Source organism: Coregonus clupeaformis, unplaced genomic scaffold, assembly GCF_020615455.1.
Source record: "Coregonus clupeaformis isolate EN_2021a unplaced genomic scaffold, ASM2061545v1 scaf0144, whole genome shotgun sequence".
NCBI classification, from domain to species: Eukaryota; Metazoa; Chordata; class Actinopteri; order Salmoniformes; family Salmonidae; genus Coregonus; species Coregonus clupeaformis.
Genome location: NW_025533599.1, coordinates 329,524 through 391,681, shown reverse-complemented (window position 1 = coordinate 391,681; position 62,158 = coordinate 329,524). Strand labels below are relative to the sequence as shown.

General features: G+C 43.4%; 2 protein-coding genes across 2 annotated transcripts; one reads left to right on the top strand and one right to left on the bottom strand.

Annotated features, from left to right (window-relative positions):
• Positions 1 to 15,216: 15,216 nt before the first annotated feature.
• Positions 15,217 to 32,424, bottom strand: LOC121573773 (short transient receptor potential channel 7-like). Its single transcript, XM_041886021.2, has 12 exons — positions 32,048 to 32,424; positions 23,017 to 23,779; positions 20,507 to 20,689; positions 19,814 to 19,978; positions 19,465 to 19,681; positions 19,028 to 19,270; positions 18,582 to 18,846; positions 16,715 to 16,910; positions 16,199 to 16,420; positions 15,999 to 16,085; positions 15,809 to 15,884; positions 15,217 to 15,663 (listed from the first exon to the last, which is right to left on the bottom strand). Exons 1-12 carry the CDS (start codon positions 32,293 to 32,295, stop codon positions 15,524 to 15,526), a joined length of 2,805 nt encoding a protein of 934 aa, XP_041741955.1. The 5' UTR covers positions 32,296 to 32,424; the 3' UTR covers positions 15,217 to 15,523.
• Positions 32,425 to 40,564: 8,140 nt separating this feature from the next.
• avd (avidin) lies at positions 40,565 to 41,858 on the top strand. Its single transcript, XM_041886022.1, has 4 exons — positions 40,565 to 40,666; positions 40,855 to 41,068; positions 41,271 to 41,391; positions 41,620 to 41,858. Exons 1-4 carry the CDS (start codon positions 40,601 to 40,603, stop codon positions 41,651 to 41,653), a joined length of 435 nt encoding a protein of 144 aa, XP_041741956.1. The 5' UTR covers positions 40,565 to 40,600; the 3' UTR covers positions 41,654 to 41,858.
• Positions 41,859 to 62,158: the final 20,300 nt, after the last annotated feature.

Genomic DNA, 62,158 nt, shown 5'->3' with positions numbered 1-62,158 from the left:
CCATGAACGTGCACACTGTTACCTGCATTATTGGTACTGTAGGTACCCACTGACAAATGTTACCTTCCCAGTAGTTACCAGAAACCGCATTTTGTGTGGCTCTCTATGTACTTTGACGTTTAGCGACGTTATGGTGTGCATGCGCCCGGCCTGCCACAGGTGTCGCTACAAAATTACGTTCCAGGACTTGACCACAAAGTTATTTTAGTCCCTACATAAGTCATGATAACATTATTGTGAAACGTGCCTTCTACGTAGCTGTGGTGTCTGCTGACAAAACTTACATCCCAAGTCTTTTCAGGATGTAGAAATGTGGAGGATTTTAAACAGTTATATACAGTGGGGAGAACAAGTATTTGATACACTGCCGATTTTGCAGGTTTTCCTACTTACAAAGCATGTAGAGGTCTGTAATTTTTATCATAGGTACACTTTAACTGTGAGAGATGGAATCTAAAACAAAAATCCAGAAAATCACATTGTATGATTTTTAAGTAATTAATTTACATTTTATTGCATGACATAAGTATTTGATCACCTACCAACCAGTAAGAATTCCGGCTCTCACAGACCTGTTAGTTTTTCTTTGAGAAGCCCTCCTGTTTTCCACTCATTACCTGTATTAACTGCACCTGTTTGAACTCGTTACCTGTATAAATTACACCTGTCCACACACTCAATCAAACAGACTCCAACCTGTCCACAATTGCCAAGACCAGAGAGCTGTGTAAGGACATCAGGGATAAAATTGTAGACCTGCACAAGGCTGGGATGGGCTACAGGACAATAGGCAAGCAGCTTGGTGAGAAGGCAACAACTTTTGGCGCAATTATTAGAAAATGGAAGAAGTTCAAGATGACGGTCAATCACCCTCGGTCTGGGGCTCCATGCAAGATCTCACCTCGTGGGGCATCAATGATCATGAGGAAGGTGAGGGATCAGCCCAGAACTACACGGCAGGACCTGGTCAATGACCTGAAGAGAGCTGGAACCACAGTCTCAAAGAAAACCATTAGTAACACACTACGCCGTCATGGATTAAAATCCTGCAGCGCACGCAAGGTCCCCCTGCTCAACCCAGTGCATGTCCAGGCCCGTCTGAAGTTTGCCAATGACCATCTGGATGATCCAGAGGAGGAATGGGAGAAGGTCATGTGGTCTGATGAGACAAAAATAGAGCTTTTTGGTCTAAACTCCACTCGCCGTGTTTGGAGGAAGAAGAAGGATGAGTACAACCCCAAGAACACCATCCCAACCGTGAAGCATGGAGGTGGAAACATCATTCTTTGGGGATGCTTTTCTGCAAAGGGGACAGGATGACTGCACCGTATTGAGGGGAAGATGGATGGGGCCATGTATCGTGAGATCTTGGCCAACAACCTCCTTCCCTCAGTAAGAGCATTGAAGATGGGTTGTGGCTGGGTCTTCCAGCATGACAACGACCCGAAACACACAGCCTCTGCAACTAAGGAGTGGCTCCGTAAGAAGCATCTCAAGGTCCTGGAGTGGCCTAGCCAGTCTCCAGACCTGAACCCAATAGAAAATCTTTGGAGGGAGCTGAAGGTCTGTATTGCCCAGTGACAGCCCCGAAACCTGAAGGATCTGGAGAAGGTCTGTATGGAGGAGTGGGCCAAAATCCCTGCTGCAGTGTGTGCAAACCTGGTCAAGACCTACAGGAAACGTATGATCTCTGTAATTACAAACAAAGGTTTCTGTACCAAATATTAAGTTCTGCTTTTCTGATGTATCAAATACTTATGTCATGCAATAAAATGCAAATTAATTACTTAAAAATCATACAATGTGATTTTCTGGATTTTTGTTTTAGATTCCGTCTCTCACAGTTGAAGTGTACCTATGATAAAAATTACAGACCTCTACATGCTTTGTAAGTAGGAAAACCTGCAAAATCGGCAGTGTATCAAATACTTGTTCTCCCCACTGTATGTGTATTTTTAGGTCAACCTCATGTTGCTAAATGTCAGAAAGTACGTTGAGAGCCCCATAAAATGCAGTTTCTGGTAACCACTGGGAACGTAACATTCGTCAGTGGGTACCTACAGTACCAATAAGGCAGGTAACAGTGTGCACGTTCATGGAAGATTCAAGGACATCTCTTATAATGTTACTGAATAACGTTATTTACTGTTTAAAATCCCATACATTTCTACGTCCTGAAAATACTTGGGACAAAGGTTTTGTCAGCGGACACCACAGCTACATAGAAGGAACGTTTCACAATAACTTTATCATGACTTATGTAGGGACTAAAATACTGGAACGTAATTTAGTTAGCTGGGATGTAAAAGCGTGGTGATCTTTCTGTGTAATCATCCTATCTTGCCACACTGATTCCAGACTTGGAAAGCCAAATAAAACATGGATAAGAAAAGGCAATCGAGTTTGATGACATTTTTCAAGTTAAAAAATCCAGAGAAAGATGGTGAATCGAACCTAGAACGAGCCAGAGAACTCCGTGCCGGAGGAGAGGAGTGAGGGGCAAACTGTTCCTGATGGCGATGCCTTAGCTAGCAGCGTTGCTAATCCCGCCAGTTCAGCATCACCACCCGCACATCCACTAGCTCAGTGGTTCTCAACTGGTTTTGCCTGGGGACCCAAAATTGACAATGTCATTTGAGTCGCGACCCAATGTTATGGACTGTTGATGATTACATTTTGTAATGTTGTATTGCAGCTGCCTTCTTGGGCAGGCTTCACTAGCAAAATAGACTCTGTCACAATGGGATACTATTATGGCATTAAAAGTCATTACACAGACATATCAACTTAACAAACATTTATTATCAATTCAAGAGAATAAGCCATTTAATTAGGTGACCAGTTCAGGAGTGGGGTGTAATAAATGATCAGACTCAGAACATGACATCAAAACCAGTCCAATACTGTTAATAAACAGTAACACATACCAGTGTTCAAAATAGAAAAAACAACAATCATTAGGATTTTTTAATCACCAATTACCATGTGAATAGTTTCCCAACCTTGAAAAGTTGTTTTAAAGGTGTACGTTTTTAACCAGTTTAATAAAATGTAATATGAATGTCCGAATTAATTACCAATAATAAACATACTGAACAATAACTAATTTACCTGTTTATTTATGTAGTGTGTGTGGCCTATCAGTGGGTAAACTGGGGGTGTTTCTTCAGTTTGATAAGTTTATTGAAGTCTGGGGTGATGGATGACAGCGCAACTTGGAGGTCATGCTGGCTGTTCAGTTTCTTTCTGCTTTTAGTTTTCAGCACGGCCATAGCAGAGAAGCCACTTTCACACAGATAGGTAGTGCTGAACGGTAGTATGATTCTGATCGCATGACAGGCGAGAGGAAGATACTCTCCCAATACGCTGCACCAGAACTGTGGCAGTGTCATTTCCGGGAAGCGCATGCTCAGTCCGCGATCAAACGACAGCTCCACCAGCTGATCCTATTCGTTGCTTGGCAACATGACGCTTCCCATCTCCACTCGAAAGGGGTCCGGTATCCATCGAAGTAATCATCCCAGACGTGTCTGACATAGACCATTAGAATTGCATGGTTAGCCAGACCTGTTGATTCATCAAGCTGCAGTGCATAATATTTGCACTGATGCGCTCTGATGTCTGGCGCGTTATGCTTTCAGACATGTCCTGGATTCTCCTCCTCATGGTGTCATTGGATAGGGGTATGGTTTTAAGTTTGTTGGCGACTGACTCTCCCAAGATTTCAGTACACATAGCATTCGCAGCAGGGAGTATAAGATCCTCTGTGCTGGTGTGGGCTTTTTTGCACTTTGTAATGCGCTAGGCCACAAGGTATGATGCGCAAAGTGGTCAGATGTGGTCAGATGACGCAGATGCTAAGCTACAGGACTGTTTTGCTAGCACAGACTGGAACATGTTCCGGGATTCTTCAGATAGCATTGAGGAGTACACCACATCAGTCACTGGCTTCATCAATAAGTGCATCGATGATGTCGTCCCCACAGTGACCTTACATACATACCCCAACCAGAAGCCATGGATTACAGGAAACATCCGCACTGAGCTAAAGGGTAGAGCTGCCGCTTTCAAGGAGCGGGACTCTAACCCGGACGCTTATAAGAAATCCCGCTATGCCCTCCGACGAACCATCAAACAGGCAAAGAGTCAATAAAGGACTAAGATTGAATCGTACTACACTGGCTCTGACGCTCGTCGGATGTGGCAGGGCTTGAAAACTATTACAGACTACAAAGGGAAGCACAGCCGCGAGCTGCCCAGTGACACAAGCCTACCAGACGAGCTAAACCACTTCTATGCTCGCTTCGAGGCAAGCAACACTGAAGCATGCATGAGAGCACCAGCTGTTCCGGATGACTATGTGATCACGCTCTCCGTAGCCGATGTGAGTAAGACTTTTAAGCAGGTCAACATTCACAAGGCCGCAGGGCCAGACGGATTACCAGGACGTGTACTCCGAGCATGTGCTGACCAACTGGCAAGTGTCTTCACTGACATTTTCAACATGTCCCTGACTGAGTCTGTAATACCAACATGTTTCAAGCAGACCACCATAGTCCCCGTGCCCAAGGACTCTAAGATAACCTGCCAAATGACTACCGACCCGTAGCACTGACGTCTGTAGCCATGAAGTGCTTTGAAAGGCTGGTCATGGCTCACATCAACAGCATTATCCCAGAAACCCTAGACCCACTCCAATTTGCATACCGCCCCAACAGATCCACAGATGATGCAATCTCTATTGCACTCCACACTGCCCTTTCACACCTGGACAAGAGGAACACCTACGTGAAATGCTATTCATTGACTACAGCTCAGCATTCAACACCATAGTGCCCTCAAAGCTCATCACTAAGCTAAGGATCCTGGGACTAAACACCTCCCTCTGCAACTGGATCCTGGACTTCCTGACGGGCCGCCCCCAGGTGGTAAGGGTAGGTAACAACACATCTGCCACACTGATCCTCAACACGGGGGCCCCTCAGGGGTGCGTGCTCAGTCCCCTCCTGTACTCCCTGTTCACCCATGACTGCATGGCCAGGCACGACTCCAATACCATCATTAAGTTTGCCGACGACACAACAGTGGTAGGCCTGATCACCGACAACGATGAGACAGCCTATAGGGAGGAGGTCAGAGACCTGGCCGTGTGGTGCCAGGACAACAACCTCTCCCTCAACGTGACCAAGACAAAGGAGATGATTGTGGACTACAGGGAAAAAAAAGAGGACTGAGCACGCCCCCATTCTCATCGACAGGGCTGTAGTGGAACAGGTTGAGAGCTTCAAGTTCCTTGGTGTCCACATCACCAACGAACTATCATGGTCCAAACACACCAAGACAGTCGTGAAGAGGGCACGACAAAGCCTATTCCCCCTCAGGAGACTGAAAAGATTTGGCATGGGTCCTCAGATCCTCAAAAAATTCTACAGCTGCACCATCGAGAGCATCCTGACTGGTTGCATCACCACCTGGTATGGCAACTGCTTGGCCTCCGACCGCAAGGCACTACAGAGGGTAGTGCGTGCGGCCCAGTACATCACTGGGGCCAAGCTTCCTGCCATCCAGGACCTCTATACCAGGCGGTGTCAGAGGAAGGCCCTCAAAATTGTCAAAGACTCCAGCCACCCTAGTCATAGACTGTTCTCTCTGCTACCGCACGGCAAGCGGTACCGGAGTGCCAAGTCTAGGTCCAAAAGACTTCTCAACTTTCTCTACCCCCAAGCCATAAGACTCCTGAACAGCTAATCATGGCTACCCGGACTATTTGCACTGCCCCCCCACCCCATCCTTTTACGCTGCTGCTACTCTGTTAATTATTTATGCATAGTCACTTTAACTCTACCCACATGTACATATTACTTCAACTACCTCAACTAGCTTGGTGCCCCCCGCACATTGACTCTGCACCGGTACCCCCCTGTATATATAGCCTCCCTACTGTTATTTTATTTTACTTCTGCTCTTTTTTTTCTCAACACTTTTTTTGTTGTTGTTTTATTTTTACTTTTTTGTTAAAAATAAATGCACTGTTGGTTAAGGGCTGTAAGTAAGCATTTCACTGTAATGTCTGCACCTGTTGTATTCGGCGCATGTGGCCAATAAAATTTGATTTGATTTGAAGTGCCTTTTCTTGTACCGTGCATACGTCCTTCAATTAATCTTGTGAGGCCTCCAGATATTGACTTTTATTTTTTATTTTTTAAGTCAGCTTTCTTATCTTTGTGGCTTGGATGCTTGGTGTCCAGGTGCCTTTTCATTTTGGAGAGTTTCATGCTCTCATTAGCTAACAGCTCGTTGCATAGGACGCACAGCGGTCTACACTCACCCTGCCTGTCTTCTATGTAAAACCATATTTGAAGTCGGGGGTCGTATTTTCTCTTCTTGACAGGGACCGGGTTGTCTGCCTTGTTGACATTGGAAGCAGCAGTAGATGAAGAGGGAGCTGCACGTTTTAAAAAGGTGTCCATGATTTTACTCTGACAGCTAGCCTACATGAGTTAAATGACAGCTAACTATCCACATGTGCAATGCCTGCAGAACACATCTGCATTGTTAGCTGTCAATCAAGCCAGCTGTCAGAAGAAGATCTGTATCTGATTGGACTTGTCACATTTAAAACAAAACAATGTTGCAGAATGAAATGTGTATTGGATCAGGTTGTGTGTGTGGGGCGAGAACATTATTGTATTGGTCAGTGAGTGTGCAGCGCGAAAACCCTCTGAGTCTGAACGTAGCTAGCCATTTCATCACTGCGGACGCGCTGCACGTGTAAAGTCAGCAACAATAAGCAGCGCAGCGCAGGCACGCCTCTGTGTAGCTGTAACGTTGTGTTAAGTCAGCAGCAATAAGCGGTGCGGCGGTATTCTTTCAAAATAAAAGTTCAGGTGCGGCTGTTCCTTCAAAATAATATATAGTACCAGTCAAAATTTTGGACACACCTACTCATTCAAGGGTTTTTCTTTATTTTTACTACTTTCTACATTGTAGAATAATAGTGAAGACATCAAAACTATGAAATAACACATATGGAATCATGTAGTAACCAAAAAATTGCCTTGATGACTTGGCATTCTCTCAACCAGCTTCATGAGGTAGTCACCTAGTAGGCCTACTAGCGAGTCAGACTCAGCTGGAGAGCGAGCTGGGGGGGAGGGGGGCAGTGCATCCACCGAGGAAGTGTTCGGAGCAGGTGCAATTTGTAGTTCAAGAGCAAGCAAACATGTAACCCTGTCATGCAGAATTCAAAGTTGGGCTGTACAACATGCATAAAGGTAGGGAGCTTGGGTCTAGAAACGACTGGAGGGATTAAACTAGCAAAAGAGTGGGTGGAATGTACAGTAAATGAACATCCTATGCATCAGACGTTAAAAAACAAACAACAAAGAGCCCTCAGAAAAAGGTTTTTGAACATGCCTGAACTAAGGCACATTTGGTGGCATCAATGTAGACAAGGCTAAAGAGGCCACCCAGGTTAACACTCAAAATGAAGAAAAAAAATAGACACTACAGCCAGAGTCTTCAGAACAGCCTTAGAAGCCCGCTCATGGCTTTGAGCAAGAAATGGACTTAAATAGATTTGACATGGGGAGAGTCATTGTGGGAGGTTTTGAAAACTAAGGTAGGACATTTTTTTCCATTAGAAAATTGTTCTGTACTGTGAGGGTAATCTGAATATGTGCTTCATATTATCACATAGGCAGGAGGCCTATATATTCTCATATGTGTGTTCTGCTGTAGCCTACATTGATTTATTGTATTTGAAGTTATATTCCGATATTGTGATATTTGTTCTACAGCTACATTGATGTCTTGAAAATTATATGAAATTCAGGTCTTGTAAGACCCACAGCTGAGTATGTGTGCATATGCATATGGCGGGTGTTCTGCAGTGTCGTCTAAAAATGTTGCTGTCTATTGATGTCTACAAAATTACGCAATAAGAAATTCGGACTTGTGTAAGACCCGCAGCTATACTCAAGCATGTGGGCATACTGCAGTGACGTCTAAAATGATTTGAAATAATCAGCACCTTGGAGAGTGCTGTCCGTTTCACCACCATACATAGTATGCTACTTGGCGATTTACTTGCAGACACAAATGAGAGAACACGTCACAATTAATTTGTTTTTCAAGCTGCTGGGTTTCCCAAGTCGTTCAGCGCTTATTGCTAAAACCGGCTAGCTAGCTAGCTAAACAGACGGCTCTGCAGTGCATTAGTGGTGGGGAGTCGACTCCAAAATAATTGATTTCTCGATTTCTTGCCCGTCGTCTCACATTTCTTGGTGTCAAGCTTACTACTCGACTCCAAAGATTCAATATTTTTGCAATGGCGGAAACTAGTTGCCGTAGCCTACTTCCGAGAATAAAAACTCTCGCAACTTTTACAGCAAAGACAGAGCGAGCTAGCACGGGAGGGAGGGAGAGGCACAGCCAGGCATATAGGCCTGTCGGCCACCACCAAGGCAGACAGTCAGAACCGTGCATCGGTAATCAAAAGCTGTATAGGCTTTCGCAATGCTGTATCTCTCAATTTGTTGGCTTGCAATGTCTCGCGTAAATTCACTAAAGTAGGGGCTCTGGATAAGAGCGTCTGCTAAATGACGTTAATGTAAATGTATCAATGAGTAGGCTGAGCTATAGACCCCTTTCTGTGTTTGCGAACATTGCCGCACGAGGGCGATGCGCGCATGTTGGTGGCACCGTGGAAGAACAGGGGGGAGTTCTTTATAGAACGCTAGCAAAAAAAGCCTCTATATACATGTTGCTTATGAGTGCATTTCACACTACTTTTGGATTATAATTGGATTTTAAGGCTCGTATGAATGTCCTGCTTAATATAATGTTTGTGTTATCATCGCAAATCCACTGCATTATACTTAAAAAACACTTCCTCTCAAGGTATCCGTCAAGGCTGTGAACAGCAATATCACTGAAATATTCTAGTTCCTACACATCACCTTCTATATTCAAACAAAATAGGCATTTTATAGGCTAAGTTCATGGGGAAATGGGCATCATCATGCTCATGTCAGTCCTCTAGAACGCAAATGTAGTCTTCCTAGTAGGATTCTGCAATAATGAGGTGATGTGTACGTGTGTGCATCCGTTTCAGCGTGTTTTGGGAGTTGAGCAAGAATCGACTCCTTCGACTCCAACCACAGGATTTGGAGTTGAGCAAGAGTCGACTCCAACCAAAGGAGTCGGAGTCGACTCCAACCAAAGGAGTCGGAGTCGACTCCAAAAATCCTGGAGCAAACAGAAGACTCCTAATAGCCAATCACAACACTGGACTGGCCAATGGCAGGAATTTGTTAGTGACCAGTCTTAGGTTTCTAGACACACACACGCCTTTAAGCCCGCCCCCCCATCAGCTTGAAATCCAAACCCAAAGGTGTCAAGACTTGAGAGAGAGCAATTTGAGAAATTGAGAGCGAAAACTTGACAGTGACAAGTGGGTATTGCTGGTGGACAATTTTATGCTTACACGCTGGTGGACAATTTACATTTTGTACACATTTGAATCACGTTTGCTTACAGTGCTAGATGTACTGTTTAAGACATCTTTCTTTTTGATCTTTGACAATGATGTTCTGCTCTCTCAAAGTCACACTTGCAAGCTCTCAAGTTTTATTTGCACTCGTGACTGGCCTGTGTACTCACGTCTTCTGCTCACTCACCATTTTCTTCTCTCTCGACTCAGTGTTTTCTCACGCAATGATGTTTCGTCTTGCTCGCGCGCGCCATCTACTGCTAGTTCAACTTTTGAATCGGATTTGACACCATATTTGAGCATAATGATTGAACGGTCAATCAAGCACTACTATACTCCCGCGAGTCACACCCTCTCCAGCACTTGATCAGTAGAGCAGTAGTCTACAGAAGTATGGTGTCAAATCCGATTCAAAAGTCGAACGAGCACCCCACCTGAGTCCGAGTCCATGCCATGTCCCCCGGGTCTCAAACGGAATAGGCCCGATCCCAGTGTGTTGACTGGGTACAGTATGCCAAGAGACCCTAACCCACTTTGGTGCACTATGCCAGCTGTTGTTTGCCAAGAGTGCTAAGCTGAATCATGCAAACCCTGCTGAAAAATAGCGTTACTCCAATTTTAATAATTGTTATGGTTCTAGTGCCTTATATGCAATGGGTGCATGGCCCACAAACACTATGCACATGTTTATATAGATTGGTTTCTATTAATTGAGTAGCATTGCTCAGTAGTTCAATCAGATTTCAACCAAAAAACAGATATCAATCAAAAAGACGTCATGTAAAAGACGTCTTAATCTGGTTGTGATCTGGTAGTATGACGTCCAGATCAGATTTCAACCAGTAAAATATGTCATGTGGTATGCCCACTGTGAATCATTAGGCTGTTTGGTTGACCCACGTGAACGTGACCAAAGATGTGACTGAAACAAGAACCAACTTTGCCACGATTCATGTATACAGTGGATATGTACAAATTAATGTTATATTTGAGGCTCTCTCTCACCAATTGATAGTAGCCTATAATGTAGGCAGTTTGTGAGTGATATGTTTGTTTTTTTAGGGGATAGATCAACTATGAAATTAGCAGATATAATTGAAGTCTATCAAATAATATTACCTGCATCATTTCTAATCCCCTTAAAAATTTTAATATGTATATAAACAAAGCCAATGTTTATAAACAAAATGTTTATGCCATGTTGCATTGAGCCTTGCTGTTGGAAAACCACATCAGTGTCTGACTTTCGTCTGTCACAGATGCATCTCCCCCCACTTCATTCCTGTGGCGAGACAGCATTTGCCCCAGTACTTTTTCAGAAGTCACCATGTTCAAAGCAGCAGCACCGACCAGGCCAGCGCATTTTTGCGGTCCAGTTCAACATTTACCTGCTCTGTCGCATCTACCATTGAAAATCATTGTAGACTACACTGAGAAAAGTTGTGCTATTTGTTAATCGGCTGTCCCCATATGAGAACCCTTTGAAGAAACCTTTTTGTTTCCAGGTAGAACTACACTAAACAAAAATATAAACGCAACATGCAACAATTTCAAAGATTTTACTGAGTTACAGTTCATATAAGGAAATCAGTCAATTGAAATAAATTCATTAGGTCCTAATCGATGAATTTCATATGACTGAGAATACAGATATGCATCTGTTGGTAACAAAAGATAGGGCGTGGATCAGAAATCCAGTCAGAATCTGGTGTGACCACCATTTTCCTCATGCAGCGCGATACATCTCCTTTGCATAGAGTTGATCAGGCTGTTGATTGCGGCCTGTGGAATGTTGTCCCACTCCACTTCAATGGCTGTGCGAAGTTGCTGGATATAGCGGGAACTGGAACACGCTGTCGTACACGTCAATCCAGAGCATGCCAAACATGCTCAATAGGTGACATGTCTGGTGAGTATGCAGGCCATGGAAGAACTGGGACATTTTCAGTTTCCAGGAATTGTGTACAGATCCTTGCGACATGGGGCCGGTCATTATCATGCTGAAACATGAGGCGATGGCGGCGGATGAATGGCATGACAATGGGCCTCAGGATCTCATCACGGTATCTCTGTGCATTCAAATTGCCATCAATAAAATGCAATTGTGTTCGTTGTCTGTAGCTTATGCCTGCCCATACCATAACCCCACTGCCCCATGGGGCACTCTGTTAACAACGTTGACATCAGCAAACCGCTCGCCCACATGACACCATACATGCTGTCTGCCATCTGCCCGGTACAGTTGAAACCGGGATTCATCTGTGAAGAGCACACTTCTCCAGCATGCCAGTGGCCATCGAAGGTGAGCATTTGCCCACTGAAGCTGGTTACGACACCAAACTGCAGTCAGGTCAAAACCCTGGTGAGGACGACGAGCATGCAGATGAGCTTCCCTGAGACGGTTTCTGACAGTTTGTGCAGAAATTATTCAGTTGTGAAAAACCACAGTTTCATCAGCTGTCCGGGTGGCTCGTCTCAGACCATCCCGCAGGTGAAGAAGCCGGATGTGGAGGTCTGCGGTTGTGAGGCCGGTTGGACGTACTGCCAAATTCTCTAAAATGACATTGGAAGCAGTTTTTGGTAGAGAAATTAACATTAAATTATCTGGCAACATCTCTGGTGGACATTCCTGCAGTCAGCATGTCAGTTGCATGCTCACTCAAAACTTGAGACATATGGCATTGTGTTGTGTTGTGTGACAAAACTGCACATTTTAGAGTGGCCTTTTCCTGTCCCCAGCACAAGGTGAACCTGTGTAATGATCATACTGTTTAATCAGCTTCTTGATATACCACACCTGTCAGGTGGATGAATTATCTTGGCAAAGGAGAAATGCTCATTCACAGGGATGTAAACAAATTTGTGCACCAAATTTGAGAGAAATAATATTTTTGTGCGAATGGAATATTTCTGGGATCTTTTATTTCAGCTCATGAAACATGGGACCAACACTTTAAATGTTGCATTTGTATTTTTGTTCCGTATATTTTGGGTTCCATATAGAACCCTTTCCACAGAGGGTTCTACATGGAACCCAAAATGGTTCTCCTATGGGGACAGCTGAAGAACCCCTTTGGAACTCTTTTTTTCTAAGAGTGTAGTGTAAGTAGATCCAATAGAAATAGCACCGATTCTAATAATATACGTTTGTAAAGCAAATCATCCAATTTTAAATCGCTTTTTTTTTCAGATGCAAACCCTTGTGTCCTGATTCAACAGACACCTCCCTTGGTGCGTCATGGAAAGTTTCTCCCATTTCTCTCTTGCTCATTCTCCCTGTAGCTCACTCAAACTCACACACGTGCACATTTGCAGAGAAGAGGAAGAGATTTGTGAAATACACCCATTTCTAAAAATGTTTGTTATAGGAATGATATGACAGACACAACTTTAATATATTTTTATTGTCTCTATTGCCGCTTTGCACATACTTACATTTTTGCATTTAGCTCTCTTTTTTAAGACTGCCAAGCTGTCCTCAATTGTGGAAATCTCTGTCAGGGACAGCGTCCTCAGGATTATGGAGCGGTGTGTTTATAAAAAGTTGTTTGAATATTACAACATGTATTAGGATTAAGCATAAGGTTACTATTTAGAGATTAGTTCAAATGTGTAATTATCCAATTACTGTCAAATTTTTATATCCTCTTTCTTAAAACGTTTCACATTGAGGACCAATGAATTAATGTCCCACTTCAATATGAAGGGACAGAAGAGCAAACATGCCTTTACTACCACTTTTAGTAGATTCTGACTGTTCTGACTTTTAGTAGATTCTGACTGTTCTGACTTTTAGTAGATTCTACTGTGTGTTACTGTTCTGTCGTGTCCTGCTTGCCCACATTCTGCCAATCCTTATTTATTTATTTATTCTTACAGTAAGTATCATAAGAAGCCAGAAAACTCAGGAGGTTGATGTGTTGCGGGCCCTCTGGAAAGTCCTAAAATATACCCCTGACCGCCGTGGTGGAGAAGAATGCAAAGTATCTATATGAGCAAGTTTCCCTTTTTTAAAGACATCTCTAAGCTATAACTGCCACAAAATTCGTCAACTTGTACCATGGAAATACTTTTAGCCAGCAGAGTCTACAAAGTTTCTTCAATAATGTCCTTTTCTAGTTTGCTTTTAAAATTGATAAAGTTGTAATGCGCTGATTCTCTTCACTGCAGATCTGACCCATCACACGACTCTTCAAGAGGGCCACTACGCTCCAGATCACCTTCTGTGTTCCCATAGGAGAACACTTTGAAAAGCCCTTTTTGGTTCCAGGTAGAATCATTTTGGTTTCAGGTAGAACCCTTTTGGGTTCTATGTAGGCCCCTTTCCACAGAGGGTTCTACATGGAAACCAAAAGGGTTCTATTTGGAACCAAAATGGCTTCTCCCTGGAACCAAAATGGTTCTCCTATGGGGACAGCCGATGAACCCTTCTGGAACCCTTTTTTCTAAGAGTGTAGGTAATAAGCTGTAGTCAGGTGGTCATTACCAGGTTATGATGAGGTCTTAACTATGACCAGAAGGCTACATAATATAGCACATAATATAGTAGTCAGAATTATGACAAGCTGGTCAAATTGAGGTCACAGTTATGGCCAACTGGTTGTATGGTGGTCAGAAAAATCAGTTTGAAAAAACAGTTTGCGACCAGAATTAGACATCATAAAAAGACGTCAACCAGGTTTTGCCGACTGGGATTGGTTGACAAATTGTGCCTCCCACTAGCCAGGCGACGGCTGCATAGTGCAGTTGGTGAGAAGCAACTGCAGCGACTTGAAGGCGACTTAATAAAAAACGGCATGACCTTTGATCACGTAAAAAAAAAAAAGTTAATGCAGTCAACATGTAGGCACAAGTCGGACAATTTTTCTCCCCATAATGCAAAACACACTTTGAAAGGCGGGGACCAACGATGGTCACCAACTGGACAAAATGTATCCACTCGAACGCGCCCAATGCCTGGATATATGATATCTATGACATACTCATGCTAACCATACCTGAAATGTACCTGTAATCAGAGAGTAAGCTGTTCAGTCATATTTTCCAAAATCTTTGCTGTAATCTACACTTCGATCCTCACAGATCTTGTGTTTTGTCTTAGAACAATGTATTGTTGAAAAACAAAATGTACTAGATCTGGAGTAAGGCAAGTTGAAAGTAGTATTGTTTCTCTAATAAAGTTATGTTCCGGATGAAATGTCTCTTGGGAGAATGTAGATAGATAAATGTGTATATTGTTTGCAACGGTCAGTTTGGGCTGCCGGAAAATATATTATTCATTTAACATTAGATACGCTATATATACAAAAGTATGTGGACACGCCTTCAAATTTGTGGATTCGGCTATTTCAGCCACACCCATTGTTGACAGGTGTATAAAATCGAGCACACAGCCATGCAATCTCCATAGACAGGCATTGGCAGTAGTATGGCCCGTACTGAAGAACTCAATGACTTTCAATGTGGCACCATCATAGGATGTTCATCGGGAGCTTCATGAAATGGGTTTCCATGGCCGAGCAGCCGCACACAAGCCTTGCGCAATACCAAGTGTCGGCTGGAGTGGTGTAAACTCCATATTAATGCCCATGATTTTCGAATGAGATGTTTGACAAGCAGGTGTCCACATACTTTTGGTCATGTAGTGTAGCTTGCCTACTAGTTCATTACGATTTCCTCATATTCATGTTTATTGATAGCGTCAATAATACAGGTAGGCCTACTCAATAATAATGATTTTATTACTAAAATTCTAAATATTCCAATACAAACATTTTTATATATATATAGAAAAAAAAGTTAAATATTATTGTCTACACACATCCCATCAAAATAACGCCTAGGTTATCCTACTATTTTTCAGTCAGAATGATTAATGTGAATATATAAAATCTATGGAGGAACACAACTACAGGTAGCCTACCCTACCTCAATGTGGAGTGCAATCCCAGAATCTAACAACACACTATGAATCTAAGTTTGAAGGTTTTATACAAAGCTCTTATACAGAGGACACCCACTCAATTCCCATCAGGGTTTCATGGCGTTCTTGCTAAGCTTGTCACCAAGCTGTTGGATCAAGTCAGCTAGTTCCTCTGTGGCCTGAGACTTCTCCTCCAGAAGCTCATATCGCAGGCTGGAGATGTCCTGCTTTATCTCCTTCAGCTCCCCTGCAAGGGATGCACCACAGGTTATTAATCACTCAATCCACTACAGATCCATGTCACAGCCTTGCAGTTGTAAGAATGATCAGTCTTCCGTTAAGCGGGCACAACAGCTTTCTGATCTTACATATGGATATGAATCATAAATCACCTTCGTTGATTTCGTCATTTTCACTGTCAACCTGAGCCTTTAGCACATATCGCTTAATAAGCCTCTTCATAAGTTTCTGTCAAGAAAAGAGAGAGAATCTTAACTTTAGAGACATCAGTTCAAAATGTAGCACTTCTGAGTATCGTCTGATCTTGCTAATTAATCAAATTGACTGGTATTGAGGAAGTACCTGGTATCGAGTAGGATGTTTGATGGTTTTCCTAATAGTGAAGTCATCCTGCCCTGGTGTCCTGGTTTGAGGTCTGTACTGATTGAGCTGAAACAGAACAGAAACCACACACCCATTAAAAAATCCATTAAAGACTGACAACATCTAACGAGGCAGATATACATCTGGCTACAGCCACTCCCTCAAAGCAGACTTCTGACCTTAAATCGCAAATTGATCATGGCCGTATCCTGCTGGTTGTCTTGGAGACAGGCTTTGGCCTTGCACAGCCTCACCAGACAAGCCCTTGTGCGCAGGGCTAGGTAGTAGAAGGACTTGGGGCTGGGAACCAGGTTAAATGGTGGGGGAAGAGTATGTCCCTCGTTAAAGTAGGACAGCCAGAGTTTGGCACGGGCAAACTTCCACTCCACATCAGCATCCTCCTGTTGAGATTGAGACAGACCACCAGTGTGAGCATAACTGGAGAGTGATATGAGAGAGGCAATGACTCATTTATTTTCATTTGAATTCATCTAGTATGGTCTGATCATTTTACCAGAACTGCTCGCAACAGTACACTCATAAAATGGTACATGAATACAACATAAACATAACAGTATAATACTCACACATACTCACACACATTATTTCCCTTTGACCTCAAAACAGTGATTATTGACTTTTGATTTCCTGTGAATTCCCTAGTGGTATTTAGGCCTATTGGTTCCTAGTCTCACCTCAATCTCCTGATAGGAGTGATTGATCATTGCAATCAGCATGTTGAGCAGTACGATTACCATGGTTACATTGTAGACGCCAAAGAGAACATAACCAATGTTCTCTATGAACTTATGGTCATACTTCAAGACCACAGAGATAACCTCAGACAAGCCGAAGATGGACCAAAATAGAGTCTTAAAGCTCTCCTCCACTCTGTGAACACATGTAAACATAAATAATCAAACACAACACACACAGACTAACACACAAACACACACGAGCGGTATACGCGTGGACCCTGACATTTAGAAATAACACACAAATGAATAAATACACCTACAGTTGCTTGCAAAAGTATTCACCCCCCTTGGCATTTTTCCTATTTTGTTGCCTTACAACCTGGAATAAAATTGATTTTTTGGGGGGGTTGTATCATTTGATTTACACAACATGCCTACCACTTTGAAGATGCAAAATATTTTTTTTTGTGAAACAAACAGGAAATAAGACAAGAAAAACAGAAAACTTGAGCGTGCATAACTATTCACTCCCCCAAAGTCAATACTTTGTAGAGCCACCTTTTGCAGCAATTACAGCTGCAAGTCTCTTGGGGTATGTCTCTATAAGTTTGGCACATCTAGCCACTGGGATTTCTGCCCATTCTTCAAGGCAAAACTGCTCTAGCTCCTTCAAGTTGGATGGGTTCCACTGGTGTACAGCAATCTTTAAGTCATACCACAGATTCTCAATTGGATTGAGGTCTGGGCTTTGACTAGGCCATTCCAAGACATTTAAATGTTTCCCCTTAAACCACTCAAGTGTTGCTTTAGAAGTATGCTTAGGATCATTGTCTGCTGGAAGGTGAACCTCCATCCCAGTCTCAAATCTCTGGAAGACTGAAACGGGTTTCCCTCAAGAATTTCCCTGTATTTAGCACCATCCATCATTCATTCAATTCTGACCAGTTTCCCAGTCTCTGCCGATGAAAAACATCCCCACAGCATGATGCTGCCACCACCATGCTTCACTGTGGGGATGGTGTTCTCGGGGTGATGAGAGGTGTTGGGTTTGCGCCAGACATTATGTTTTACTTGATGGCCAAAAAGCTCAATTTTAGTCTCATCTGACCAGAGTACCTTCTTCCATATGTTTGGGGAGTCTCCCACATGCCTTTTGGCGAACACCAAACGCGTTTGCTTATTTTTTACCTTAAGCAATGTTTTTTTCTGGCCACTCTACCGTAAAGCCTAGCTCTGTGGAGTGTACGGCTTAAAGTGGTCCTATGGACAGATACTCCAATCTCCGCTGTGGAGCTTTGCAGCTCCTTCAGGGTTATCTTTGGTCTCTTTGTTGCCTCTCTGATTAATGCCCTCCTTACCTGGTCCGTGAGTTTTGGTGGGCGGCCCTCTCTTTGCAGGTTTATTGTGGTGCCATATTCTTTCCATTTTTAATAATGGATTAAATGGTGCTCCGTGGGATGTTCAAAGTTTCTGATATTTTTTTATAACCCAACCCTGATCTGTACTTCTCCAAACCTTTGTCCCTGACCTGTTTGGAGAGCTCCTTGGTCTTCATGGTGCCGCTTGCTTGGTGGTGCCCCTTGCTTAGTGGTGTTGCAGATTCTGGGGCCTTTCAGAACAGGTATATACTGTATATACTGAGATCATGTGACACTTAGATTGCACATAAATTGACACTTAAATTGACCAATTTGGACTATTTTGTGTATGTCCATTACATGAACTCCAAATAAAATCAATTTAAATTACAGGTTGTAATGCAACAAAATAGGAAAAACGCCAAGGGGGATGAATACTTTTGCAAGGCACTGTCCATCTCTACTTAAAGCATTTAATTTACAGGAAGAGGCAGGAGGGTACTTACGTGGTGAAGGCAGGGTTGTACTTGGCACCAAGGTAATAGGAATATAGATTGAACATGCCAATCATGAAAGCCAGGAAGACCATTATGAAGATGACCATGAACTTGAAGATGTCCTTGACCGTCCGGCCTAGGGAGATTTGAAGTGGGCCAAAGCTCTCATTGGCAGGCAAGATGTAGGCAATGCGGGAGAAACTGAGCACCACTGCAATGGAGTACAAACCCTCGGAGATGAGCTGAGGGTCGGAGGGTAACCACCTGTTCCTGGCTGAGAGAGAGAAACGGTGGTTACTATTAAATGTCCTTACCAAGGGGTGGCAGCACTTGTTCGTTTTATGACACTAAGGTTACTGTAATGCTACATACACACCCTGTTTGTCTGTAGACAGAGTTGAACCAATGCTATTATTATAATCATTTTTTAATCATAACGTATCACTGGCACTGACCATGGGTGTAGTATGCTACATTTGGAGGCAGTGAGGCGTTACTCAGGTCTATGTTGGGCATGTTGGGCACATACATATCCACATACAACTGGGCCTCAGAGGCCCTCAGGAAGGCCATGAGCCGAGCCGTGAAGGATGCCACGAAGATGGACAGCATGCCAAAGTCTAGCACGTTCCACAGGTGCATGATGTACTCCCTTGGCCCATCAGCCCAGATCTCCTTACACTCCGACCAGATCATCCCTAACAAAGAGAAGAGGGCTTTTCAGTTGGTGCAAAAGCCCTCTGTTTGGAGCATACGAGTGAAATTATTTCAGTACATTCAGATTTCATTCAGATTATACCGTGGTAAAGAGATATGACCAAGGAGATATGAATAGACTGGATAATAATGTCTCTCCCACAAAAGCAGCTGTTTGTAAATCAGAGTAATTTACCAATCACCCAATTCATGATGAGCATCTCAGTCCAGGAGAATTGACTGGTTTTGACCCTGAACACCTGAAGAGGGTGGTCTGTTATAGTCTCGTTGGGAAGGTTCTTGACCCCCTCGAAGCGGTCCGAGGCATTGATTACCAGCAGCCCAAGAAAGATGGTGAATGAAACAGCATGGGCCACAAACTTCATGAAGGGGCTACGGAGAATCTGACCGAACTGATACAGAGGAAATCAACCACATAAACGGCAACCATCAACCTCATGATATAAACATATCATATTTTTGTAATATAAAACGTGTTAATGAGTGATTCTGAGAAAACGATAGAAAGGGGATTGTGAATGTACCTTACTGCAGGGCACTATCCAGTATGCCATTGAGATGAAAGGAAGGCCGATTGCCACTCCCAGGACTATCCAGCATTTCACCCCAACAGACTGCTGCCTAAGTCCAGCTAGGTTCTCATACCACAGGGTCAGGAGCTGCTGCTGGCAGTTAGGATGGGCCACAAACTAGAGACATGATGAAAAATAACTTTGACATACTACAACATTGATAACCAGAGGCAGAGGGTGACTGCTTTGTCGTTGTAGAATCCCTACATTGATGGTTGTTAAACAGCTGTAAAACACCTATTTCATTTAGGTCCCATTCCAGTTTTTCTTTATAATAAACCCTTTATAGGGGACGGGTAGAATGGGATAATGTAATCAAAAGTGTGTTTCTCATTGTGCCCTTGAGATTGATTGCTATTCAAATTAAGAATTGTGTTAAAGACACAATTACAGAGACGCACAAAGACATAAACCCCATTTACATTTTAGTCATTTAGCAGACGCTCTTATCCAGAGCGACTTACAGTTAGTGAGTGCATACATTTTCATACTAGTCCCCCGTGGGAAACGAACCCACAACGCTGGCGTTGCAAGCGCCATGCTCTACCAACTGAGCTACACTGGACTACAGAGGGAGATTAACATTTTAAATGGCCTTTTGAAAAAAATATAATGTTTGATATCAGGTTGAGTGATTCAGCTAACCTTCTTGACCTCGTACTTAATGGCCAGTTTGACCCGACTGAGGCAGGGTCGACTGTGATCGCCGGGCAGAGCTTGGTCCACATCCCCATTCAAAATGGCCTCCACCTCCTCCGTGTCTCTGCATAAGTCAAGCACTCCCACCACAAAGTCCTTACACTGCATGGACAGCTTCCTGTAGTCATTCTACACAGAGAGAAGAGAGAGAGAGAGAATTCTGTAAGAATGATTGAAAAAACTCCAGGGGTCACATCTTTTGATGGATTGTTATGTGGTAGTCTCTCACTTTTTGGTCTGCATGCAAAATATTCTAATAGAAACCTGGAAAACCACAGATCAACCGTTTCTGCACTGACAAATACTGCATATATTATCTTCTCTCATTAAGGCAGGGTGTGTGAGAGTGTGAGTTTGAATGCCAATGTTTGTCACACATTTTGGTTCTTTATAATGAGCATACATTGTGTGTTTGTGCGCACACATTTCTACATGTCTTTCTGAGGCTGTGTGTGTGTGTCTTTGTGGCTAAGTTCATACCCATGTTAATCCTCAACCCAAACTATCTTTTTGTTTGATTAGCCTGATTACTGAGAGGTCAGTAATCAGGACAAAATAACAAAAAGATTAGACTGAACTCTCTGTGGATTACTTTTAATTAACAGCTCCCTCATACAATAACAGGAGGATTCAGGGCCGGCCCTAGGTATAAGCGACTGCTTAGGGCCCCCCACCATTTTTCGTTGTTGCAAAATCTCTCCGCCCCATAGCAAAATGTGTAGTATTGCAGCAAACTTGCTTTAAAACGGAAGAAAAAAAATAACTTAGGGCCCAAAAAAGGCTGCCAGGAGTCAACAGACTGGATATGAAAATCCTTGATTAGACTTGTTCTTCTCTCACTGATTCCCAGAATTGAATTCCCCTTTGAGTGCAGGTGGCTTATCTACAGGCACATGCACAGATAGAGGTCTAAGGGTGCCTGAGCATCTGTCCTTTTGCCCTCCTATGAGAAAAGTGCCCTTCAGATTGGTGGCATTTTAAATTATTACATTTTTATTTCCCTTATAGTCTATTTTCTCTCTTGTTAATTCAATACATTGCCCATCAAACTAGCTATAGTAATTTCTCATTTTTGAATCTAGGAGTGCCCACTGCACTCGTCCTGCAGGCAGAAGCTACCGGCGCTGAACGGTAGTGTAGTAGTTACTACCTTTTAAATTACGTGTCATCTCACAGTCAGGAACAGGGAAGGCTTTAATTTAACTGTTTGTTAGTAGGCCTAAAAGGCAAATGTCAGCAGCAGAACAAATTCCAATCACTGATTATCTTATGTGTCGGACCCCAGGAAGACTAGCTGTCGCCAATGGCGTCGGCTAATGGGGATCCCAATTAAATCTCAATCTAAAGACTAGTTAGATTGTTTCAACAGAATAGCTAACTAGCTAGCTAATTAGCTGATTTACATGATCTACAGCCCACCCCTGTTTTCCCTCTCTTTGAGCAGTAGGCTATAATAAAGGTCTGTGCTAAAAAATATACTGTATGTTAAAATTTGGCTAGACATCGTGATAATTTCTAACCCATGTCACAAGGTCAATGACTGATTTGAGCGTGTTCCCAATCTTCATTTTCTCAGAGCGGGATCCAATAATATAAGAGTGTTTCATTTGTGGGAGTGTACTGTACATTAACTACATCTAGAGAGAGAGGGAAAGGGAAAGAGATGTGAGAATTATTTAAATGAGGCAAACCCTAGGGGTCACGTGTCAGTCTCTCACTTTTTGGTCTGCATGTAAAATATTCCAATAAAAACCTGGAAAACCAGAGACCAACCTTTTCTGCACTGACAAACACTGTGTATATTTCATTAAGGCAGGGTGTGAGAGTGTGAGTTTGCATTCCAATGTTTGTGTTTGTCACACATAATGGTTCTTTATAACGAGAATGACCTGTGTGTGTGCGTCTGTGTGTGTTGGTGTGCGTGTGTGTTTGTGTACTGTGTGGCTCAGTTGGTAGAGCATGGTGCGTGCAACCCCAGGGTTGCGGGTTCAATTCCCACGGGGGACCAGTACGAAAAGAAAAAAAGTATGAAAATGTATGCTTTGGATAAGAGTGTCTGCTAAATTATTAAAATGTAGAAAGAGGAGATACTGTATTTGTGTGTCTACATTCATACCCAATGACTCATTTGAGCGTGTTCCCAATCTTCATTTTCTCAAAGCGGGTTCCAATAATATAAGTGTGTCAACACTCCAATAATATTTGAGTGTAGTGCACATGTACTACCTGATTTGATCTCTTCCCAATTAATCATGCCTGTGTGATCAAAAGACTGAAATCAGCTCTAGGGCTTTCAGAAATATCTACACAAAGCTTTGAGCCCATATTGCAAAATTAGTGAGCGGGAGGAGAGCATATGAGAGAGAAAGCAAGCCAATACATTACACAGATGAAAATATCCTTTAGCAGTAAACCCACTTCTTTCAATCCTCAAGCTTGGTCTTTATGTTTCTCACCTTGAACTCAGTCTCGATGTTGGCGAGGCGAGCCAGCTCGTTGCTGAGCTCCAGAGCGGTGAATACAGGGTCCTCACTAGACAGGGACAGGTAGGCAGCGCTGGCCAGCCCTTTATAAGCATTCATCCTGGAGCGGGAGTGGCTGAACGAGTCACGGCACTGCTTGTCATGACACTCACTACACTTACAGAAGTAGTCATGGGGCTTCTCGATACGCGCTCCCTTCATCAACAGAGTGTGGACTATCTCATACTCCTGGCAGTGTGCAGCCAGGATGACCGGGGTCACGTCATGGGAGAAACGCGTGCCGTCTTCGTCGTAGGCATAAAAGTCATCATCTCGTAGCTCCTGCTCCAGGGGGCTTAGGGTGAGGCGCAGCCCACCTCCGAATGCAGGGTGGGCCAGGATAGCCTCTACGATACGCACATAGCCCTTACTGATGGCCAATAGGAGGCCATCGCCCACACGAGCCAGACCCTCCTTCTTCAGCAGCAGCTCTGTTACCTCCAAGTGCTCATTACCCACGGCCAACTGCAGTGCATTCTGGCCCATGTAGTCCACAGAGTTGACGTTGAGGGTCTTGGACTCCTCCAGCATCTTACGCACCACTGGGATGTTCCCGTACTCAGCAGCGTCCAGGAAGCGCTCCTCCTCTGTAGTGAGACTGGTGCCCCGCTCACTGAACATGTAGGCTGGCCCACGGATAGCCTGCCGACGACCCTTCTCTCGCACAGTAGTTTTTCTATGGTGCATGGTCTCAACTCTGAATGGAGAAAGACGGTGAAAAAAAACTATTCAGACCACAAGGAAAATCACAGGAATTGAAGAGAAAAGTGAGTAGAAAAAAACACAACATTCAGTGCAGATGTTTACACTTTTCAAAATGATAGTCAAGGAGTGCTTGGATACTTTTTGTTTTCTGCAATGGCATGATTATGTAATTTCAGCATGTATAATTAAGCAATAAGGCCCGAGGAAGTGTGGTATATGGCCAATATACCACAGCTAAGAGCTGTGCCTGGACACAGCCCTTAGTCATGGTATATTGGTCATACAGTGAGGGAAAAAAGTATTTGATCCCCTGCTGATTTTGTACGTTTGCCCACTGACAAAGAAATGATAAGTCTATAATTTTAATGGTAGGTTTATTTTAACAGTGAGAGACAGAATAACAACAAAAAGATCCAGAAAAACGCAAAAATGTTATAAATCGATATGCATTTTAATGAGGGAAATAAGTATTTGACCCCCTCTCAATCAGAAAGATTTCTGTCTCCCAGGTGTCTTTTATACAGGTAACGAGCTGAGATTAGGAGCACACTCTTAAAGGCAGTGCTCCTAATCTCAGTTTGTTACCTGTATAAAAGACACCTGTCCACAGAAGCAATCAATCAATCAGATTCCAAACTCTCCACCATGGCCAAGACCAAAGAGCTATCCAAGGATGTCAGGGACAAGATTGTAGACCTACACAAGGCTGGAATGGGCTACAAGACCATCGCCAAGCAGCTTGGTGAGAAGGTGACAACATTTACATTTACATTTTAGTCATTTAGCAGACGCTCTTATCCAGAGCGACTTACAGGAGCAATTAGGGTTAAGTGCCTTGCTCAAGGGCACATTTACGTCATTTAGCAGACGCTCTTATCCAGAGCGACTCACAAATTGGTGCATTCACCCTATAGCCAGTGGGATAACCACGAATAATCGCACAACAGTTGGTGCGATTATTCGCAAATGGAAGAAACACAAAATAACTGTCAATCTCCCTCGGCCTGGGGCTCCATGCAAGATCTCACCTCGTGGAGTTGCAATGATCATGACAACGGTGAGGAATCAGCCCAGAACTACACGTGAGGATCTTGTCAATGATCTCAAGGCAGCTGGGACCATAGTCACCAAGAAAACAATTGATAACACACTACGCCGTGAAGGACTGAAATCCTGCAGCGCCCGCAAGGTCCTCCTGCTCAAGAAAGCACATATACATGCCCGTCTGAAGTTTGCCAATGAACATCTGAATGATTCAGAGGAGAACTGGGTGAAAGTGTTGTGGTCAGATGAGACCAAAATTGAGCTCTTTGGCATCAACTCAACTCGCCGTGTTTGGAGGAGGAGGAATGCTGCCTATGACCCCAAGAACACCATCCCCACCGTCAAACATGGAGGTGGAAACATTATGCTTTGGGGGTGTTTTTCTGCTAAGGGGACAGGACAACTTCACCGCATCAAAGGGACGATGGAGGGGCCATGTACCGTAAAATCTTGGGTGAGAACCTCCTTCCCTCAGACAGGGCATTGAAAATGGGTTGTGGATGGGTATTCCAGCATGACAATGACCCAAAACACACGGCCAAGGCAACAAAGGAGTGGCTCAAGAAGAAGCACATTAAGGTCCTGGAGTGGCCTAGCCAACTCCAGACCTTGCCAAACGTCAGCCTCGAAACCTTAATGACTTGGAGAAGATCTGCAAAGAGGAGTGGGACAAAATCCCTCCTGAGATGTGTGCAAACCTGGTGGCCAACTACAAGAAACGTCTGACCTCTGTGATTGCCAACAAGGGTTTTGCCACCAAGTACTAAGTTATGTTTTGCAGAGTGGTCAAATACTTATTTTCCTCATTAAAATGCAAATCAATTCATCACATTTTTGACATGCGTTTTTCTGGATCTTTTTGTTGTTATTCTGTCTCTCACTGTTCAAATAAACCTACCATTAAAATTATAGACTGATCATTTCTTTGTCAGTGGGGGATCAAATACTTTTTTCCCTCACTGTATACCACAAACCCAGAGGTGCCTTATTGCTATCATAAACTGTTTACCAACGTAATTAGAGCAGTAAAAATAAATATTTTGTCGTACCCATGGTATACGGTCTGATTTACCACAGCTGTCAGCCAATCATCATTCAGGGCTTGAACCACCCAGTTTATAATACACAACATCCTTGGTCTGCTGAGTTTTTTTATTGAGCCATTGTATGACAGGTGTCGGTCTCTCTATGGAGAGAGGTGTGATCGGCATCTGTTGAATTCTGATGGCTTTGATTGAAAGCCAGATGTTTGTTGTACATTACTAGCTAAGCAAAACATATCCTGAAGTCACTGATGGGGACTTCTGTCTCAATCCAGTCCTCTCTATATAGGGTTCATATGCCCAGTTAAATAAATGCAGCCTCATGGTGTTCTTCAAGTAACCTACACTCAGAAAGCTGTCCAATCTGTTTCAGTCCAATGACAGCTGCCCAGCTACTTGTTAAATGAAGCGGAAGGATGGGCCCGGGGAAATGTTACCACTCTAAATTTCATAAATGGGGCTATGGATGCATGGCCTGACAGTCCATGCGATCAACAGGATACAATAGTTTTACACATATTTGGCTATATTAAGTTTGTTTGCAAATACTCCAAATGGGAGTGTTATAAATAATATGAATATCATAAAGCAGGCCTACTCATAATTTGGGTTATATAAAGGTAAGACAGGTGTAGGAAGATAGTTGTACTAGACTGATGAGCAGTGGCGACCCGTCATCGTATTTTTTCATTTCTTCTGTTTTGCATGTTATTTTGACATTAATACGTGTCACATATCAGTTTGCAAACAATGTAAAAAAAAAAAAAATCATTGAGTTAATAAAGCCGAATACAAACATGGTCTCTGTTTTGCTTTCTTGAGTAAGGCAGCTCCAAAATGCAGGTGTTTCAGCCTAGCTCAGTGCTTTCTGTGGTGGAGGGGCAGCCAATGGAAAATACGGAGCGAGGGGTTGGTAATGTTCTCTAGTTGCGCCGTGATTGGCTCAGTGTTCTGTCACTCATGGGGACACTACATCACCGCAAAACCTCTGGGGAGAGCTCTAAAATTCAAGCCCCTTGGGTGCTGCCATAGACTTACATTAGAAGTGTCCATCCAAGAAGGCTCAAGGTCATTGGCCACAGATAAAAGGACGTCAAATCACGTTATATCTACCGTAGCTTTGATTGGGCTGATCATGTCAACATCATACTTTCAAAATCTTAGCTAGCAAGCTAGACAAGTAGTCATCATCATGAATCAAGTCGACAATCTACTGGCAAATCCTTTTCAATCCTTGTCATATGAAGATAAATTATAGATAAAACGTATCAATGCTCATCGGCCATAGGACATAAACATTACACAACAAGTTGGAAATCACAAATTCAACAATGAGTGGTTTGGAAGGATTCAGTGGCTAACTGCAAGCGTTGCAAAGCAATCACTAGCCTGCTATTCAGTGGAGTGGGTGTGTGGTCCAAGTCTGGGTTTAAAGGTCTCTTTTCCAAGCTTAAAAGGATAAACATTCAACACAATGGGCCAGAAAAGGTTAAATGCATTGGCCATGCTGTCAATACAGCATGACTTCTGCCACGTTTAAAAAACAACTGGGAACTCAGAAAAAAACGAGCTCCGACTGGGAAAATACGTTTTGAACGGTCATCCAACTAGGAATTCCATGTCGGGAACACTAGAGCTCCGACCTGAAGATCACAGACGTCATGATTCGACCTTGTTTTTTTCCCAGCTGTCTTGAAAGCACCATAAATCCAGAGGATGCCAGACTTTGATGACAAAATCTTCCCACAAGGACCAACATGCCACCTTCCTGTTCATTGTCTGCTTATATGCCCCCTTTATTTATCCTACGGTTCTGACTTGGTGTACAGGGAGAACACTGTAAGAACGGCCCATGTTCTGAATTCTGTCACTGTACATTTCAAAAGTGCTGAACAAATAGTTATATTGACTACATCCATCTTAGCTCGCTAATTAATGTCTTCATTGAAATTACGGATTGCCTCTTATCTGCTCGTTGTCCCCTTATGCCATAGTTTGTACATCTCAATTGTCAGTAGAAACCATATTTGTTTACATACACCTTAGCCAAATACATTTACAGTATCTCACAAAAGTGAGTACACCCCTCAAATTTTTGAAAATATTTGAGTATATCTTTTCATGTGACAACACTGAAGAAATGACACTTTGCTACAATGTAAAGTAGTGAGTGTACAGCTTGTATAACAGTGTACATTTGCTGTCTCCTCAAAATAACTCAACACACAGCCATTAATGTCTAAACCGCTGGCAACAAAAGTGAGTACACCCCTAAGTGAAAATGTCAAAATTGGGCCCAATTAGCCATTTTCCCTCCCCGGTGTCATGTGACTCGTTAGTGTTACAAGGTCTCAGGTGTGAATGGGGAGCAGGTGTGTTAAATTTGGTGTCATCGCTCTCACACTCCCTCATACTGGTCACTGGAAGTTCAACATGGCACCTCATGGCAAAGAACTCTCTGAGGATCTGAAAAAAGAATTGTTGCTCTACATAAAGATGGCCTGGGCTATAAGAAGATTGCCAAGACCCTGAAACTGAGCTGCAGCACGGTGGCCAAGACCATACAGCAGTTTAACAGGACAGGTTCCACTCAGAACAGGCCTCGCCATGGTCGACCAAAGAAGTTGAGTGCACGTGCTCAGCGTCATATCCAGAGGTTGTCTTTGGGAAATAGACGTATGAGTGCTGCCAGCATTGCTGCAGAGGTTGAAGGGGTGTGGGGTCAGCCTGTCAGTGCTCAGACCATACGCCGCACACTGCATCAAATTGGTCTGCATGGCTGTCGTCCCAGAAGGAAGCCTCTTCTAAAGATGATGCACAAGAAAGCCCGTTTGCTGAAGACAAGCAGACTAAGGACATGGATTACTGGAACCATGTCCTGTGGTCTGATGAGACCAAGATAAACTTATTTGGTTCAGATGGTGTCAATCGTGTGTGGCGGCAACCAGGTGAGGAGTACAAAGACAAGTGTGTCTTGCCTACAGTCAAGTATGGTGGTGGGAGTGTCATGGTCTGGGGCTGCATGAGTGCTGCCGGCACTGGGGAGCTACAGTTCATTGAGGGAACCATGAATGCCAACATGTACTGTGACATACTGAAGCAGAGCATGATCCCCTCCCTTCGGAGACTGGGCCGCAGGGCAGTATTCCAACATGATAACGACCCCAAACACACCTCCAAGACAACAACTGCCTTGCTAAAGAAGCTGAGGGTAAAGGTGATGGACTGGCCAAGCATGTCTCCAGACCTAAACACTATTGAGCATATGTGGGGCATCCTCAAACGGAAGGTGGAGGAGTGCAAGGTCTCTAACATCCACCAGCTCCGTGATGTCGTCATGGAGGAGTGGAAGAGGACTCCAGTGGCAACCTGTGAAGCTCTGGTGAACTCCATGCCCAAGAGGGTTAAGGCAGTGCAGGAAAATGATGGTGGCCACACAAAATATTGACACTGGGCCCAATTTGGACATTTTCAATTAGGGGTATACTCACTTTTGTTGCCAGCGGTTTAGACATTAATGGCTGTGTGTTGAGTTATTTTGAGGGGACAGCACATTTACACTGTTATACAAGCTGTACACTCACTACTTTACATTGTAGCAAAGTGTCATTTCTTCAGTGTTGTCACATGAAAAGATATACTCAAATATTTACAAAAATGTGAGGGGTGTACTCACTTTTGTGAGATACTATATATTCAGTTTTTCACAATTCCTGACATTTAATCCTAGTACATATTGCCTGTCTTAGGTCAGTTTGGATCACCACTTTATTTTAAGAATGTGAAATGTCAGAATAATCGTACAGAGAATTATTTATTTAAGCTTTTATTTATTTCATCACATTCCCAGTGGGTCAGAAGCTTACATACACTCAATTAGTATTTGGTAGCATTGCCTTTAAATTGTTTAACTTGGGTCAAACTTTTTGGGTAGCCTTCAACAAGCTTCCCACAATAAGTTGGGTGAATTTAGGCTCATTCCTCCTGACAGAGCTGGTGTAACTGAGTCAGGTTTGTAGGCCTCCTTGCTCGCACATGCTTTTTCAGTTCTGCCCACAAATGTTCTATAGGATTGAGGTCAGGGCTTTGTGATGGCCACTCCAATACCTTGACTTTGTTGTCCTTAAGCCATTTTACCACAACTTGTGAAGTATGCTTGGGGTCATTGTCCATTTGGAAGACCTATTTGCGACCAAGTTTTAACTTCCTGACTGATGTCTTGAGATGCTGCTTCAATATATCCACATAACTTTCCTTCCTCATGATGCCATCTATTTTGTGAAGCGTACCAGTCCCTCCTGCAGCAAAGCACCCCCACAGCATCATGCTGCCACCCCTGTGCTTCACGGTTGGGATGGTGTTCTTCTGCTTGCAAGCGGCCCCCTTTTTCCTCCAAACATAACGATGGTCATTATGGCCAAACAGCTCTATTTTTGTTTCATCAGACCAGAGGACATTTCTCAAAAAAGTACGATCTTTGGCCCCATGTGCAGTTGCAATCCGTAGTCTGTCTTTTTTATGGTAGTTTTGGAGCAGTGGCTTCTTCCTTGCTGAGCGGCCTTTCAGGATATGTCGATATAGGACTCGTTTTACGGTGGACATAGATACTTTTGTACCAGTTTCCTCCAGCATCTTCACAAGGTCCTTTGCTGTTGTTCTGGGATTGATTTGCACTTTTCGCACCAAAGTACGTTTATCTCTAGGAGACAGAATGCGTCTCCTTCCTGAGCGGTATGACGGCTGCATGGTCCCATGGTGTTTATACTTGCGTACTATTGTTTGTACAGATGAACGTGGTACCTTCAGGCATTTGGAAATTGCTCCCAAGGATGAACCAGACTTGTGGAGGTCTACCATTTTTTTCTGAGGTCTTGGCTGATTTCTTTTGATTTTCTCATGATGTCAAGCAAAGAGGCACTGAGTTTGAAGATAGGCCTTGAAATACATCCACAAGTACACCTCCAATTGACTCAAATTAGAAGTTTCTAAAGCCATGACATAATTTCTGGAATTTTCCAAGCTGTTGAAAGGCACAGTCAACTTAGTGTATGTAAACTTCTGACCCACTGGAATTGTGATACAGTGATTATAAGTGAAATAATCTGTCTGTAAACAATTGTTGGAAAAATGACTTGTGTCATGCACAAAGTAGATGTCCTAACCGACTTGCCAAAACTATAGTTTGTTAACAAGAAATGTGTGGAGTGGTTGAAAAAACAAGGTTTAATGACTCCAACCTAAGTGTATGTAAACATCCGACTTCAACTGTATATGTTATTATTCAGGAATATATGGCTATCCTATATTACATTATAAGACCATTGAACAGCACGACATATCCCAGATTGTGCATTGTATTAATATTAAGAATTTCAAGAAGGCGGTGTAGCCTGCCATATAAAACAACCAAGAAAAATTATTAATTTAAAGAGGCACGATGCAGAAATCGCTTCCCCATTTCCTGGTTGCTAAAATTCTAATAGTTGTTTTATTTTTTATTTTATTTAACCTTTATTTAACAGGCAAGTCAGTTAAGAACAAATTCGTATTTACAATGACGGCCTACCCCGTCCAACGCCCTATGGGACTCCCAATCAAGGCCGGATTGTGATACAGGATCTGTAGTGACGCCTCTAGCTCTGAGATGCAGTGCCTTAAACCGCTGCGCCACTCGGGATTACCCCTTCTCTTAATTTCAGTTTATGTGACAAAAGAAGCAAGTATAATGTAGAGAATCATTTTACCATTTAAACCGCTGTGAAATGTCTTTCCATAACCAAAAATATATATATTTTCAGCTGTTTGATGCTGGCATACAAAACCAAAAGTTAAAGACACAAAAACGAAACTTGAGAAAAGGAAGCATAGAAATAGTGCTCATAGAACATATCTACCCCTTCTTAGACTTTCAACGATAATGACAGATCTATTACAAAGATTTCTATGTGAATTTGGTTGGGTCCCAAAAAGTTACATATTGCACCTTTAAACATTGACATTTTGCTCATTATAAATGGCAAGCTTGTTCCTTTGATTTCATATCAAATGTCGAACAAAAATCAAAGTGACTTCTCCACTGAGCCACCCTGAAGTATAAGGGCTATTCTTGCTAATAGGACAAAATGTCCTGATTCTATTATGATGGTTATTTACCTCCCAAGTGTCGCACTTACGTTTTCTGAGGTAAGTTGCTGTGATCAAACTCAGAATGATCCCACTGACTTTCGAAATCGTGCGCCCCGACATCTGAAGTCCTAGGGATTTCTTCTACTTGAGTATGATATGCACCGTTGTGGTCCTCGTATGTATTCATCGACACGATTTCTTGGTCGTGATTGTCGGCGTCGCTGTATACCGTGTTATCATACCACTCTCCTCTCGGATTCTCTCGTCGTCTGTACAAAGCATCCGAAAGAGTCATACATCGGGTTAAAGTTGGGGGATTTAAAAGCGGGGTATCATCGACAACAGTGGATGGTAACGGTTGTGGATCAACCTCCCACTGCTCAGGTGCGCTCTCATGGCCTTCGTCTCTATTGGGTGGGGAGGAAACCGCCGCTGCTCTCATCACGAGTGTGTGGCTTCAGGGTGGTTCCAACAGTCTTCTCCTAGTCTAGTCCTGGTTCTGAAACAAAAAGATGCACCAAATAGCTACCAATAAATCACTCTTGAGCAGTCACAATAATTTGAAGTCCTGGTTCTGAAACAAAAAGATGCACCAAATAGCTACTAATAAATCACTCTTGAGCAGTCACAATAATTTGAGAGCAAATATCTCACTCACTCTATGCAATGGATATACATCTGGTCTAAACTGCAATCCAAATCAATTGAGACCCTTTTGTCTGTCAGCTAGTGGTAATCAAAACGGGTTTATATTTTTCATCAACTCGTCTCCAAAAAGGTTGACATAAACTAAACTCCTGTGTGATCTGTAATGGAGCAGACCCTTTTAACATGTCAGACTCAATCCCTGTTGTGTGATCTAGTGGAGCAGGTACCCATATATAACATGTCAGGTGCAATAATTGGCTTCTGTGAACTGCCAAATCTTCTATGATGAATTGGGGCTGTCTGTTGAATCCCAACATCCTATTTTTGGGCTTTGATCCACTTCAAAAGAGCAAACAGGGCTTTCAAGACTGGTGTGTTCTGTAGTGCAGCAGGTAGCACATTATGCTAGTCTAATGTGACACACCATCCACGCTAACACTATAAGGTCTATGCCAGAGAATGTAACTCATTTGGCCGTAAAGCTTTCTCCTTTCAGCATTGAGGATTGAGAGATATTTAATTGCCGAAGGTTGTATTTAGATTTATTACATGAATGTTATGTGGTTGGGCACTGATCTTGTATTGTGTGAGAATTGATAGCAAATCATAATGTGTATGCAATCTTCCTTGCACCCATCAGTGGCATATCATGCCGTTTCGCAAGGCCCCCGCAATGTCTGAGCAAACCCCCCTCCCCCAAAAAATATATTTTGTATTTTTCTGTGGAATTGTTTTGTTGTTGTTGCGGAAAACAGCTAACTGCTGAGAAAATGTTGCAGTTTTAAATCTAATCTCCTGTAATTCTAAACATTTTGCCATGGCTTATGACCTGTTCATATTGGGGAGGGGGCCCGACCTCCAGGGGGCCCCTAACAAATTAACAACTAAAAAATATATATGTATGTATATATTAGTGGTATGTCAGTGGCACCCATTCATGTAATTATTTTCAGTGAATTAGATTAGAATAACAAATCTGTGCCTGTATGGGTCATAAATGCAGCTGTAATGAATAAAAATCATTGAAGTTGACAAAGAAAATAGGAAAAGTACAGAATAATGTGCTGGGAAAATCAGTGAAAAACAACAGAGTTCAGATAATCTGAGTCCAGGTTATTATGCGATCCCTCTGGTTTAGCCTAATCAATGGCCTTGCATGACCATTAGATGCCAGGATCAATGGCTTTGATTACTGGAGGAACACCTCTGTCACGAGTGTTGAACACCCACACCGCTCAATGCTGCTTGATGGAGAGCCCTCCGTGCCTGGATACCAAGGTGCTCTGGCTACTGTGGAGGTCCAGGAAAACATTTTCCACAAAATTAGAGTGAACATTTGAAGTTTATGAAACAGAGTATCATAATATCAATGGAGGCTACTTAACATATGTTAGATCTCTGGGCTATGGGAAAATGTATAATGTGTAATGGTGGGATAGGCCTACATGCTGTAAACATGGATAGACACAGAATGCCTGATAGTTAAAATTAACTAAGCTGCATAATGAATATTTTGAAGATCGTCTTTGAGTATCGAAAGACAATGTAACTAAACTACCACATAACAATACACAAAAAGCTCAGTATTCCAGCTTCACATGATTCTGTAACCCCATCACCGATTATAATGCTGTTTCTGTGTGTCTGAGAGGAACCTGTCTGGCACACACCCTCGCACGCACGCACAGATGGACGTACGTGCACACACACACAAGGTACACCTGAAGCAATAAAGTTTGATCATCATAATAAAATAATTGACCCATGTGAGGCCAGTCTAGTGTGTTTCACGCATTAAAATATATTGAGTTTTTTATCAGCAAGACCATAAAACCATAATGTGTAATTTCCGTCAGTTAAATTAAAGACAGGATATTGAATGTCAGTGTAAATGTCCAATTACAACCCATCAAGCACAAAAGAACCACCATCTAATTCAAAAGTCACAGTTTTTTAGAAGGGGTAGAATATGCCTAGTCATGGCAAAAATCTAAATAGCATACTCCTTCCTACTGCTCAAAGCCCATTGGAGGATAAGGTCAGAGGTGAGGGACCTCTGGCTTTCTCATCCAATGGGTTTTGAGAATGATGCGAGGAGAGAGGATGGTAGGAGTATGCATTTGAGATTCTCCCATTGTGTTGATTGCGTAAGGTGACTGGCAAATCTGTATTGCTTTCACAATGTGCTCACTGCTCTACTCTGACTGACACATTTACCCATCAAGCCTTCAGTAGAATATAACCCAAAGGAGAGTGTCTGGTATGGGGTTTAGTAATGAAAAAGTGAAAATCCCATTGATCATAATTTTGATATTGGATAAGCTGTCCCAAAATAGTTAACCACATCACCACAGGATTAACCTCATGTAATGGTGAAGTGATGCGACCAAGGAATTTATCTGAGAGGGTCCATTTACCTGTGAATCAAAATTACATTGCTGTAGTGGCCTACCAATTTCAAAGACAGATTTAAGACTGATTTACCTATGTGAGGAAGATATACATAAACAATGTTAGTCCAGTCTTAAATTCACTAGGGCACACAGTTGTTTACAGTTTGTTATAGGTTGTTATGCTTTCCAGCTCTAATGGAGTGTGACCTTGTTCATGTCTTATAAAATAGCACCCTCTAGTGATCAACATAACACATTGTTTGATGTATGGAGTGAATTGATCATGCAAATAAAATATATGCCCAGGATGATATAGCGCTGAATTTATCATCGTCCATGGCTAGATTTCCATACAATTGACGACAGATTTTCATGCGAATATTCTAAAGTCCGCATGAATACAATATGGGCATTTTCCCACCAGAGACGTGTTTACATCAAATTGACTTGTTGAGGATAAAAGTCTGTGCGTGATGACATAGAGCACATAAAATAACTTTTGCAGTTAAATTCCCATGTACCGAATAAAAAATACAAGTTAAATGGGTTCCCGTTGCATTTTCAACTCTACTGATGGTTTTGTCACTAAAATTTTTGCTCATTCTGGTATTGGCACGTGCGCTCTAGCCGAACGCAGATTCAGTGCGGGTATAGCCTACGTGAGATTATTATGGACAAAAGAGCGAGAATTTTGATTTGTCAAATGGTAGCCAAGCAATGATATCACCAGAATAACACCCTCGATATTTATTGGAAAGGAGCATCAAGCTCATACCGTGCACTTTCACCACCCTGTAAAGTTCTTCATTTATTTAATCTCAAATCAAATCACAATGTATTTGTCACATGCGCAGAATAAAACAAGTGTAGACCTTAGTGAAACGCTTACTTACAAGCCCTTAACCAACAATGCAGTTTTACCCCCCTCCCCCCCAAAAAAATAATATGTGCAATGCAAAGAGTCTGGGTAGCCATTTGATTAGATGTTTAGGAGTCTTATGGCTTGGGGGTAGAAGCTGTTTATAAGCCTCTTGGACCTAGACTTGGCGCTCCGGTACTGCTTGCCATGCGGTCCCAGAGAGAACAGTCTATGACTAGGGTGGCTGGAGTCTTTGATAATTTTTAGCGCCTTCCTCTGACATCGCCTGGTATAGAGGTCCTGGATGGCAGGAAGCTTGATGTACTGGGCCGTGTGCACTACCCTGTGTAGTGCCTTGCGGTCGGAGGCCGGGTAGTTGCCATACCAGGTGGCGATGCAACCAGTCAGGATGCTCTTGATGGTGCAGCTGTAGAACCTTTTGAGGATCTGAGGACCCATGCCAAATCTTTTCAGTCTCCTTAGGGGGAATAGGTTTTGTCGTGCCCTCTTGGACCATGTTAATTTGTTGGTGATGTGGACACCAAGGAACTTGAAGCGCTCAACCTGCTCCACTACAGCCCTGTCGATGAGAATGTAGTCCTCAATCATCTCCTTTGTCTTGATCACATTGAGGGAGTGGTTGTTGTCCTGGCACCACACGGCCAGGTCTCTGACCTCCTCCCTATAGTCTGTCTCGTCGTTGTCGGTGATCAGGCCTACCACTGTTGTGTCATCGGCAAACTTAATGATGGTGTTGGAGTCGTGCCTGGCCATGCAGTCATGAGTGAACAGGGAGTACAGGAGGGGACTGAGCACGCACCCCTGAGGGGCCCCCGAGTTGAGGATCAGCGTGGCGGATGTGTTAATACCTAACCTTACCACCTGGGGGCGGCCCATCAGGAAGTCCAGGATCCAGTTGCAGAGGGAGGTGTTTAGTCCCAGGGTCCTTAGCTTAGTGATGAGCTTGAGCATATACAGTGAGGGAAAAAAGCATTTGATCCCCTGCTGATTTTGTACGTTTGCCCACTGACAAAGAAATGATCAGTCTATAATTTTAATGGTAGGTTTATTTGAACAATGAGAGACAGAATAACAACAAAAAGATCCAGAAAAACGCATGTCAAAAATGTTATAAATTGATTTGCATTTTAACGAGGGAAATAAGTATTTGACCCCTTTGTAAAACATGACTTAGTACTTGGTGGCAAAACCCTTGTTGGCAATCACAGAGGTCAGACGTTTCTTGTAGTTGGCCACCAGGTTTGCACACATCTCAGGAGGGATTTTGTCCCACTCCTCTTTGCAGATCTTCTCCAAGTCATTAAGGTTTCGATGCTGACGTTTGGCAACTCGAACCTTCAGCTCCCTCCACAGATTTTCTATGGGATTAAGGTCTGGAGACTGGCTAGGCCACTCCAGGACCTTAATGTGCATCTTCTTGAGCCACTACTTTGTTGCCTTGGCCGTGTGATTTGGGTCATTGTCATGCTGGAATACCCATCCACAACCCATTTTCAATGCCCTGGCTGAGGGAAGGAGGTTCTCACCCAAGATTTGACGGCTCCGTCCATCGTCCCTTTGATGCGGTGAAGTTGTCCTGTCCCCTTAGCAGAAAAACACCCCCAAAGCAAAATGTTTCCACCTCCATGACGGTGGGGATGGTGTTCTTGGGGTCATAGGCAGCATTCCTCCTCCTCCAAACACGGCGAGTTGAGTTGATGCCAAAGAGCTCCATTTTGGTCTCATCTGACCACAACACTTTCACCCAGTTCTCCTCTGAATCATTCAGATGTTCATTGACAAACTTCAGACGGGCATGTATATGTGCTTTCTTGAGCAGGGGGACCTTGCGGGCGCTGCAGGATTTCAGTGTGTTACCAATTGTTTTCTTGGTGACTATGGTCCCAGCTGCCTTGAGATCATTGACAAGATCCTCCCGTGTAGTTCTGGGCTGATTCCACACTGTTTTCATGATCATTGCAACTCCACGAGGTGAGACCTTGCATGGAGCCCCAGGCCGAGGGAGATTGACAGTTCTTTTATGTTTCTTCCATTTGCGAATAATCACACTAACTGTTGTCACCTTCTCACCATGCTGCTTGGCGATGGTCTTGTAGCCCAATCCAGCCTTGTGTAGGTCTACAATCTTGTCCCTGACATCCTTGGAGAGCTCTTTGGTCTTGGCCATGGTGGAGAGTTTGGAATCTGATTGATTGATTTTTTTCTGTGGACAGGTGTCTTTTATACAGGTAACAAACTGAGATTAGGAGCACTCCCTTTAAGAGTTTGCTCCTAATTCAGCTCGTTACCTGTATAAAAGACACCTGGGAGCCAGAAATCTTTCTGATTGAGAGGGGCTCAAATACATATATCCCTCATTAAAATGCAAATCAATTTATAACATTTTTGACATGCGTTTTTCTGGATTATTTTGTTGTTATTCTGTCTCTCACTGTTCAAATAAACCTACCATTAAAATTATAGACTGATAATTTCTTTGTCAGTGGATAAATGTACAAAATCAGCAGGGGATCAAATACTTTTTTCCCTCACTGTAAGTTACTTAGCTCGTCTGGTAGACTCGTGTCACTGGGCAGCTCGCGGCTGTGCTTCCCTTTGTAGTCTGTAATAGATTGCAACTCCTGCCACATCCAACGAGCGTCGGAGCCGGTGTAGTGCGATTCGATCTTAGTCCTGTATTGGTGCTTTGCCTGCTTGATGGTTCGTCGGAAGGCATAACGGGATTTCTTATTATCTTCCGGGTTAGAGTCCCGCTCCTTGAAAGCGGCAGTTCTACCCTTTAGCTCAGTGCGGATGTTGCCTGTAATCCACGGCTTCTGGTTGAGGTATGTAGGTACAGTCACTGTGGGGACGACGTCATCGATGCACTTATTGATGATGCCAGTGACTGATGTGGTGTACTCCTCAATGCCATTGGAAGAATCCCGGAACATATTCCAGTCTGTGCTAGCAAAACAGTCCTGTAGTTTAGCATCTGCTTCATCTGACCACTTTTTTATTGACCGAGTCATTGGTGCTTCCTGCTTTAGTTTTTGCTTGTAAGCAGGAATCAGGAGGATAGAATTATGGTCAGATTTGCCAAATGGAGGGCGAGGGAGAGCTTTGTACGTGTCTCTGTGTGTGGAGTAAAGGTGGTCTAGAGTTTTTTCCCCTCTGGTTGCACATTTAACATGCTGGTATAAATGAGGTAAAACGGATTTAAGTTTCCCTGCATTAAAGTCCCCGGCCACTAGGAGCGCCGCCTCTGGATGAGCGTTTTCCTGTTTGCTTATGGCCGTATACAGTTCATTGAGTGCGGTCTTAGTGCCAGCATCGGTTTGTGGTGGTAAATAAACAGCTACGAAGAATATAGATGAAAACTCTCTTGGTAGATAGTGTGGTCTACAGCTTATCATGAGATACTCTACCTCAGGCGAGCAAAACCTCGAGACTTCCTTAGATATTGTGCACCAGCTGTTGTTTACAAATATACATAGACCGCCACCCCTTGTCTTAGCAGAAGCTGCTGTTCTATCCTGCCGATACAGTGTATAACCCGCCAGTTGTATTTTATTAATGTCTTCGTTCAGCCATGACTCTGTGAAACCTAAGATATTAAAGTTTTCAATGTCCCATTGGTAGGATATATGTGCTTGTAGTTCGTCCACTTTATTATCAAGCGATTGTAAGTTGGCCAATAATATCGATGGCAAAGGCAGATTAGCCACTCGTCTCCGGCTCCTTACCAAGCACCCCGATCTCCTTCCGCGATTTCTCCTTTTCTTTCTACTGCGAATGACAGGGATGAGGGCCCTGTCAGGTGTCTTGAGCAAATCCCTCTCATCCGACTCATTAAAGAAAAATTATTTGTCCAGTTCAAGGTGAGTTCTGATGTCCAGAAGCTCTTTTCGGTCATAAGAGACGGTAGCAGCAACATTATGTACAAAATAAGTTACAAACAATGCGAAAAAACACACAAAATAGCACAGTTGGTTAGGAGCATAAAACGGCAGCCATCCCCTCCGGCGCCATTATGATGGTCCTGGATGGCATGCTTTCCCGACGAGTAATAGTGGGAGGACCACACACCATATCATCGCGACTCCAAGTTTACTTCGATATGATGGTTATTGTATTAATATTTTAGCATAAAATTGTTTCCACCGACATTTCTCGCATAGTTAATTTTACCGACACAAAAGATCCCACCTTGTGTAGCTTATTTTGTTTTGTCTACATTGTGAAGGTTTACCTACAAAATGTTGGGTTTCCATCAGGCCTGTCATTACATTTTCTATCAGACATACTTTACTCACATTAAAAGGTTGGATGGAAACCTGGTTCATGTTTGAGAATTGTCTAGATGGATGTACATTTCATTGGCCAATAGGTTAACCTACAGCCAATAAACTAAACTCGTGTGAAAGGACTTGGTTTGATAGAGAAGGAACACCTGCTGCTAATTTTCAAATTAGGGGTGCATTTCAATAGTCAATAGTGACTCTTTTCCTCCATCTGCATTGACTTTTAACTGCTGTTAAGGAGTGACAGCTAGACTATTGAGATCAACACCCTGTTCCTCAATTAAGTCTTGTTAGAAACGGCAGGTGCTGATTGGCTTGGGGGAGTGTATAGTAACTTGGTAAATCAGTATAAGAAGTGAATGAGCTGTACATCTGAGCAACTTTAAGTAATCTATCATGATGAGTTTTGTTACAAAGTATATTGGTGTCCATGCTGTGATTTTGGGACTGCTGCTAGCTCAGGTAAAAATAAAATGAGTCAGTGGGCTTCACTTCTGAGCGCACTATTACAATGTGAACAGTGTAACAATACAGATCAAGTAGTAGATAGAAATCTGACTTTCGTTTAGTTCCTGTTTAAATATACTATATGAAGTATGTCTGCTATTATTGACACTGTAGTGGAGACCTTATTTTGCATGTTTTTCCAGGCAATCTCATGCAATGTGACGGGAGTGTGGCGAAATGAGCTGGGCTCTGTGCTTCATATTGAGGCGGTTGGTTCTGAGCTCCGAGGCCTCTATCAGAGTGCAGTAGAAACTGCTCCAGGAGTCACCGGTCCAGAACAACAGGCCAAGCTACTGGGTGTGATCAGCAATCGGGGTCTGCAAACCTCTGTTGCTTTCTCTGTGTTATGGGAGGCAGGTGAGTGTGTAAAACCTGGGATGTGTTCAGCAAGGACTAATGCTTGGATGGGAAACATAGTGTAGCACTAATTACTCCAGTTCTATTTACGTTCCACAATGTGGCCCTGGTCTCCCATCTGAATGACCTTGACTGTAACAATGGCTGCGACCGGTCAAATGCCAATGTTATGATGCAATTGATTCTATTTCCTGTCCCCAAGGTTCCTGTAGCTCTTGGGTTGGTCAGTGTTTCCAACTGCCAGATGGGAAGCGAGTTCTGAAGACCCTGTGGATGCTGCGCTCGGTGGCTTCATGCCCTGCAGACAACTGGAAGAGTACCAGGTAGCCTACAGCTCCTCACTACTTAGCGTAGGCCTGGGAGGGCGGGGAGGGCGGGGGGGGGGGGATGTTTCTGTGGAACACAACCGGCCATCACTAAAAGCCCACTGACATGAGATCTAGAGGTAAAACCCTAATGTTTTTAGAGGTAATTCCTATTTATGAAATGGCCATTAAGCATATTTGTATTCCATTTAGTTTTTTGATGCCTAATTTTTTTTTTTTCCTCAGGATGGGAGAGGACACTTTCATCTTTGTTTCCTGAAAGCAGAATGTCCTGATCATCTGACAAGCCTGCATTTGGTTTGCTGCCCTCTACTGAATTTTCTTTGCTCTCTCTCCATAGAAATAATCTGTTTTATGCTCAGGGCTGATCTCTCAACCATGCCATGAATTATGATGAAACTGAAGTTCAATTCACAAGTGTCATTTACCTTGTCTTTCCTAATATAAATAAAACCCTAAACTCAGATGTGGATGATATGCTTGGGTTTATTCTTCAAACGGTCTGTTAAATGAACATTCTTGGTACCAAAGTGGGATGTGCTTGGAAGGAGTCAGGCGCAGGAGGGTAAATAACAGGCTTTATTCCGGAATGGAGTTACACAGGAATGCGTCAAAACAGGCACACTAGAACCAACAAAGCACACCGGGAAAATAACCCAGTGACAGAAAGAGCTCAACCGAGCTTATTGATCCACAAACAATCCCACACAAAGACAAGGGGGCAGAGGGACCACTTATACAGGTACTAATGAGGGGATATGAACCAGCTGTGTAATAAACAAGACAAAACAAATGGAATGAGGAGCGGCAGTGGCTAGAAGGCCGGTGATGACGAATGCTGAAGCCCGCCGGAACAAGGAGAGGAGGCAGCCTTGGAAGTTGTGACAGAACTATTGTTTCAGACATTACAGAGCACAGGTGCATACGGCTTAGGTTTCTAAGCCAAGGTTATAAATTTACTGACCACGTTTACATGCACACCAATATGTTATTGTTCAGGGTACTCAATTATTGTGTTTGAGTTGACGCATAAACCTCATCCTGTTTCCAATGACCCAACTGAAGCTTGTATCCCGGTTGAGAAACCCAGCAAATTTTGACGTGCTACTGTGGCATGTAAAAATCTTAAGTGCTGCACCCCTGCCAGATGCACTGTCAGCCCTGCAACAGTAAATCTGAAGTACACTGCTCAAAAAAATAAAGGGAACACTTAAACTACACAATGTAACTAAGTCAATCACACTTCTGTGAAATCAAACTGTCCACTTAGGAAGCAACACTGATTGACAAATTTCACATGCTGTTGTGCAAATGGAATAGACAACAGGTGGAAATGATAGGCAATTAGCAAGACACCCCCAATAAAGGACTGGTTTTGCAGGTGGTGACCACAGACCACTTCTCAGTTCCTATGCTTCCTGGCTGATGTTTTGGTCACTTTTGAATGCTGGCGGTGCTTTCACTCTAGTGGTAGCATGAGACGGAGTCTCCAACCCACATAAGTGGCTCAGGTAGTGCAGCTCATCCAGGATGGCACATCAATGCGAGCTGTGGTAAGAAGGTTTGCTGTGTCTGTCAGCGTAGTGTCCAGAGCATGGTGGCGCTACCAGGAGACAGGCCAGTACATCAGGAGATGTGGAGGAGGCCGTAGGAGGGCAACAACCCAGCAGCAGGACTGCTACCTCCGCCTTTGTGCAAGGAGGAGCAGGAGGAGCACTGCCAGAGCCCTGCAAAATGACCTCCAGCAGGCCACAAATGTGCATGTGTCTGCTCAAACGGTCAGAAACAGACTCCATGAGGGTGGTATGAGGGCCCGACGTCCACAGGTGGGGGTTGTGCTTACAGCCCAACACCGTGCAGGACGTTTGGCATTTGCCAGAGAACACCAAGATTGGCAAATTCGCCACTGGCGCCCTGTGCTCTTCACAGATGAAAGCAGGTTCACACTGAGCATGTGACAGACGTGACAGAGTCTGGAGACGCCGTGGAGAACGTTCTGCTGCCTGCAACATCCTCCAGCATGACCGGTTTGGCGGTGGGTCAGTCATGGTGTGGGGTGGCATTTCTTTGGGGGCCGCACAGCCCTCCATGTGCTCGCCAGAGGTAGCCTGACTGCCATTAGGTACCGAGATGAGATCCTCAGACCCCTTGTGAGACCATATGCTGGTGCGGTTGGCCCTGGGTTCCTCCTAATGCAAGACAATGCTAGACCTCATGTGGCTGGAGTGTGTCAGCAGTTCCTGCAAGAGGAAGGCATTGATGCTATGGACTGGCCCGCCCGTTCCCCAGACCTGAATCCAATTGAGCACATCTGGGACATTATGTCTCGCTCCATCCACCAACGCCACGTTGCACCACAGACTGTCCAGGAGTTGGCGGATGCTTTAGTCCAGGTCTGGGAGGAGATCCCTCAGGAGACCATCCGCCACCTCATCAGGAGCATGCCCAGGCGTTGTAGGGAGGTCATACAGGCACGTGGAGGCCACACACGCTACTGAGCCTCATTTTGACTTGTTTTAAGGAATTACATCAAAGTTGGATCAGCCTGTAGTGTGGTTTTCCACTTTAATTTTGAGGGTGACTCCAAATCCAGACCTCCATGGGTTGATAAATTTGATTTCCATTGATAATTTTTGTGTGATTTTGTTGTCAGCACATTCAACTATGTAAAGAAAAAAGTATTTAATAAGATTATTTCATTCATTCAGATCTAGGATGTGTTATTTTAGTGTTCCCTTTATTTTTTTGAGCAGTGTAGTATGCTCCTCTCACTGGTGCGGTGAATTTACCTGTATCAGAGAGGAGACATAACCACCATACTTAATCCAACAATGTGGGCTACTGTGCTATATTTTCATGTGCTGTAATTGAAAGTCCAGTGCTTCTGAAGTTCATTGTGGTGACTCAAGATACTCATCCGGGTAGGTCCTTATGAATACATGATATGCTGTGTAGATTATACCCACAGCAAGAAGATATAGCCTAATATTTGATAAAGAATTGAAATTCTGCAATATTTGCTGTATAAGAAATACTCAACAATGGAATGGGAATACACATATAAATGCAGCAGTGTACCTGTGTATGTACTGTAAGCATATGTACTCTCTTGTAGATCAGGTCATAATAGTAAATATCATTGAGGAAGGGTCCAAAGTAGCCATCAATTCCTAAAGATGCAGAGAATGCCAGCTTTGGTGTGTCTGTGAACACAATGTCATCGCAATTTAAACATTTTCAGTGGCAAACTAATTATCGATGCACGGATTGTTACGCTACTGTGAAGTCAACAACTCAAAGCGCTATATACAGTATGTAATGATGGCTCTGTAGTGTGTACACTTCGCCGTACATGAACTTGCTTTCATCAGCTCGTCAACCTCTCCTCTAAGCTCCACCCCCTCTGACTCCTGCTCTTGTAGCTGGATCTCAGTGTTGTTTGACCTGCTAGTAAGGCCATCCAGTTTGCGGAGCTAAGGAAAATATATCACACTAACTCCCATGACAACATTACCAAATAACTGTGTTAATAATATATGTTTTGTTCTCTTTAGCAGTACCACAGACCTTTTTATTTGTATGACAGAGGTAATATTTGACTTAAATGTAAAAGAGCACGTACCATAATGCTCCCTCCACAGTGCTACTACTTCAACTTTCTTCAGGTTATCCACCACAGCTCTTAGCTTCTCCACGTCTGTCCCCTGCTCCTCTAGCTGGATCTCAGTGTTGTTTGACTTGGCATTAAGGGCCTCCAGTTCCCGGGCTTGACCTAAAGGAAATATATCACAATTAATACACTAACTCCCACGACAACATTTCCAAAAACCATGGTGTTTGTTTTGAGACATTAATCCTTTAATTTGTTCTCTTCATCAGTAACATACTTTGTATTGTCACTGTCAGAGGACATTGTAGACCTGTAAACAAGAGGGTCTGTACTGTGTGTACGTACCAAAATGCTCCCTCCACAGTTGCACTACTTCAGTTTTCTGACGTGTCAGGTCCTTCTTCTGTTTCCCGACCTCAGTCACAGTGCTGTTCAGCCTGACATCAAGGACCACAAGTTCCTGGGCTTGACCTGAAATCAGCTGAATAGCCTTAAATAATAGCCTCAAGTTCACAGGTCAAATTACCAATCAGTCTTGCTATTATAACTTTCCTACCTTCATCCTCCCTCCACAGATTGAGTACTTCAATTGTCAGCTCCACCACCTTAATCTTCTGTTCCTCCAGTTGGGTCTCGGTAGTGTTTGACCTCATGGTGAGGGCCTCCAGTTCGTCTGATTGAGCTTTATATGGGTTCCATTAGAAAGCAGCCACAGTGAGTGGAAACAGAAATTGGATGGCCTTGAGGCAGTTTAATAAATGTGGCCCCCTGATAAAATAATTTTTTTCCAGATCACAACATCCTGACCTTTAATCAACCTCTGTGTACAATGTAATGACTGTTGGCTATTATAAACAACATACTGTACCTTCACCCACTCTCTTCAGCTCCTCCACCTCAGCTTTCAGCTCGGTCAAATCCACCCCCTGTTCTCCCACCTGGGTCTCAGTGCTGTTTGACCTAGCATAAAGGTCCTCCAGTACCAAGCTTTGAGCTGAAATTACAGTCATGACAAATTATTGTGCTCTGATTCAGAGGGGTTGGGTTAAATGTGGAAGACACATTTCAGTTGAATGCATTCAGTTGTACAACTGACTAGGTATCCCTCTTTCCCTTTCTACATGTAAAGAGAACATAAATCTCCCCATCAGTTCATGTCTTTAAACATAGTTGATTACCTCTGTTCTCTTTCTTCACCTCCTCCACAGCAGTCTCACTGGCCTTCAGTCTGCCCTGCAAGTGCCCCTGTTCAACCATGTGGGCTAAAAATATAATGATTGATTCAGTTTGTGAGGTAACCATTTACATTTTGCTGCACTGTATCTTCTCTATTTTCTATGTACATTACCTTCAGTCACCTTCTTAATTTCATTCAACTGTCTCTCATTGGACATTAACCTTGTTCCCAAGGCTGAAATGGATCAGAAAAAAATGTAAGCACACTTAAAAAGCTACCTTTTCAAAGTTTTGGTACCCTGAACTTAATTATAAAATTCAGTCAATTTACGAATGGAATGGTGTTGCTCTAAAATAGAATAGACATGAACATGGCAGTGGCAGGATCAAACAATGGATAATGATAGCAACAATTACAACAGCAATATTGTTGATAATATAAATAATACCGGAGTTGTCATTCCTGAGTTCCTCGATCTACTTCTTCCCAGCTTGCAGCTGCATCTGTGCAATGCTCAGCTTCATTTTTAACTCAACCATGCTGGTGCTGTGCTCCTGTAGCACTCTCTCGCCCGTCTCGAACTTGGCCTCCATTGCCTTCAGCTCAGAGTGGGTGATGCTCAGCTCTTCTGACTCTCCACCTGACTCTCACTACCTCTTAGTCTAGCCCCCAGGGCTGTCACTTGTGACCTAGCGGCTGTCAACTCCATGTTGTGCTCCACTGCCACAGCCCCTAGTTTCTTCACTACTGCTCTCAGCTCAGTCCAGATGTCAGCTTGGCTGGTTGTCTGTTTGTCAGAGGCACCAGCTTCATTTCTTCTTGTCTCATCTTCACTGACCTTTATCTATGCCTGTGCTCCACATTGAGAGATCACCAACACCAGCCACACTACAACAGCCCTTATCTTCAGCTCTACTTCAATTTAATTAGCTTCGAGTGGCTTGTGATACCGATTGCCCTCTTCATGTACACATGCTCTAGTTAAACATTGATTGTACTTTTTCTCTCAAAGGTAAAACTGGGGACATTTGATCATGATAACGGTACTTGAGGTGATGTGTGTGAGAATTACGAAGCTGCTACTCTGGCTCTGACTTAATATCACAGTGCCCCTGTGCTGAACTCTCAGGTGCACAATTCCCACACAGGAAAAATACAAAACACATTTACAGTAAATGGTGCACTGGCATAGTATGATAAAAGAAAGCAATATTGCTATTACGTAACCATCATTCAAGGGATAACTATAAAGGAATAATCAGGGTAATTACCTTGTACAAAGTGGAACAGACACTTACACTGTACTTACCACTCATCTATATTCTTCGTAGTTGTCTATTTACCACCACAAACCGATGCTGGCACTAAGACCGCTCTCAATTAACTGTATATGGACATTCTCAATTTTTCCCCTGACCCATCTGTCTATCTCCTCATTTGAATTCCATGCTGTCACAGTCACTAGCCCATTTAAGCTTAATATCCTTGTCATCTATCGCCCTCCAGGTTCCCTTGGAGAGTTCATCAATGAGCTTGACACCTTGATAAGTTCCTTTCCTGAGGATGGCTCACCCCTCACAGTTCTGGGGGATTTCAACCTCCCTACGTCTACATTTGACTCATTTCTCTCTGCCTCCCTCTTTCCACTCCTCTCCTCCTTTGACCTCACCCTCTCACCGTCCCCCCCTACTCACAAGGCAGGCAATACGCTTGACCTCATCTTCACTAGATGCTGTTCTTCTACTAATCTCACTGCAACTCCCCTCCAAGTCTCCGACCACTACTTTGTATCATTTTCTCTCTCCCTCTCCTCCAACACTACTCACTCTGCCCCTACACAGATGGTAATGCGCCGTCGCAACCTTCGCTCTCTCTCTCCCGCTACTCTCTCCTCTTCCATCCTATCATCTCTTCCCTCTGCTCAATCCTTCTCCCTCCAATCTCCTGATTCTGCCTCCTCAACCCTCCTCTCCTCCCTTTCTGCATCCTTTGACTCTCTATGTCCCCTATCCTCCCGGCCGGCTCGGTCCTCCCCTCCAGCTCTGTGGCTTGATGACTCATTGCGAGCTCATAGAACAGAGCTCCGGGCAGCTGAGCGGTAATTGAAGAAAACTAGACTCCCTGCGGACCTGGCATCTTTTCACTCCCTCCTCTCTACATTTTCTTCATCTGTTTCTGCTGCTAAGGCCACTTTCTACCACTCTAAATTCCAAGCATCCGCCTCTAACCCTAGGGAAGCTCTTTGCCACATTCTCCTCCCTGCTGAACCCCCCTCCTCCCTCTCTGTGGATGACTTTGTCAACCATTTTGAAAAGAAGGTTGACGACATCCGATCCTCGTTTGTTAAGTCAAATGACACTGCTGGTCCTGCTCACACTGCCCTACCCTATGCTTTGACTTCTTTCTCCCCTCTCTCTCCAGATAAAATCTTGCGACTTGTGACGGCAGGCCGCCCAACAACCTGCCCGCTTGACCCTATCCCCCTCCTCTTCTCCAGACCATCTCCGGTGACCTTCTCCCTTACCTCACCTCGCTGATCAACTCATCCTTGACCGCTGGCTATGTCCCTTCCGTCTTCAAGAGAGCGAGAGTTGCACCCCTTCTCAAAAAAACCAACACTCGATCCCTCTGATGTCAACAACTACAGACCAGTATCCCTTCTTTCTTTTCTCTCCAAAACTATTGAGCGTGCCGTCTTTAGCCAACTCTCTTGCTATCTCTCTCAGAATGACCTTCTTGATCCAAACCAGTCAGGTTTCAAGACTGGTCATTCAACTGAGACTGCTCTTCTCTGTGTCACGGAGGCTCTCCGCACTGCTAAAGCTAACTCTCTCTCCTCTGCTCTTGTCCTTCTAGACCTGTCTGCTGCCTTTGATACTGTGAACCATCAGATCCTCCTCTCCACCCTCTCCGAGCTGGACATCTCCGGTGCGGCTCACTCTTGGATTGCGTCCTACCTGACCGGTCGCTCCTACCAAGTGGCGTGGCGAGAAGCTGTCTCCGCACCACGTGCTCTCACCACTGGTGTCCCCCAGGGCTCAGTTCTAGGCCCTCTCCTATTCTCGCTATACACCAAGTCACTTGGCACTGTCATATCCTCACATGGCCTCTCCTATCATTGCTACGCTGCCGACACACAACTAATCTTCTCCTTTCCCCCTTCTGATAACCAGGTGGCGAATCGCATCTCTGCATGTCTGGCAGACATATCAGTATGGATGACGGATCACCACCTCAAGCTGAACCTCGGCAAGACGGAGCTGCTCTTCCTCCCGGGGAAGGACTGCCCGTTCTATGATCTCGCCATCACGGTTGACAACTCCGTTGTGTCCTCCTCCCAGAGTGCGAAGAGCCTTGGCGTGACCCTGGACAACACCCTGTCATTCTCCGCTAACATCAAGGCGGTGACCCGATCCTGTAGGTTCATGCTCTACAACATTCGGAGAGTACGACCCTGCCTTACACAGGAAGCGGCACAGGTCCTAATCCAGGCACTTGTCATCTCCCGTCTGGATTACTGCAACTCGCTGTTGGCTGGGCTCCCTGCCTGTGCCATTAAACCCCTACAACTCATCCAGAATGCCGCAGCCCGTCTGGTGTTCAACCTTCCCAAGTTCTCTCACGTCACCCCCCTCCTCCGCACACTCCACTGGCTTCCAGTTGAAGCTCGCATCTGCTACAAGACCATGGTGCTTGCCTACGGAGCTGTGAGGGGAACGGCACCTCCGTACCTTCAGGCTCTGATCAGTCCCTACACCCAAACGAGGGCACTGCGTTCATCCATCTCTGGCCTGCTGGCTCCCCTACCTCTGCGGAAGCATAGTTCCTGCTCAGCCCAGTCAAAACTGTTCGCTGCTCTGGCACCACAATGGTGGAACAAGCTCCCTCACGACGCCAGGACAGCGGAGTCACTCACCACCTTCCGGAGACATTTGAAACCCCACCTCTTTAGGATAAAGTAATCCTTCTACCCACCTTTACTCCACCCCCAAAAAAAAAAAAAAAAAATAAACATTGTAAAGTGGTTATCCCACTGGCTATAAGGTGATTGCACCTATTTGTAAGTCGCTCTGGATAAGAGCGTCTGCTAAATGACGTAAATGTAAATGTAAATAAGCAAACAGGAAACCGCTCATCCAGAGGTGGCGCTCCTAGTGGCCGGGGACTTTAATGCAGGGAAACTTACATTAATTTTACCTCATTTCTACCAGCATGTTAAATGTGCAACCAGAGGGAAAATAAATATAGACCACCTTTACTCCACACACAGAGACGCATAAAAAGCTCTCCCTCGCCCTCCATTTGGCAAATCTGACCATAATTCTATCCTTCTGATTCCTGCTTACAAGCAAAAACTAAAGCAGGAAGCACCAGTGACTATGCAAACTATTACAGACTACAAAGGGAAGCACAGCCGCGAGCTGCCCAGTGACATGAGCCTGCCAGATGAGCTAAATTACGTCTATGCTCACTTCGAGGCAAGTAACACTGAAAGATGCATAAGAGCATCAGTTGTTTCGGACGACTGTGTGATCATGCTCTCCATAGCCGATGTGAGTAAGACCTTTAAACAGGTCAACATTCACAAGGCCTTAGGGCCAGACGGATTACAAGGATGTGTACTCCGAGCATGCGCTGACCAACTGGCAAGTGTCTTCACTGACATTTTCAACCTCTCCCTGTCTGAGTCTGTAATACCAACATGTTTCAAGCAGACCACCATAGTCCCTGTGCCCAAGAACACTAAGGTAACCTGCCTAAATGACTACCGACCTGTAGCACTCATGTCTGTAGCCATGAAGTGCTTTGAAAGGCTGATCATGGCTCACATCACACCATTATCCCAGAAACCCTAGACCCACTCCAATTTGCATACCGCCCCAACAGATCCACAGATGATGCAATCTCTATTGCACTCCACACTGCTCTATCACACCTTGACAAAAGGAACACCTATGTAAGAATGCAATTCATTGACTACAGCTCAGCATTCAACACCATAGTGCCCTCAAAGCTCATCACTAAGCTAAGGACCCTGGGACTAAACACCTCCCTCTGCAACTGGATCCTGGACTTCCTGACGGACTGCCTCCAGGTGGTAAGGGTAGGTAACAACACATCTGCCACGCTGACCCTCAACACGGGGGCCCCTCAGGGGTGCGTGTTCAGTCCCTTCCTGTACTCCCTGTTCACCCATGACTGCATGGCCAGGCACGACTCCAACACCATCATTAAGTTTGCCAATGACACAACAGTGGTAGGCCTGATCACCGACAACGACGAGACATCCTATAGCAAGGAGGTCAGAGACCTGGCCGTGTGGTGCCAGGACAATAACATATCCCTCAACGTGATCAAGACAAAGGAAAACATTGTGGACTACAGGAAAAGGAAGAGGACCGAGCACGCCCCCATTCTCATCGACGGGGCTGTAGTGGAGCAGGTTGAGAGCTTCAAGTTCCTTGGTGTCCACATCACCAACAAACTAACATGGTCCAAGCACACCAAGAAACCCCTAAGGAGACTGAAAAGATTTGGCATGGGTCCTCAGATCCTCAAAAGGTTCTACAGCTGCACCATTGAGAGCATCCTGACTGGTTGCATCATTGTCTGGTATGGCAGCTGCTCGACCTCCGACCGCAAGGCACTACAGAGGGTAGTGCGTACGGCTCAGTACATCACTGGGGCCAAGCTTCCTGCCATCCAGGACCTCTATACCAGGTGGTGTCAGAGGAAGGCCCTAAAAATTGTCAAAGACTCCAGACATCCTAATCATAGACTGTTCTCTCTGCTACCGCACGGCAAGCAGTACCGGAGCGCCAAGTCTAGGTCCAAGATGCTTCTAAACAGCTTCTACCCCCAAGCAATAAGACTCTTTAATTTCTTATTATTTTTTTATGTAATGATTTTTGTGCATTTTTTTTGGTATTCTTTCTTAAAATTGCATTGTTGGTTAAGGGCTTGTAAGTAAGCATTTCACTGTAAGGTCTACACCTGTTTTATTCGGCGCATGTGACAAATAACATTTGTATTTTTCAGAAAAACAATAGTCAAAAATACTGTACATTGCCATTTAACAGACACTCTTATCCAGTGCAACTTAAAGTTAGTGCATTCAGGTAGCTAAGAGAGACAACCGCAAATCACAGTCATATTAAGCAAAACATCTTCCCCAATAAGTAGGTATTAGCAAAGTCAGGTCTTATTCACACACTTATCTAGAGAACATCCCTGGTCATCCCTACTGCCTCTGATCTGGCGGACTCACTAAACACATGCTTCATTTGTAAATGATGTCTGAGTGTTGGAGTGTGCCCCTGGCTATCTGTAAATAAAAAAAACTAGAAAATTGTGCTGTCTGGTTTGCTTAATCTAAGGAATTTGAAATGATTTATATTTTTACTTTCATACTTAAGTATATTTTAGCAATTACATTTACTTTTGATACTTAAGTATATTTAAAACCAAATACTTTTAGACTTTTACTCAAGTAGGGTTTTACTGGGTGACTTTCACTTTTACTCTATTAAGGTATCTTTACTTTTACTTAAGTATGACAATTGGGTACTTTTTCTCAGGTGCCACTACATTATGCCGGTCCACAGAGACCACAAAGGATACTTTCCACACTGCCCACCTGAGGTCCAGTGGAGTATGGCTCCTGTGGACAGGTGTCTTTTATACAGGTAACAACTCCCTTTAAGAGTGTGCTCCTAATCTCAGCTCGTTACCTGTATAAAAGACACCTGGGAGCCAGAAATCTTTCTGATTGAGGGGGGGTCAAATACTTATTTCCCTCATTAAAACGCAAATGAATTTATAACATTTTTGACATGCGTTTTTCTGGATTTTTTTGTTGTTATTCTGTCTCTCACTGTTCAAATGAACCTACCATTAAAATGATAGACTGATAATTTCTTTGTCAGAGGGCAAATATACAAAATCAGCAGGAGATCAAATACTTTTTTCCCTCACTGTATGTATGTATGTATGAATGTATGTATGTATATTCGGAAAGTATTCAGACCTGTTGACTTTTTCCACATTTTGTTACATTACAGCCTTATTCTAAAATTGATTAAATTGTTTTTTCCCCTCATCAATCTACACACACTACCCCATAATGACAAAGCAAAAACAGGTACTTAGAAATGTTTGCAAATTTATATTTACAAAAAACAGGAAATATCACATAAGTATTCAGGGCCTTTACTCAGTACTTTGTTGAAGCACATTTACATTTACATTTTAGTTATTTAGCAAACGCTCTTATCCAGAGCGACTTACAGTTAGTGAGTGCATACATTTTCATACTGCCCCCCCTGTGGGAAACGAACCCACAACCCTGGCATTGCAAGCGCCATGCTCTACCAACTGAGCTATAGGGGACTAAGCACCTTTGGCATCGATTACAGCCTTGAGTCTTCTTGGGTATGACGCTACAAGCTTGGCACAAATGTACTTGGGAAGTTTCTCCCATTCTTCTCTGCAGATCCTCTCAAGCTCTGTAAGGTTGGATGGGGGTGTCGCTGCACAGCTATTTTCAGGTCTCTCCAGAGATGTACGATCGGGTTAAAGTCCGGGCTCTGGCTGGGCTACTCAGAGACTTGTCCCGAAGCTACTGCTGCATTGTCTTGGCTATGTGCTTAGGGTTGTTGTCCTGTTGGAAGATCAACCTTCGCCCCAGTCTGAGGTCCTGAGCGCTCTGGAGCAGGTATTCTTCAATGATCTCTCTGTACTTTGCTCAATCATCTTTCCCTCAATCATGACTAGTCGCCCAATCCCTGCCGCTGAAAAACATCCCCACAGCGTGATGCTGCCACCACCATGCTTCACCGTAGTGATGGTGCCAGGTTTCCTCCAGACGTGACGCTTGGCAATCAGGCCAAAGAGTTCAGTCTTGGTTTCATCAGACCAGATAATCTTGTTTCTCATGGTCTGAGTCCTTTAGGTGCCTTCCGTCTGGCTACTCTACCATAAAGGCCTGATTGGTGGAGTGCTGCAGAGATTGTTGTCCTTCTGGAAGGTTCTCCCATCTAAACAAAGATACTCTAGAGCTCTATCAGATTGACCATCGGGTTCTTAGTCACCTCCCTGACCAAGGCCCTTCTCCCCAATTGCTCAATTTGGCCGGGAGGCCAGCTCTAGGAAGAGTCTTGGTGGTTCCAAACTTCTTCCATTTAAGAATGATGGTGGCCACTGTGTTCTTGGGGTCCTTCAATGCTGCAGACATATTTTGGTACCCTTCCCCAGATCTATGCCTCAACACAATTCTGTCTCGGAGCTCTACGAACAATTCCTTCGACCTCATGGCTTGGTCTTTGCTCTGACATGCACTGTCAACTGTGGAACCTTATATAGACAAGTGTGTGCCCTTCCAAATCATGTCCAAACAATTGAATTTACCACAGGTGGACTCCAATCACGTTTTAGAAACATCTCAAGGATGATCAATGGAAACAGGTGCACCTGAGCTCAATTTTGAGTCTCATAGTAAAGGGTCTGAATGCTTATGTAAATAAGGTATTTCTTTTTATTACTTTTTATTAATTTGCTAAATTTTCTAAAAACCTGTTTTCGCATTGTCATTTTGGGGTATTGTGTAGATCGATGAGGATAAACATTTATTTAATCCAAGGCTGTAATTTACCAACATTTGGAAAAAGTCAAGGGGTCTGAATACTGGTAGTCACAACCCAGCAGAATACGTAGAACCAGGTCACTCTTTTTCATTATGGAACATGTTATTCTCCTAGTAGTTACCCTGGAACTGTATGTGATGTGTTGCCAAAAGGACATATAAACATCAACATGTGTAAAACTGGGGACATTTATCATGGTAATGGTACTTAGAAAAGGCCAGTTGAGGCAGGGCCAGATTGCCCACCGGGCATGCAGGGCACATGCCCTGGGGCCCCGACCTCCAGGGAGCCCCCAACCCCCCCAAAAACCTGGTGGTCGGGGCCCCCCCAGATAGCATGTAGCATATGAAGACGTCAGCTCCGACCTGGTGGTGTTATTTTAGCCTCATGGTAAAATGTGTAGAATAGCATGAAATTAGCTATAAAACTGCAAATCTTTCTCTCTGCCCCATGGCAAAATATGTAGAATTGCAGGAAATTAGCTGTAAAACGGCAAAACTTTTTCTCAGCCTCATGGCAAAATTTGTAAAATAGCAAGAGATTAGCTATAAAACGGTCAATTTTTCTCTCTGCCCAATGGTAAAATGTGTAGGATAACAAGAAGTTAGTCATTAGATCACATTACCAAATGAAATGAATTAATAATAAGCCATTTAGCAGACGCTTTTATCCAAAGTGACTTACAGTCATGCGTGCATAAATTTTTGTGTATGGGTGGTCCCGGGGATCGAACCCACTACCTTGGCGTTACAAGCGCCGTGCTCTACCAGCTGAGCTACAGAATTACAATAGGAAAAGAATACCATGTTATATCATTGTATGATGTTATAGTCTATCTCCAAGACCCTTCTTACTCAATTCCAGTCCTCCTGTCACTGCTTGAATATTTTGGTAAACTATCTGGTTATGATGTCTGAAAAAGAGTGCCACCTTGTTGTGGTCTCGGATAGAGGTGCTGGTTTAGGAATAGGTGCAGCTGTCGTCCCCCGTAAGAGGATGGAAATGAGCAGCAGGAGACAGGGATACAACTCACACTTTATTACCACACACAAACGGCAAACAAGAAAGAGTAATGGTGGAAGTGATAGTGTTGTAGTGGTTTTCTGTACTGGAACAGAATTAACAGGGAATATATTACACAACAGTACTAACAGTGAAGGCTAATAGCAATGTAACGTGTAGCATAGGCTAACAGTAATAGCACAGATATATAGCAGTAATGTACACAATGTAATGGCAAGGGATTAGCATGTAGCGGCTAATATCACTGGGCTAATAAGCAGGATGTAGCACAGAATAAACACACTATGTACATGGGGCTAGACTAACCTAGCACACAATACATACAGTAGAAGCTAGCACACTAGGCTAGTAGACCAAGGGCAGTGATAAACATAGGCAATAGTTGTAGGCTAGCACGCTAGACTACAGGATAGTAGGCCTTGGGCTATAGGCCGGCCTAGCAAACCGTAGAAAGGGTATGTACAGCTAGCGGCTAGGAGTAGCATTAGCGGTAGCATGCTAGCATGCTAACATGATGTTATGATGAGTTTCTCGGGTATCAAAGAATCAAGGATGCAAGGATATACTTAGACATTCTGTGGAGATTTCATACCAAGTATTTATTGAATCACGAGCTTGTGGGTTCATCTAACTAATGGACATGGCTTTGCCCTTCGTCAGTTGAACTCACTTGAACAAAGACACTCTACCTTATATACCCTTTATTACCATCTTCCTGGCATACATCTGGCAAGTCTCCATGGGCACTCCCTGTCTTTGATGTTCATCACTCTTTACCCCAAGTCACTATCCTAAACATCACTCATGCTATCCTAAACATCACTAATCTCCTTTGACATAATGGAATGTAGACTTCATGGCCCCAAACCACTCATCTCTTAACTCTTCCTCTGTCCTCACAATACTATGACTCATTACACATGTAAACACCAGCCATGTTGGTAGAGGCCAGGAAGGGACTCTGGATGTGATGACGTCACTGGTCGGCCATTTGAAGTGAGATTATACAATTACTGGCTGGCAGCCATCATGACCCATAGAGTGTAATGGGGAGAGAGTTTACCTGAACATGTAAAGTACCCCTGAACTAGGCTTGGGCGGTATTCAGATTGTCATACCTTCATACGGACCTTTTGCCATACCGGGATATTCGGTAATAACGGCACTGAACACAAGGGGCGCTATTGTCCAACGCCACAGTCTCTATTATCCGAAGATTAGCAATGCTAACAAGTACATGCAAAATCCTATAGAGAATGGTAATTAAATGCTAATGAGCGCATTGCAAACATTTTTATACAGTTTCTGACCTAAACTATTTCAGGACAGACAAACACCATGTGACTGGGGACTATTAGTAAGCTTCATAATGAAAAATTGTGACAGGTGAAATGAAGAAGGATATCTTCTTTATCTTCTAACATATTGCACAAGTTGACTGCAGGTATTAACTTAAACAGTAGCTACAAATATACCCTAGTATACGATATACAGTATACGGTATACTGCCCAAGCCTACCCTGAACTATGCCATAAGGGCCAGATAAACAGGAGAAAGTAGTGTGGCTAGTACACAGGCATGAGATGGTAACATGTAACCCTCAAATGAAGAAGCACAAGATAGTAATTACGCAGTAATTACACAGTACCAAGGGCCTATTATATACAGAGGCAGAATATACACATGAACCCTAACAAAGTCCACTTACATGGTCAGTGACGCACTAACATACAGTTGGGAAGTCCAGGGTGGAGGCTTCTCCTAGTAGGAAGGGTCCAGTGGTGAGTTGTGTTGAGGTGGTGCAAAGTTCTTCTGACCTGTTGTCTCTCTGCACCTCTGTGTCCAACTAAAGAACAGGCAGGAATAGGGGTCTGTTACCCCACCTGATAGGGCCTGAGATTGGCTGACCAGGTCAGCTGACTCAGTTCCCTGGCAACCTGGTCCCTAATACAGAGGTGCAGCGAGACAACAGGTCACTTGACAATGGGGTTAGGCTGAGGTAGCCTGTAAAATAAGCTAAACACCTAGCGCACTGACTAAGTTGCAGTGAAGTTTGTGGTGCGTCGACCTGATAAAGCCAGAAAAAGGTATCCGCCACACTCACTTGCAATGATAAATGACAAGGTTTATTCCATTAGGGACAAAGGTTTCGCCCACACAGGCTTAAGGGTACCTGGTGAAAGGAGTGTAGCTCTTATTGGTGGTGAGAAAAGTAAAGAAATACAATTCAACAATGTCATAAACCAATAAACCAATAAGGCCATCCCAATGGGAGGGGCACCCATAACAATCACCCACAGGTGTCATTCACAAAAAATAGAATATGGGGCCCATGAAAAGTAAAACACTTAAATAAAATAAAAATGAAGGTGGTAATAAAGTGGATCAAAAACATTGCTTAGATATAAAGCTGATATTCAGATCAAATAGCTCATAAATGTAATGAGGCATGTAAGATGGGAGGTGTCTAAGTTATAGAACGGGAGATAGTGCAAAGTCTTCGTTAAGTCCATGGGGGGAATATTGACTTGTGTAAAGATCCAAAATGTCTCTCTCCTACGTCAGCAGTAAAAATATACAAAGTTTGTGTCACTCCCAGGGCCAGAGAGAGGGTTAAGGAGAGAGGGTTTTTAACAAAGTCAATTGGTCCAAGACAGAGATTATGCCTATATCTACCTTCAACCCAAAACCTTTACAAGACCAATTCAAATGGAAGTGGTCCTTGAAGAATATGAAGTACTTAGGAATTGTCATACCCAGTAATGCAGGGGTTCTCAAACATTTTTGGGTCGGGGAACACTTTTGGGATAACAAATTCATCAGGGACCCCACTCATAATCAGAACACAACTCGAGTTAGATAAAAATAGCATTTACTATGACTTCGGCAGTGCATGGCTGGACGAAGCAAATCTCAGGCCCTGCGGGAACATTTTAAAGGACCGTCTCTAGGCATTGGATAGAACATTTTGTAGTTTTCCCTGCAATTGTACATATTTCATCATGGGGCAGATATATTTTTGTTGTTGTTGCAGCTTTAAAGCTAATATCCTGCAATTCAACACATTTTGCCACATTTTGGCAGAGAGAACAATATCCCTGTGAGCCTACCAGGCCCATGTTGCCCCGGGTTAAGAATAGACATTGTAGATTAAGTATATTACATTGTATTGTATTACACCCTCTAAACTTTCTCTACAGATCCCTTGGCCAAAATGTGTTTAATCTGTTGTTGTTAGTAATATTAATACATTTTTTAATGTAAAACATTTTTTAGATAAAAACATATATTTTGAGATCTTGCCGTGGACTCCCAGCAGTACCTGTCCGCGGACCCCACTTTGAGAACCCATGCAGTAATGCACATGATTTGTATAACTTTAACTACATTCCAGTATTGAAAAGGTTACCAATGACATGAAAGGGATCAACTTACTTCCCATTTATCTTATTGGCAAAGCTACTGTCATCAACATGTCAATATTACCAAAATGTCTTTATTTATTTCAGAATATTCCAATGCACGTCCACCACCTTTTTTCCAAAATCATGCAGAGCCTCTTTTCATCATTTATTTGGAATAACGAATCACTCAGAATTCGTCTGCAGGCCCTGTATCTTCCATATAAGGCAGGTGGTTTGAATTTACATGACCTAAAACATTACTATTAGGCAGCCCAACTTGCCCAAGTAAAGCAATGGTTTTCTCCCTCATTAAGTTCTTGGGCAAGACCAGAATCCTTTGACATATTACCATATGCATTGAAATACTGTACCTGCCCTATTTTGGCCTGCAAGAGATAAAGAAGAATAACCCAGTAATTTTGAACAGTATACAAGTATGGAAAGCAACACAGAAATTACTGTGTTACAATGTATCTCTCTCCCCTTTTGCTCCCATGTGGAGTAATCCTTGCTTTTCATCATGTTTTAACGATAATACATTTAAATCCTGATACAACAAGGGTATAAGGGAAATGTACCATCTCTTCCAGGATGGTACTTTTTGTTGTTTTCAACAAGTAGGAGAGATATTCTTTATTCCATCTACCTATTTGTTTAGATTTTCTTGAAGTCTGACATAGACTTAGTGTACAAAACATTAAGAACACCTTCCTAATATTGAGTTTCACCCACTTTTGCCCTCATAACAGCCTCAATTCGTCGGGGGCATGGACTCTATAAGGTGTCAAACGTTCCACAGCGATGCTGGCCCATGTTGACTCCAATGCTTCCCACAGTTGTGTCAAGTTGGCTGGTAGTGGATTTCTACTCCGAATAGCTCGTTCCATCTCATCCCACAGATGCTCAATTGGATTGAAATCTGGTGACTGGGCAGGCCACTGCAGTAAGCTGAATTCACGTTAATGTTTGTGGAAACATTCCTGAACAAACCTAGCCTTGTGGCACGGGGCATTATCCTGCTGAAAAAACTATTTGTTGACATGAAGGGATGCACCTGATTGGCAATTATGTTCAGATATCCTGCGTCATTCAAACGTTTCTCCCAATGTGTAACATGAAAACACACCCTCACACCACCACCATCAGCCTGCAATGTGACATGCGGCATGATGGATGCATGTACTATTGGTTTTCTCCATACCCTAGTCCTCCCATCACAGTGAAACATCAGGATCCAAGATTCATCACACCAGGCAATGTTTTTCCAATTCGCCAGTGTCTAGTGTTTTCATTCCTTAGCCCACTGCAATCTCAGTTTCTTGTTTTTTGCTGAAAGACGTGGAACTTTGTAAGGTCGTCGGCTGCCATACCCCATTCGTGTCAAGGTACGACGGGCTGTGCATTATTTTATGGGTCTTTGGGCACCAATGTTGTACTGGACTGTCAGTTGACTAACTGTAGCCCGTCTGTTGCTCTGCACAATTTGTGTCTGCCTCCTTTGTCCTCTTTCATCAATGACCCATTTTTTACCACTGGCCTGTCATTGGCTGGATGTCTTTTGGGTGGTGGACCATTCTTGAAACACACAGGAAACTGTAGAGCGTGAGAAACTCAGCAGCATTGTAGTTCTTAACACACTCAATCTGGTGCGCCTGGCACCTACTACCATACCCTGTTCAAAGGCACTTAAATCTTTTGTCTTGCCCATTCACCCTTCTTTAATCTTGCCCATTCACCCTTCTTTAATCTTTTGTCTTGCCCAAAATCCTTCTTTAACCTGTCTCCTCCCCTTCATCTACACAGATTGAAGTGGATTTAACAGGTGATATCAATAAGGGATCATAGCTTCCACCTGGATTCACCTGGTCAGTCTGTCATGGAAAGAGCAGATGTTCCTAATGTACAGTACACTCAGTGTATAACATTATAAAGAGATAGCTTGGTTTAGGTTTGATGGTGAAAGATATTATGAGTTCCTATAGCATCTAGAACTGCTGGTTTTCACTTTCACTAAAAAATGTAATCGCATTAACAGTGAAAGAAATATAGGCATGGCTTTAAATCAACATGAGGTTGGGGAGCTATTTCGCAAACAAATCTCTAACCTAACAATTTCTTAGCCATTGTTGTGTTTTTCAACCTCTGGTTTGGAATTTCAAGAGCAATGTCAACTTTCACAATTATCTCTGTAAAATGAGTGTTACGAAGGTGCTAAGAGATCATCCTGCTCCTCTGTTTCCCAGGGAGGTGGCTAGGGTGAATCACACACTAGATTAGTTCCTTTGTGTTTTAAATATTAATTTACTATAATAATGTACTCCTCAGTGTAGTCATTCTTATTGAGGAATGGGATAGTTATAATGAATTATTGGTGCATTAGTAATATCTAAGCTTGAATTATTAATTACACACCGTCCCGCCGAAGGTTTTGTACACTCAGTGTATGGTTCAATTGAAACATGGTTCTCTTGTGGAACCCAAATCATCTAAACTTGATGTCTTACTGAATAATAGTGAAACAACTGTCAAGTGTATTTCTAAGGTTTATCAATTGTTTATCATATGCCAGTAGACACAGATGCTACTAGATTGTTGATCAAGATTTACAGGTTGAAATAAGCAGAGAAGAATGGTTTTATATATGTTCAAATCAAATCAAATTTTATTTGCCACATGCGCCGAATACAACAGGTGTAGACATTACCGTGAAATGCTTACTTACAGCTCTTAACCAACAATGCATTTATTTCTTAATAAAAAAGTAAAATAAAACAACAACAACAAAAAAGTGTTGAGAAAAAAAGAGCAGAAGTAAAATAAAATAACAGTAGGGAGGCTATATATAGAGGGGGGTACCGGTGCAGAGTCAATGTGCGGGGGCACCGGCTAGTTGAGGTAGTTGAGGTA

Coding starts and splice junctions, on each gene's coding strand:
- LOC121573773 (XM_041886021.2), bottom strand. CDS start 32,295: ATGACTCTTTCGGATGCTTTGTACAGACGACGAGAGAATCCGAGAGGA. Junction 19,682..19,813: donor GGATAGTGCCCTGCAGTAAG/GTACATTCACAA, acceptor CCTCTGTATCAG/TTCGGTCAGATTCTCCGTAG. Junction 15,885..15,998: donor AACATCCTACTCGATACCAG/GTACTTCCTCAA, acceptor TTTTCTTGACAG/AAACTTATGAAGAGGCTTAT.
- avd (XM_041886022.1), top strand. CDS start 40,601: ATGATGAGTTTTGTTACAAAGTATATTGGTGTCCATGCTGTGATTTTG. Junction 40,667..40,854: donor TGGGACTGCTGCTAGCTCAG/GTAAAAATAAAA, acceptor ATGTTTTTCCAG/GCAATCTCATGCAATGTGAC. Junction 41,069..41,270: donor CTCTGTGTTATGGGAGGCAG/GTGAGTGTGTAA, acceptor CCTGTCCCCAAG/GTTCCTGTAGCTCTTGGGTT.